Here is a 72089-nt window from a genome sequence, read left to right as displayed (position 1 = left end):
ATCACCCCCTCCCCGATATCACCCCCTCCCCGATATCACCCACACCCCGATGTCACCCCTTCCCCGATATCACTCCCTCCCCGATATCACCCCCAACCCGATATCACATCATCCCCGATATCAGCCCCTTCCCGATATCACACCCTCCCCGATATTAAACCCTCCCAAAATCACCCCCTCCCCGATATCATCCCCGCCCCGATATCACCCCCTCCCCGATATCACCCCCTCCCCAATATCACCCAACCCCGATATCACCGCAACACCGATATCACCACCTCCCCGATATCACCCCGTCCCCGATATCACCCCATCCCGATATCACCGCCTCCCCGATATCACCCCCTCCCCGATATCACCACCTCCCCGATATCACCGTAACACCGATATCACCACCTCCCCGATATCACCCCAACCCCGATATCACCCCATCCCGATATCACCGCCTCCCCGATATCACCCCCTCCCCGATGTCACCCCCTCCCCGATATCAACCCCTACCCGATATCACCCCCTCCCCGATATCACCCCCTCCCCGATATCACCCCCACCCCGATACCACCCTCTTCCCTATTTCATCCCAACCCCGTTATCACCCCCTCACCGATATCACCCCGTCCCCGATATCACCCCAACCCCAATATCACCCCCTCACCACTATGAACCCCCCCGATATCATCCCTGCCCGATATCAGCCCCTCCCCGATATCACCCACTCCCCGATATCACCCCACCCCGATATCACCCCCTCCCCGATATCACCCCCACCCCGATACCACCCCCTCCCAGATATCACCCCCTCCCCGATATCACCCCCACTCAGATATCACCGCCTCCCTTATATCACCATCTCACCGATATCACCCCCTCCCCTATATCACCCCCTCTCCGAAATGACCTCCTCCCCGATATCACCCCCTCCCCGATATGACCCCCACCCCGATACACACCCTCAGTGATATCACCCCATCCCCGATATCACCCCATCCCCGATATCACCCCCACCCCGATATCACCCCCTCCCCGATATTACCCCTCCCCGATATCGCCCCGCCCCGATATCACCCCCATCCCGATATCACCCCCTCCGCGATATTACCCCACCCTGATACCACCCCCTCCCCGATATTAGCCGCACCCCGATGTCACCCCCACCCCGATATCACCCCCACCCCGATATCAACCCCGCCTCGATGTCACCGCCTCCACGATATCACCCCCTCCCCGATATCACCCCACCCCGATATCAATCCCGCCACGATATCACCGCCTCCCCGATATCACCCCCTCCCCGATATCACCCCCTCCCCAATATCACCCCCACCCCGATATCACTCCCCCGCCGATATCATCCCCTCCCCGATATCACCCCCTCCCCGATATCACCCCTCCCCGATATCACCCCTCCCAGATATCACCCCCTCCCCGATATCACACCAACACCGATATCACTCCCCCGCCGATATCAACCCCTCCCCGACATCACCCCCTCCCCGATATCACCCCCTACCCGATATCACCCCCTCCCCGATATCACCCCCTCCCCGATATCAGCCCCTCCCCGATATCACCCCCTACCCGATATCACCCTCTCCCCGATATCACCCCATTACCGATATCACCCCCTCCCAGATATCACCCACTCCCCGATATTACCCACACTCTGATATCATCCCTTTCCCGCTATCACCCCCAAGCCGATATCACCCCCTCCCCGATACCACCCCGTCCCCGATATCACTCCCTCCCCGATATCACCCCGAACACGATATCACAACGTCCCCGAAATCATCCCCTCCCCGATATCACCCCCTCCATGATATCAACCACTCTCCGATATTAGCCTCACCACGGTATCACCCCCACCCCGATATCACCCCCACTCCGATACCACCCCCTCCCAATATCACTCTCTCCCCGAAATAAACCCCGCCCCGATATCACCGCCTCCCCGATATCACCCCCTCCCCGATACCACCACCGCGATATCACTCCCTCCCCGATATCACCCCCAACCCGATATCACACCGTCCCCGATATCACCCCCACTCAGATATCACCCCCTCCCTGATATCACCACCTCACCGATTTCACCCCTCCCCGATTTCACCCCCTCCCCGATATCACCCCCTCTCCGATATCACCCCCTCCACGATATGACCCCCACCCCGATATCACTCCGTCCCCGATATCACCCCCACCCTCATATTACTCCGTCCCCGATATCACCCCCACCCCGATATCACTCCGTCCCCGATATCACCCGCACCCCGATATCACTCCGTCCCCGATATCACCCCCACCCCGATATCACTCCGTCCCCGATATCACCCCCACCCCGATATCACCTCGACCCCGATATCACTCCGTCCCCGATATCACCCGCACCCCGATATCACTCCGTCCCCGATATCACCCGCACCCCGATATCACCCCCACCCCGATATCACTCCGTCCCCGATATCACCCCCTCCATGATATCACCCACACCCTGATATCACCCCCTTCCCGATATCACCCCCACGCCGATATCACACCCTCCCCGATACCACCGCTCCCCGATATCACTCCCTCCCCGATATCACCCCGAACCCGATATCACAACCTCCCCGATATCATGCCCTCCCCGATATCACCCCCTCCATGATATCAACCACTCCCCGATATTAGCCTCACCACGGTATCACTCCCACCCCGATATCACCCCCACTCCGATACCACCCCCTCCCAATATCACTCCCTCCCCGAAGTCAACCCCGCCCGGATATCACCGCCTCCCCGATATCACCCTCTCCCCGATACCACCCCCTCCGCAATATCACTCCCTCCCCGATATCACCCCCAACCCGATATCACACCCTCCCCGATATCAGCCCCGCCCCGATATCACCCCCTCCCCGATATAACCCCCTCCCGATACCACCCCCTCCCCGATTTCAGTCCCTCCCCGATTTCAGTGCCTCCCCGATATCACACCCTCTCCGATATCACCCCCTCCCGATATCACCCCCTCCCGGATATTACCGCCTCCCCGATGTCACTCCCTCCCCGATACCACCCCCTCCCCGATATCACTCCCTCCCGATATCACCCCCAACCCGATATCACCCCCTCCCCGATATCAGTCCCTCCCCGATATCACCCCCTCCCCGATATCACCCCCTCCCGATATCACCCCCTCCCCGATATCACCTCCTCCCCGATATCAGCCCCTTCCCGATATCACCCCCTCTCCGATATCACCCCCTCCCGATATCACCCCACCACGATATCACCCGCTTCCCGATATCACACCCACCCCGCTATCAACCCCGCCCCGTTATCACCGCCTCCCACACATCACCCCCTCCCCGATATCAGCCCCTCCCCGATATCACTCCCTCCCCGATATCACCCCCTCCCCGATATCACCCGCCTCCCCGATATTACCCACACCACGATTTCACCCCCTCCCCGATATCACCCACACACCGATGTCACCCCTTCCGCGATAGCACTCCCTCCCCGATATCACCCCCAACCCGATATCACACCATCCCCGATATCAGCCCCTTCCCGATATCACCGACCCCCCGATATCACCCCCTCCCAATATCACCCCCTCCCCGATATCATCCCTGCCCCGATATCACCCCCTCCCCGATATCACCCCCTCCCCAATATCACCCCAACCCCGATATCACCCCCACCCCGATAGCACCCCCTCCCCGATATCACCCCCTCGCTGATATCACCCCGTCCCCGATATCACCCCCTCCCCGATATTACCCCCACCCCGATATCACCCCCTCCCCGATATCACCTCCCCGATATCACCGCAACACCGATTTCACCACCTCCCCGATATCACCCCAACCCCGATATCACCCCATCCCGATATCACCGCCTCCCCGATATCACCCCCTCCCCGATGTCACCCCCTCCCCGATATCAAACCCTACCCGATATCACCCCCTCCCCGATATCACCCCCTCCCCAATATCACCCCCACCCCGATATCACCCTCTTCCCTATTTCACCCCAACGCCGTTATCACCCCCTCACCGATATCACCCCCTCCCCGATTTCACCCCAACCCCTATATCACCCCCTCCCCGATATCTCCCCCTCCCCGATATCAAGCCCTCCCCGATATCACCCCCTCCCCGATATCACCCTCTCCCCGATATCACCCACACCCCAATATCACCCCGTTCCCGATATCACCCCAACCTCGATATCACCCCCTCCCCGATATCACCCCCTCCCCGATATCACCACAACCCCAATATCACCCCCACCCCGATATCACCCCCTCCCCGATATCACCCACCCCGATATCACCCCCTCCCCGATATCACCCCCTCCCCGATATCACCCCCTCCCCGATATTACCGCCTCCCTGATATCACCGCCTCCCCGATATCACCCCTCCCCCATATCACTACCACCCCGTTATCACCCCTGCCCCGATATCCCTGCCTCCTCGATATCACCCCCTCCCCGATATCACCATCAGCCCAAAATCACCCCTCCCAATATTACCCCCACCCCGACATCACCCCACCCAGATAACGCCCACTCCCCGATATCACCGCCACCCCGATATCACCCACTCCCCGATATCACCCCCTCCCCGATATCACCCCCTCCCCAATATTACCCCCTCCCCAATCTGACCGCCCCCGATATCATCCCTGCCCCGATATCACCCCCTCCCCGATATCACCCACTCCCCGATATCACCCCACCCCGATATCACCCCCTCCCCGATATCACCCCCACCCCGATACCACCCCCTCCCAGATATCACCCCCTCCCCGATATCACCCCCACTCAGATATCACCCCCTCCATGATATCAACCACTCTCCGATATTAGCCTCTCCACGGTATCACCCCCACCCCGATATCACCCCCACTCCGATACCACCCCCTCCCAATATCACTCACTCCCCGAAATCATCCCGCCCCGATATCACCGCCTCCCCTATATCACCCCCTCCCCGATACCACCCCCTCCGCGATATCACTCCCTCCCCGATATCACCCCCAACCCGATATCACGCCCTCCCCGATATCAGCCCCTCCCCGATATCACCCCCTCCCCGATATCACCCCCTCCCGATACCACCCACTCCCCGATTTCAGTCCCTCCCCGATATCACACCATCTCCAATATCACCCCCTCCCGATATCACCCCCTCCCCGATATCACCGCCTCCCCGATATCACCCCCTCCCCGATACCACCCCCTCCCCGATATCACCCCCTCCCCGATACCACCACTTCCCCGATATCACTCCCTCCCTGATATCACTCCCAACCCGATATCACCCCCTCCCCGATATCAGTCCCTCCCCGATATCACCCCCTCCCCGATATCACCCCCGACCCGATATCACCCCCTCCCCGATACCACCGCCTCCCCGATATCACCCCCTTACCGATACCACCACCTCCCCGATATCATTCCCTCCCTGATATCACCCCCAACCCGATATCACCCCCTCCCCGATATCAGCCCCTCCCCGATATCACCCCCTCCCCGATATCACCCCCTCCCGATACCACCCCCTCCCCGATATAAACCACTCCCCGATTTCAGTCCCTCCCCGATATCACACCATCTCCGATATCACCCCCTCCCGATATCAACCCCTCCCCGATATCACCCCCTCCCCGATATCACCCCCTCCCGATACCACCCCCTCCCCGATATCAGCCCCTCCCCGATATCACCCCCTCCCCGATATCACCCGCTCCCGATACCACCCCCTCCCCGATATAAACCACTCCCCGATTTCAGGCCCTCCCCGATATCACACCATCTCCGATATCACCCCCTCCCGATATCAACCCCTCACCGATATCACCGCCTCCCCGATATCACCCCCTCCCCGATACCACCCCCTCCCCGATATCACTCCCTCCCTGATATCACCCCCAACCCGATATCACCCCCTCCCCGATATCACTCCCTCCCTGATATCACCCCCAACCCGATATCACCCCCTCCCCGATATCAGTCCCTCCCCGATATCACCCCCTCCCTGATATCACCCCCTCCCGATATCACCCCCTCCCCGATATCACCTCCTCCCCGATATCAGCCCCTCCCCGATATCACCCCCTCACCGATATCACCCCCTCCCGATATCAACCCCTCCCCGATATCACCCCACCACGATATCACCACCTTCCCGATATCATACCAACCCCGCTATCAACCCCGCACCGATATCGCCGCCTCCCACACATCACCCCCTCCCCGATATCAGCCCCGCCCCGATATCACTCCCTCCCCCATTTCACCCCCTCCCCGATATCACCCCCTCCCCGATATTACCCACACCACGATATCACGCCCTCCCCGATATCACTCACACCCCGATGTCACCCCTTCCCCGATATCACTCCCTCCCCGATATCACCCCCAACCCGAGATCACACCATCCCCGATATCAGCCCCTCCCCGATATCACCATTTCCCCGCTATGAACCCCTCCCGATATCGCCCCCTCCCCGATATCACCCCCTCCCAAAATCACCCCCTCCCCTATATCATCCCCGCCCGAATTATCACCCCCTCCCCGATATCACCCCGTCCCCGATATCCCCGCCCCGATATCACCCCCTCCCCGATATCACCCCCTCCCCAATATCACCCCAACCCCGATATCACCCCCACCCCGATAGCACCCCCTCCCCGATATCACCCCCTCGCCGATATCACCCCGTCCCCGATATCACCCCGTCCCCGATATCACCCCCACCCCGATATCACCCCCTTCCCGATATCACCACCGCCCCGATATCACCACAACACTGATATCACCCCCTCCCCGATATCACCACCTCCCCGATATCACCCCAACCCCGATATCACCCCATCCCGATATCACCGCCTCCTCGATATCACCCCCTCCCCGATGTCACCCCCTCCCCGATATCAACCCCTACCCGATATCACCCTCTCCCCGATATCACCCACTTCCCGAATTCACCCCAACCCCGTTATCACCCCCTCCCCGATATCACCCCCTCCCCGATATCACCCCAACCCCGATATCACCCCCTCCCCGATATCACCCCCTCCCCGATATCAAGCCCTCCCCGATATCACCCCCTCCCCGATATCACCCACACCCCGATATCACCCCCTTCCCGATATCACCCCAACCCCGATATCACCCCCTCCCCGATATCATCCCCTCCCCGATATCACCACAACCCCAATATCACCCCCACCCCGATATCACCCCTCCCCGATATCACCTCCTACGATATCACGCCCTCGCCGATATCACCCCGTCCCCGATATCACCCCCTCCCCGATATCACCCCCACCCCGATATCACCCACCTCCCCGATATCACCACAATACCGATATCACCCCCTCCCCGATATCACCACCTCCCCGATATCACCCCAACCCCGATATCAACCCATCCCGATATCACCGCCTCCCCGATATCACCCCCTCCCCGATGTCACCCCCTCCCTGATATCAACCCCTACCCGATATCACCCCTCCCCGATATCACCCCCTCCCCGATATCACCCCACACCGATATCACCCTCTTCCCGAATTCACCCCAACCCCGTTATCACCCCCTCCCCGATATCACCCACTCCCCGATATCACCCCAACCCCGATATCACCCCCTCCCCGATATCACTCCCTCCCCGATATCAAGCCCTCCCCGATATCACCCCCTCCCCGATATCACCCCCTCCCCGATATCACCCACACCCCGATATCACCCCTTCCCGATATCACCCCAACCCCGATATCACCCCCTCCCCGATATCATCCCCTCCCCGATATCACCACAACCCCAATATCACCCCCACCCCGATATCACCCCCTCCCCGATATCACCCCCTCCCCGATATCACCCACTCCCCGATATCACCCCCTCCCCGATATCACACCCTCCCCGATATCACCCCCTCCCCGATATTACCGCCTCTCCGATATCACCCCCTCCCCGATATCACCCCCTCCCCGATATCACCCACTCCCCGATATCACCCCCACCCCGATATCACTCCGTCCCCGATATCACCCGCACCCCGATATCACTCCGTCCCCGATATCACCCCCACCCCGATATCACTCCGTCCCCGATATCACCCCCACCCCGATATCACCCCGACCCCGATATCACTCCGTCCCCGATATCACCCGCACCCCGATATCACTCCGTCCCCGATATCACCCGCACCCCGATATCACCCCCACCCCGATATCACTCCGTCCCCGATATCACCCCCTCCATGATATCACCCACACCCTGATATCACCCCCTTCCCGATATCACCCCCACGCCGATATCACACCCTCCCCGATACCACCGCTCCCCGATATCACTCCCTCCCCGATATCACCCCGAACCCGATATCACAACCTCCCCGATATCATGCCCTCCCCGATATCACCCCCTCCATGATATCAACCACTCCCCGATATTAGCCTCACCACGGTATCACTCCCACCCCGATATCACCCCCACTCCGATACCACCCCCTCCCAATATCACTCCCTCCCCGAAATCAACCCCGCCCGGATATCACCGCCTCCCCGATATCACCCTCTCCCCGATACCACCCCCTCCGCAATATCACTCCCTACCCGATATCACCCCCAACCCGATATCACACCCTCCCCGATATCAGCCCCGCCCTGATATCACCCCCTCCCCGATATCACCCCCTCCCGATACCACCCCTCCCCGATTTCAGTCCCTCCCCGATTTCAGTGCCTCCCCGATATCACACCCTCTCCGATATCACCCCCTCCCGATATCACCCCCTCCCGGATATTACCGCCTCCCCGATGTCACTCCCTCCCCGATACCACCCCCTCCCCGATATCACTCCCTCCCGATATCACCCCCAACCCGATATCACCCCCTCCCCGATATCAGTCCCTCCCCGATATCACCCCCTGCCCGATATCACCCCCTCCCGATATCACCCCCTCCCCGATATCACCTCCTCCCCGATATCAGCCCCTCCCCGATATCACCCCCTCTCCGATATCACCCCCTCCCGATATCACCCCACCACGATATCACCCGCTTCCCGATATCACACCCACCCCGCTATCAACCCCGCCCCGTTATCACCGCCTCCCACACATCACCCCCTCCCCGATATCAGCCCCTCCCCGATATCACTCCCTCCCCGATATCACCCCCTCCCCGATATCACCCGCCTCCCCGATATTACCCACACCACGATTTCACCCCCTCCCCGATATCACCCACACACCGATGTCACCCCTTCCGCGATAGCACTCCCTCCCCGATATCACCCCCAACCCGATATCACACCATCCCCGATATCAGCCCCTTCCCGATATCACCGACTCCCCGATATCACCCCCTCCCAATATCACCCCCTCCCCGATATCATCCCTGCCCCGATATCACCCCCTCCCCGATATCACCCCCTCCCCAATATCACCCCAACCCCGATATCACCCCCACCCCGATAGCACCCCCTCCCCGATATCACCCCCTCGCTGATATCACCCCGTCCCCGATATCACCCCCTCCCCGATATTACCCCCACCCCGATATCACCCCCTCCCCGATATCACCACCTCCCCGATATCACCGCAACACCGATTTCACCACCTCCCCGATATCACCCCAACCCCGATATCACCCCATCCCGATATCACCGCCTCCCCGATATCACCCCCTCCCCGATGTCACCCCCTCCCCGATATCAAACCCTACCCGATATCACCCCCTCCCCGATATCACCCCCTCCCCAATATCACCCCCACCCCGATATCACCCTCTTCCCTATTTCACCCCAACGCCGTTATCACCCCGTCACCGATATCACCCCCTCCCCGATTTCACCCCAACCCCTATATCACCCCCTCCCCGATATCTCCCCCTCCCCGATATCAAGCCCTCCCCGATATCACCCCCTCCCCGATATCACCCTCTCCCCGATATCACCCACACCCCAATATCACCCCGTTCCCGATATCACCCCAACCCCGATATCACCCCCTCCCCGATATCACCCCCTCCCCGATATCACCCCCTCCCCGATATCACCCCCTCCCCGATATCACCCCCTCCCCGATATTACCGCCTCCCTGATATCACCGCCTCCCCGATATCACCCCTCCCCCATATCACTACCACCCCGTTATCACCCCTGCCCCGATATCCCTGCCTCCTCGATATCACCCCCTCCCCGATATCACCATCAGCCCAAAATCACCCCTCCCAATATTACCCCCACCCCGACATCACCCCACCCCGATAACGCCCACTCCCCGATATCACCGCCACCCCGATATCACCCACTCCCCGATATCACCCCCTCCCCGATATCACCCCCTCCCCAATATTACCCCCTCCCCAATATGACCGCCCCCGATATCATCCCTGCCCCGATATCACCCCCTCCCCGATATCACCCACTCCCCGATATCACCCCACCCCGATATCACCCTTTCCCCGATATCACCCCCACCCCGATACCACCCCCTCCCAGATATCACCCCCTCCCCGATATCACCCCCACTCAGATATCACCCCCTCCATGATATCAACCACTCTCCGATATTAGCCTCTCCACGGTATCACCCCCACCCCGATATCACCCCCACTCCGATACCACCCCCTCCCAATATCACTCACTCCCCGAAATCAACCCCGCCCCGATATCACCGCCTCCCCTATATCACCCCCTCCCCGATACCACCCCCTCCGCGATATCACTCCCTCCCCGATATCACCCCCAACCCGATATCACGCCCTCCCCGATATCAGCCCCTCCCCGATATCACCCCCTCCCCGATATCACCCCCTCCCGATACCACCCCCTCCCCGATATCACCCACTCCCCGATTTCAGTCCCTCCCCGATATCACACCATCTCCAATATCACCCCCTCCCGATATCACCCCCTCCCCGATATCACCGCCTCCCCGATATCACCCCCTCCCCGATACCACCCCCTCCCCGATATCACCCCCTCCCCGATACCACCACTTCCCCGATATCACTCCCTCCCTGATATCACTCCCAACCCGATATCACCCCCTCCCCGATATCAGTCCCTCCCCGATATCACCCCCTCCCCGATATCACCCCCGACCCGATATCACCCCCTCCCCGATACCACCGCCTCCCCGATATCACCCCCTTCCCGATACCACCCCCTCCCCGATATCACTCCCTCCCTGATATCACCCCAACCCGATATCACCCCCTCCCCGATATCAGCCCCTCCCCGATATCACCCCCTCCCCGATATCACCCCCTCCCGATACCACCCCCTCCCCGATATCAACCACTCCCCGATTTCAGTCCCTCCCCGATATCACACCATCTCCGATATCACCCCCACCCGATATCAACCCCTCCCCGATATCACCCCCTCCCCGATATCACCCCCTCCCGATACCACCCCCTCCCCGATATCAGCCCCTCCCCGATATCACCCCCTCCCAGATATCACTCCCTCCCGATACCACCCCCTCCCCGATATAAACAACTCCCCGATTTCAGGCCCTCCCCGATATCACACCATCTCCGATATCACCCCCTCCCGATATCAACCCCTCACCGATATCACCGCCTCCCCGATATCACCCCCTCCCCGATACCACCCCCTCCCCGATATCACTCCCTCCCTGATATCACCCCCAACCCGATATCACTCCCTCCCCGATATCACTCCCTCCCTGATATCACCCCCAACCCGATATCACCCCCTCCCCGATATCAGTCCCTCCCCGATATCACCCCCTCCCTGATATCACCCCCTCCCGATATCACCCCCTCCCCGATATCACCTCCTCCCCGATATCAGCCCCTCCCCGATATCACCCCCTCACCGATATCACCCCCTCCCGATATCAACCCCTCCCCGATATCACCCCACCACGATATCACCCCCTTCCCGATATCACACCAACCCCGCTATCAACCCCGCACCGATATCGCCGCCTCCCACACATCACCCCCTCCCCGATATCAGCCCCGCCCCGATATCACTCCCTCCCCGATTTCACCCCCTCCCCGATATCACCCCCTCCCCGATATTACCCACACCACGATATCACGCCCTCCCCGATATCACCCACACCCCGATGTCACCCCATTCCCCGATATCACTCCCTCCCCGATATCACCCCCAACCCGAGATCACACCATCCCCGATATCAGCCCCTCCCCGATATCACCATTTCCCCGCTATCAACCCCTCCCGATATCGCCCCCTCCCCGATATCACCCCCTCCCAAAATCACCCCCTCCCCGATATCATCCCCGCCCGAATTATCACCCCCTCCCCGATATCACCCCGTCCCCGATATCCCCGCCCCGATATCACCCCCTCCCCGATATCACCCCCTCCCCAATATCACCCCAACCCCGATATCACCCCCACCCCGATAGCACCCCCACCCCGATATCACCCCCTCGCCGATATCACCCCGTCCCCGATATCACCCCGTCCCCGATATCACCCCCACCCCGATATCACCCCCTCCCCGATATCACCACCGCCCCGATATCACCACAACACTGATATCACCCCCTCCCCGATATCACCACCTCCCCGATATCACCCCAACCCCGATATCACCCCATCCCGATATCACCGCCTCCTCGATATCACCCCCTCCCCGATGTCACCCCCTCCCCGATATCAACCCCTACCCGATATCACCCTCTCCCCGATATCACCCCCTCCCCGATATCACCCCACCCCGATATCACCCACTTCCCGAATTCACCCCAACCCCGTTATCACCCCCTCCCCGATATCACCCCCTCCCCGATATCACCCCAACCCCGATATCACCCCCTCCCCGATATCACCCCCTCCCCGATATCAAGCCCTCCCCGATATCACCCCCTCCCCGATATCACCCACACCCCGATATCACCCCCTTCCCGATATCACCCCAACCCCGATATCACCCCCTCCCCGATATCATCCCCTCCCCGATATCACCACAACCCCAATATCACCCCCACCCCAATATCACCCCCTCCCCGATATCACCTCCTACGATATCACGCCCTCGCCGATATCACCCCGTCCCCGATATCACCCCCTCCCCGATATCACCCCCACCCCGATATCACCCACCTCCCCGATATCACCACAATACCGATATCACCCCCTCCCCGATATCACCACCTCCCCGATATCACCCCAACCCCGATATCACCGCCTCCCCGATATCACCCCCTCCCCGATGTCACCCCCTCCCTGATATCAACCCCTACCCGATATCACCCCTCCCCGATATCACCCCCTCCCCGATATCACCCCACCCCGATATCACCCTCTTCCCGAATTCACCCCAACCCCGTTATCACCCCCTCCCCGATATCACCCCCTCCCCGATATCACCCCAACCCCGATATCACCCCCTCCCCGATATCACTCCCTCCCCGATATCAAGCCCTCCCCGATATCACCCCGTCCCCGATATCACCCCCTCCCCGATATCACCCCCACCCCGATATCACCCACCTCCCCGATATCACCACAATACCGATATCACCCCCTCCCCGATATCACCACCTCCCCGATATCACCCCAACCCCGATATCAACCCATCCCGATATCAGCCCCGCCCCGATATCACCCCCTCCCCGATGTCACCCCCTCCCTGATATCAACCCCTACCCGATATCACCCCTCCCCGATATCACCCCCTCCCCGATATCACCCTACACCGATATCACCCTCTTCCCGAATTCACCCCAACCCCGTTATCACCCCCTCCCCGATATCACCCACTCCCCGATATCACCCCAACCCGGATATCACCCCCTCCCCGATATCACTCCCTCCCCGATATCAAGCCCTCCCCGATATCACCCCCTCCCCGATATCACCCCCTCCCCGATATCACCCACACCCCGATATCACCCCTTCCCGATATCACCCCAACCCCGATATCACCCCCTCCCCGATATCATCCCCTCCCCGATATCACCACAACCCCAATATCACCCCCACCCCGATATCACCCCCTCCCCGATATCACCCCCTCCCCGATATCACCCACTCCCCGATATCACCCCCTCCCCGATATCACACCCTCCCCGATATCACCCCCTCCCCGATATTACCGCCTCTCCGATATCACCCCCTCCCCGATATCACCCCCTCCCCGATATCACCCACTCCCCGATATCACCCCCACCCCGATATCACTCCGTCCCCGATATCACCCGCACCCCGATATCACTCCGTCCCCGATATCACCCCCACCCCGATATCACTCCGTCCCCGATATCACCCCCACCCCGATATCACCCCGACCCCGATATCACTCCGTCCCCGATATCACCCGCACCCCGATATCACCCCCACCCCGATATCACTCCGTCCCCGATATCACCCCCTCCATGATATCACCCACACCCTGATATCACCCCCTTCCCGATATCACCCCCACGCCGATATCACACCCTCCCCGATACCACCGCTCCCCGATATCACTCCCTCCCCGATATCACCCCGAACCCGATATCACAACCTCCCCGATATCATGCCCTCCCCGATATCACCCCCTCCATGATATCAACCACTCCCCGATATTAGCCTCACCACGGTATCACTCCCACCCCGATATCACCCCCACTCCGATACCACCCCCTCCCAATATCACTCCCTCCCCGAAATCAACCCCGCCCGGATATCACCGCCTCCCCGATATCACCCTCTCCCCGATACCACCCCCTCCGCAATATCACTCCCTACCCGATATCACCCCCAACCCGATATCACACCCTCCCCGATATCAGCCCCGCCCTGATATCACCCCCTCCCCGATATCACCCCCTCCCGATACCACCCCCTCCCCGATTTCAGTCCCTCCCCGATTTCAGTGCCTCCCCGATATCACACCCTCTCCGATATCACCCCCTCCCGATATCACCCCCTCCCGGATATTACCGCCTCCCCGATGTCACTCCCTCCCCGATACCACCCCCTCCCCGATATCACTCCCTCCCGATATCACCCCCAACCCGATATCACCCCCTCCCCGATATCAGTCCCTCCCCGATATCACCCCCTGCCCGATATCACCCCCTCCCGATATCACCCCCTCCCCGATATCACCTCCTCCCCGATATCAGCCCCTCCCCGATATCACCCCCTCTCCGATATCACCCCCTCCCGATATCACCCCACCACGATATCACCCGCTTCCCGATATCACACCCACCCCGCTATCAACCCCGCCCCGTTATCACCGCCTCCCACACATCACCCCCTCCCCGATATCAGCCCCTCCCCGATATCACTCCCTCCCCGATATCACCCCCTCCCCGATATCACCCGCCTCCCCGATATTACCCACACCACGATTTCACCCCCTCCCCGATATCACCCACACACCGATGTCACCCCTTCCGCGATAGCACTCCCTCCCCGATATCACCCCCAACCCGATATCACACCATCCCCGATATCAGCCCCTTCCCGATATCACCGACTCCCCGATATCACCCCCTCCCAATATCACCCCCTCCCCGATATCATCCCTGCCCCGATATCACCCCCTCCCCGATATCACCCCCTCCCCAATATCACCCCAACCCCGATATCACCCCCACCCCGATAGCACCCCCTCCCCGATATCACCCCCTCGCTGATATCACCCCGTCCCCGATATCACCCCCTCCCCGATATTACCCCCACCCCGATATCACCCTCTCCCCGATACCACCCCCTCCGCAATATCACTCCCTACCCGATATCACCCCCAACCCGATATCACACCCTCCCCGATATCAGCCCCGCCCTGATATCACCCCCTCCCCGATATCACCCCCTCCCGATACCACCCCCTCCCCGATTTCAGTCCCTCCCCGATTTCAGTGCCTCCCCGATATCACACCCTCTCCGATATCACCCCCTCCCGATATCACCCCCTCCCGGATATTACCGCCTCCCCGATGTCACTCCCTCCCCGATACCACCCCCTCCCCGATATCACTCCCTCCCGATATCACCCCCAACCCGATATCACCCCCTCCCCGATATCAGTCCCTCCCCGATATCACCCCCTGCCCGATATCACCCCCTCCCGATATCACCCCCTCCCCGATATCACCTCCTCCCCGATATCAGCCCCTCCCCGATATCACCCCCTCTCCGATATCACCCCCTCCCGATATCACCCCACCACGATATCACCCGCTTCCCGATATCACACCCACCCCGCTATCAACCCCGCCCCGTTATCACCGCCTCCCACACATCACCCCCTCCCCGATATCAGCCCCTCCCCGATATCACTCCCTCCCCGATATCACCCCCTCCCCGATATCACCCGCCTCCCCGATATTACCCACACCACGATTTCACCCCCTCCCCGATATCACCCACACACCGATGTCACCCCTTCCGCGATAGCACTCCCTCCCCGATATCACCCCCAACCCGATATCACACCATCCCCGATATCAGCCCCTTCCCGATATCACCGACTCCCCGATATCACCCCCTCCCAATATCACCCCCTCCCCGATATCATCCCTGCCCCGATATCACCCCCTCCCCGATATCACCCCCTCCCCAATATCACCCCAACCCCGATATCACCCCCACCCCGATAGCACCCCCTCCCCGATATCACCCCCTCGCTGATATCACCCCGTCCCCGATATCACCCCCTCCCCGATATTACCCCCACCCCGATATCACCCCCTCCCCGATATCACCACCTCCCCGATATCACCGCAACACCGATTTCACCACCTCCCCGATATCACCCCAACCCCGATATCACCCCATCCCGATATCACCGCCTCCCCGATATCACCCCCTCCCCGATGTCACCCCCTCCCCGATATCAAACCCTACCCGATATCACCCCCTCCCCGATATCACCCCCTCCCCAATATCACCCCCACCCCGATATCACCCTCTTCCCTATTTCACCCCAACGCCGTTATCACCCCGTCACCGATATCACCCCCTCCCCGATTTCACCCCAACCCCTATATCACCCCCTCCCCGATATCTCCCCCTCCCCGATATCAAGCCCTCCCCGATATCACCCCCTCCCCGATATCACCCTCTCCCCGATATCACCCACACCCCAATATCACCCCGTTCCCGATATCACCCCAACCCCGATATCACCCCCTCCCCGATATCACCCCCTCCCCGATATCACCCACCCCGATATCACCCCCTCCCCGATATCACCCCCTCCCCGATATCACCCCCTCCCCGATATTACCGCCTCCATGATATCACCGCCTCCCCGATATCACCCCTCCCCCATATCACTACCACCCCGTTATCACCCCTGCCCCGATATCCCTGCCTCCTCGATATCACCCCCTCCCCGATATCACCATCAGCCCAAAATCACCCCTCCCAATATTACCCCCACCCCGACATCACCCCACCCCGATAACGCCCACTCCCCGATATCACCGCCACCCCGATATCACCCACTCCCCGATATCACCCCCTCCCCGATATCACCCCCTCCCCAATATTACCCCCTCCCCAATATGACCGCCCCCGATATCATCCCTGCCCCGATATCACCCCCTCCCCGATATCACCCACTCCCCGATATCACCCCACCCCGATATCACCCTTTCCCCGATATCACCCCCACCCCGATACCACCCCCTCCCAGATATCACCCCCTCCCCGATATCACCCCCACTCAGATATCACCCCCTCCATGATATCAACCACTCTCCGATATTAGCCTCTCCACGGTATCACCCCCACCCCGATATCACCCCCACTCCGATACCACCCCCTCCCAATATCACTCACTCCCCGAAATCAACCCCGCCCCGATATCACCGCCTCCCCTATATCACCCCCTCCCCGATACCACCCCCTCCGCGATATCACTCCCTCCCCGATATCACCCCCAACCCGATATCACGCCCTCCCCGATATCAGCCCCTCCCCGATATCACCCCCTCCCCGATATCACCCCCTCCCGATACCACCCCCTCCCCGATATCACCCACTCCCCGATTTCAGTCCCTCCCCGATATCACACCATCTCCAATATCACCCCCTCCCGATATCACCCCCTCCCCGATATCACCGCCTCCCCGATATCACCCCCTCCCCGATACCACCCCCTCCCCGATATCACCCCCTCCCCGATACCACCACTTCCCCGATATCACTCCCTCCCTGATATCACTCCCAACCCGATATCACCCCCTCCCCGATATCAGTCCCTCCCCGATATCACCCCCTCCCCGATATCACCCCCGACCCGATATCACCCCCTCCCCGATACCACCGCCTCCCCGATATCACCCCCTTCCCGATACCACCCCCTCCCCGATATCACTCCCTCCCTGATATCACCCCAACCCGATATCACCCCCTCCCCGATATCAGCCCCTCCCCGATATCACCCCCTCCCCGATATCACCCCCTCCCGATACCACCCCCTCCCCGATATCAACCACTCCCCGATTTCAGTCCCTCCCCGATATCACACCATCTCCGATATCACCCCCACCCGATATCAACCCCTCCCCGATATCACCCCCTCCCCGATATCACCCCCTCCCGATACCACCCCCTCCCCGATATCAGCCCCTCCCCGATATCACCCCCTCCCAGATATCACTCCCTCCCGATACCACCCCCTCCCCGATATAAACAACTCCCCGATTTCAGGCCCTCCCCGATATCACACCATCTCCGATATCACCCCCTCCCGATATCAACCCCTCACCGATATCACCGCCTCCCCGATATCACCCCCTCCCCGATACCACCCCCTCCCCGATATCACTCCCTCCCTGATATCACCCCCAACCCGATATCACTCCCTCCCCGATATCACTCCCTCCCTGATATCACCCCCAACCCGATATCACCCCCTCCCCGATATCAGTCCCTCCCCGATATCACCCCCTCCCTGATATCACCCCCTCCCGATATCACCCCCTCCCCGATATCACCTCCTCCCCGATATCAGCCCCTCCCCGATATCACCCCCTCACCGATATCACCCCCTCCCGATATCAACCCCTCCCCGATATCACCCCACCACGATATCACCCCCTTCCCGATATCACACCAACCCCGCTATCAACCCCGCACCGATATCGCCGCCTCCCACACATCACCCCCTCCCCGATATCAGCCCCGCCCCGATATCACTCCCTCCCCGATTTCACCCCCTCCCCGATATCACCCCCTCCCCGATATTACCCACACCACGATATCACGCCCTCCCCGATATCACCCACACCCCGATGTCACCCCATTCCCCGATATCACTCCCTCCCCGATATCACCCCCAACCCGAGATCACACCATCCCCGATATCAGCCCCTCCCCGATATCACCATTTCCCCGCTATCAACCCCTCCCGATATCGCCCCCTCCCCGATATCACCCCCTCCCAAAATCACCCCCTCCCCGATATCATCCCCGCCCGAATTATCACCCCCTCCCCGATATCACCCCGTCCCCGATATCCCCGCCCCGATATCACCCCCTCCCCGATATCACCCCCTCCCCAATATCACCCCAACCCCGATATCACCCCCACCCCGATAGCACCCCCACCCCGATATCACCCCCTCGCCGATATCACCCCGTCCCCGATATCACCCCGTCCCCGATATCACCCCCACCCCGATATCACCCCCTCCCCGATATCACCACCGCCCCGATATCACCACAACACTGATATCACCCCCTCCCCGATATCACCACCTCCCCGATATCACCCCAACCCCGATATCACCCCATCCCGATATCACCGCCTCCTCGATATCACCCCCTCCCCGATGTCACCCCCTCCCCGATATCAACCCCTACCCGATATCACCCTCTCCCCGATATCACCCCCTCCCCGATATCACCCCACCCCGATATCACCCACTTCCCGAATTCACCCCAACCCCGTTATCACCCCCTCCCCGATATCACCCCCTCCCCGATATCACCCCAACCCCGATATCACCCCCTCCCCGATATCACCCCCTCCCCGATATCAAGCCCTCCCCGATATCACCCCCTCCCCGATATCACCCACACCCCGATATCACCCCCTTCCCGATATCACCCCAACCCCGATATCACCCCCTCCCCGATATCATCCCCTCCCCGATATCACCACAACCCCAATATCACCCCCACCCCAATATCACCCCCTCCCCGATATCACCTCCTACGATATCACACCCTCGCCGATATCACCCCGTCCCCGATATCACCCCCTCCCCGATATCACCCCCACCCCGATATCACCCACCTCCCCGATATCACCACAATACCGATATCACCCCCTCCCCGATATCACCACCTCCCCGATATCACCCCAACCCCGATATCACCGCCTCCCCGATATCACCCCCTCCCCGATGTCACCCCCTCCCTGATATCAACCCCTACCCGATATCACCCCTCCCCGATATCACCCCCTCCCCGATATCACCCCACCCCGATATCACCCTCTTCCCGAATTCACCCCAACCCCGTTATCACCCCCTCCCCGATATCACCCCCTCCCCGATATCACCCCAACCCCGATATCACCCCCTCCCCGATATCACTCCCTCCCCGATATCAAGCCCTCCCCGATATCACCCCCTCCCCGATATCACCCCCTCCCCGATATCACCCACACCCCGATATCACCCCTTCCCGATATCACCCCAACCCCGATATCACCCCCTCCCCGATATCATCCCCTCCCCGATATCACCACAACCCCAATATCACCCCCACCCCGATATCACCCCCTCCCCGATATCACCCCCTCCCCGATATCACCCACTCCCCGATATCACCCCCTCCCCGATATCACACCCTCCCCGATATCATCCCCTCCCCGATATTACCGCCTCTCCGATATCACCGCCTGCCAGATATCACCCCTCCCAATATCACTACCACCCCGTTATAAGCCCTGCCCCGATATCCCAGCCTCCTCGATATCACCCCCACCCCGATATCACCATCAGCCCGAAATCACCCCGCCCAATATTACCCCCACCCCGACTTCACCCCACCCCGATAACGCCCACTCCGCGCTATCACCGCCACCCCGATATCACCCACACCCCGATATCACCCCCTCCCCGATATCACCCCCTCCCCAATATCACCCCCTCCCCAATATGACCCCCTCCCCGATATCATCCCCGCCCCGATATCACCCCCTCCCCGATATCACCCACTCCCCGATATCACCCCACCCCGATATCAACCCCTCCCCGATATCACCCCCACCCCGATACCACCCCCTCCCAGATATCACCCCCTCCCCGATATCACCCCACTCAGATATCACCCCTTCCCTGATATCACCACCTCACCGATATCACCCCCTCCCCTATATCCCCTCTCCGAAATGACCCCCTCCCCGATATCACCGCCTCCCCGATATCACCCCCCCCTCGATTTCACCCCCTCCCCGATTTCACCCCCTCCCCGATATCACCCCCTCCCCGATATCACCCCCTCCACGATATGACCCCCACCCCGATATCACACCCTCCCCGATATCACCCCATCCCCGATATCACCCCATCCCCGATATCACCCCCACCCCGATATCACCCCCTCCCCGATATTACCCCTCCCCGATATCACCACCGCCCCGATATCACCCCCATCCCGATATCACCCCCTCCGCGATATCACCCCACCCCGATACCACCCCCTCCCCGATATTAGCCGCACCCCGATGTCACCCCCACCCCGATATCACCCCCACCCCGATATCAACCCCACCTCGATATCACCGCCTCCCCGATATCACCCCCTCCCCGATATCACCCCCACCCCGATATCAATCCCGCCCCGATATCACCGCCTCCCCGATATCACCCCCACCCCGATATCACCCCCTCCCCAATATCACCCCCACCCCGATATCACCCCCTCCCCATATCACCACCTTCCCGATATCACCCCCTCTCCGATATCACACCCTCCTCGATATCACACCCACACCGATATCACTCCCCCGCCGACATCATACCCTTCCCGATATCACCCCCTCGCCGATATCACCCCTCCCCGATATCACCCCTCCCAGATATCACCCCCTCCCCGATATCACACCCACACAGATATCACTCCCCCGCCGATATCACCACCTCCCCGATATCACCCCCTACCCGATATCATCCCCTCCCCGATATCACCCCCTCCCCGATATCAGCCCCTCCCTGATATCACCCCCTCCCCGATATCACCCCCTCCCCGATATCACCCCATCCCCGATATCACCCCCTCCCAGATATCACCCACTCCCCGATATCATCATGCCAGGAACATGATTATTTTCAGTCCAATGATTAGTGAATATATCTAGAAACCTTTATACTTTTCACAATAATATGCATTTGGAAATGTCGATGAGTACCAGTAATTATCTTTCAGGTTTTAATTCCATTAATTACTAGAAATATCGCTGCTATGTGGTGGAATACAATGTGATCTCTCTGCCTGTTTCTACTGAAGACGTCTCAGCAATTTAAATGATGGAATCCGGGAAGTAATGGGCTGAGAAACAATTATATATCGTGTTACATATTTATTTAAATTATTGAGGCTATCTGACTGCCACAACTGGATAACTACAAACTCCCGCTGGTGTTGTTGGGGAGACTGGTCCTTTTTGTTCCCTTCTGTATGCTCTAGTGTAGCTCCTCGGGAAAATACTGACTGTTTCACAATAAGAGAGTGATCAACCATTGTTTCCATTCATTATTTATCAATTAGAGTCTGTTCCCCAGGTTTAATGCACTAATCAATGCCGGGGTCTAATGTGATGGTTAAGATTGGAGCTGGCGGATTGTAGGAGAATCAAACCCTGCCATGGCCTTGCTGATTTATTTCTCAGTACTACACAGCAGATCCATAGCTCTCCGTGATACCGACACTCTCCCAATTCTTCAGGGTTCCTGATTTAAAGGCCGGCGTGATAGCACAGTGGTTACCATAGTGGATTCACAGCTCCGTGGTCCCAGGTTCGATTCCCGGCTTGTGTCACTGTCTGTGTGGAGTATGCACGATCCCCCGTGTCTGCGTGGGTTTCCTCTGGGTGCTCTTATTTCCTTCCCCAAGTCCCGAAAGACGTGTTGTGAGGTGAGTTGGACATTCTTAAATGTCTCTCTGTGTACCCGAACAGGCGCCGGAGTGTGGCGTCTAGGGAGTTTTCACAGTAACTTCATTGCAATGTGGGACTACTTGCGACAATAAATATTTTTATTGTGAATAAAGATTATTATTATTCTATTAATAGTTGAACACATGATGCCTTGCCTTCCACTGTCTGGCCCGGAAGGTGTGGGATTATCTCTTCCAGTCTCTCAGTCCCATTACCTCGTGTTCGTTGTTGAAGACAAACCCTTGTAACATAGACTATTGATTGCGATTTTGGACTCCTGACTCAGCAATACCTGATAGAAATAGTTAGAACAAAGAACAAAGCACAAATAAAAGTACAGCATAGGTATTGGCCCTTCGGCCCTCAAGCCTGTGCTGAACATGCTGCCCATCTAACCTATAATCTTCTGCACTTGCTGTGGTCCGTATCCCGGTATTCCCATTCTACTCATGTATTACTCATGTAATTAAGGTTCTGTACAACTGCAGCAACTAATGCATTAAATGGGCAGAGGAGTAACTAAACCTGAGAGCAGGGATTAGAATTTAACATTTAATTTACAGTAAGAATCCAGCGCCAGGACCATACCGTTAATTGTAACTTAATCTGATAACAATGAAATGATTATATTGAATAAATTAACCAGTGCATAAATGTCATTCAGCGGGGTGCAGTGCTCTAACTGTGAGTTGTGGGAGAACCATGACGCTTCCAGCGTTCTGATCGAATACGTCTGCAGCAGATGTAGCTGATGGCCACTCCTCACAGACCGCGTGGTTCGGTTGGAGCAGCATTTGGACGCACTTAGGAGCATGCAGGTGGCGGAAAGCATCATAGACAGACGTTCTGGAGACGTGGTCACATCTAAGGTGCAGGCAGATAGTTGGGTGGATGACTGCTGGAAAGAGAAGGCTGTCAGCGCTGGAATCCCATGTGGCTTTCCCCCTCTCTAATATGTATACTGTGTTGGATACAGTTGAGGGGATAGCCTATCAGGGTTAAACAACAGCAGCCAGAACAGTGGCACCACAACTGGCTCTGTTATTCAGCAGGAGAGGGAAAAGTGCAGGAAAGCGATAGGTATAGGGACTTTATAGTAAGGGGCACAGATAGGCGCTTCTGTGGACAGGAAGGATACTCCAGGTTAGTATGTTGTCTCCCTGGTGCCAGGGTCAAGGTTGTCGCTGAACGAACACAGAACGTCCTGAAGGGGACGGTGAACAGCCTGAGGTCTTAGTTCACAGAGGTACGAACGACATCGGCAGGAAGAGAGATGAAGTCCTGCAGAGGGAGTTCAGGAAGTTAGACAGTAAGCTAAAAAGCAGGACCTCTCGGGTTGTAATCTCAGGATTACTCCCTGTACCCCGTGACAGCGAGGCAAGGAACAAGAGGATGGTACAGCTAAACACGTGGCTAAACTGTTGGTGTAGGAGGGAGGATTTCAGATTTCTGGGCCATTGGGCTATATTCCGGGACAGGTGGGACCTGGCCAAGAAGGGCGGGTAGCTTCTAAACTGGAGGGGCATCACTATCCTCGCTGGGAGGATTGTTAGTGTCACCCGGGAGAATTGAAGCTAATATGAAAGGGTGTGGGAACCAGAGCGGTAGCTCAGCAGGTGTAATAACTGAAGGGGAAATATAGAACAAAAATACCTGAACAACATCACCCTCAGGCAGAGCAAAAAAGATGGCAAGTGTGAGAAGGGAGGTGCTCAATGCAGGATTGAGGGTGGTGGACCTAAATGTGCGCAGTATACAGAACAAGGTAAAGTTGCATGTTGCGAACATTAATATTGGCTGGGACGATGTGGTGGGAATCACAGAAACGTGGCTGCAAGGTGATCAGGGCTGGGATCAAAATATGCAAGGATATGTCTTCTATCGAATGGACAGGCAGATGGGCAAAGGGTGCGGGGTTGCATTGTTCGTAAGGAATGAAGTTAAATCGACAGCAAGGAGCAATATAGGATCAGAAGGCATAGAATCTCTGTGGGTAGAGTTGAGGAATCGAATAGAGAAAAACACTCTGATCGGAGTTATTTGCAGGACCCGGAGCAGTAACCAAGATGTGGAGCAGAAAATAAATCAGGAGATAGAAAAGGCTGTAAAAAAGGCAATATTACAATAATCATGGGGGACTTCAATATGCAGGTGGACTGGGAAAAGCAGGTTGGTCGTGGATCCCAAGAAAAGGAATTTGTGGAAAGTCTGAGAGATGTTTTTTTTGAGTAGCTTGTGACAGAGCCGACTGGGGAACAGGCAATTCCGGATTTGGTGATGTGTAATGAAGCAGACTTGATTAGTGAACATAAGGTGAAGGAACCCTGAGGGGGCAGTGACCACAATATGCGAGAATTTACCCTGCAGTTTGAGAGGGAGAAGCTGCAATCAGATGTAACAGTATTACAATTAAATAAGGGTAACTACAAAGACATGAGGGATGAGCTGGCCAGAGTTGATTGGAAATAGAGCCTAGCAGGGAAGACAGTGGAACAGCAATGGCAGGAGTTGTAGGGGCTTATTCATGAGGAACAACAGAATTTCATCCCAAGTAGGGCGGCATGTGGCGCAGTGGATTGCACTGGGACTGCAGCACGGAGTACCCAGGTTCGAATCCCGGCCCTGGGTCACTGTTCCTGTGGAATTTGCATATTCTCCCCATGTCTGCGTGTGTTTCACCCCCACAACCCAAAGATGTGCAGGTTAGGTGGATTGGCCACGCTAAATTGACCCTTAATTGGAAAAATAAATGATTGGATACTCTAAATTTATTTATGTTCTATAGTAGGGAACTCGCCAACATTGAGGGCATTTAAAAGTTTATTGGATAAACATATGGATGATAATGGCATAGTCTAGGTTAGATGGCTTTTGTTTCGGTGCAACATCGTGGGCCGAAGGGCCTGTACTGCGCTGTATTGTTCTATGTTCTATGTTCTAGGAGGGAACATGCCAAGGGGAGGACAAGGCATCCATGGTTGACGAGGGAAGTCAAGGACAGCAGTAAAGCAAAATAAAAAACATACAATGTGGCGAGGAGCAGTGGGATGCCCAGAAGATTGGGAAGCATTTAATAGCGAGCAGAGGACAACTGAAAAAAACAATAAAGGAGGAGGAGATGAAATATGAGTGCAAGCTAGTTAGTAACGTAAAAGACGATAAGAAGATGTTCTTTTCAATATATAAAAGGTAAGAGAGAGACAAGAAAAAGACATTGGAACACTGTAAAATGTGATTGGGGAAGTAATAATAGGCAACAAAGAAATGGCAGGCCAACTATATAGTTACTTTGCATCAGTCTTCACGGTGGAAGACACCAGTGGGATGCCAGAGCTCCAGGAGAACCAGGGGGCAGAGGTGAGGGCCGTGGCCATCACTAAGGAGAAGGTTCTGCGGAAACTGAAAGGTCTGAAGGTGGATGAATGACCTGGACGGATGGACTACATCCCAGGGTTCGAAAAGAGATAGCTGAGGAGATTGTGGAGGCAGTGGCGGGAATCTTTCAGGAATCACTGGAGGCAGAAAGGGTCCCAGAGGACTGGAAAGTGGCTAATGTAGCACCGCTGTTTAAGAAGGGAGGGAGGCAGAAGACGGGAAATTATCGGCCGGTTAGCCTGACTTCGGTCATTGGTAAGATTTTAGATCCATTATTAAAGATGAGATTGCGGAGTACTTGGAAGTGCAGGATAAAATAGGACTGAGTCAGCACGGCTTCGTCAAGGGGAGGTCATGTCTGACAAATCTGTTAGAGTTCTTTGAGGAAGTAACAAGCACGTTAGACAAGGGAGAATCAGTGGACGTGATGTATTTAGATGTCCAGAGGGCCTTTGACACGGTGCCGCATTACAGTCTGTTAAATTGGGAAAGAGCCCATGGTGTTCAGGGTAAGATCCTGGGATGGAAAAAGAATTGGCTGACTGGGACAAGGCAGAGAGTGGGGATAAAGGGGTCTTTTTCAGGATGGCAGCCGGTGTCTAGTCCCGTGCCTCAGGTGTCTGTGCTGGACCACAACTTTCCACAATATACATTCATGATCTGGAAGAAGGAACCGAAGGAACTGTCGCTAAGTTTGCAGATGATACAAAGATCTGTAGAGGGACAGGTAGTATTGAGGAAGCGGGGGGTGGGAGTGGGGGGCGGTGGGGTGGGGGTGGGGGGGGGGTGGGGGGGGGAGGCTGCAGAAGGATTTCGAGGCTCGGATATTGTGCAAGGAAGTGGCAGATAGAATACAATGTGAAAAGTGTGAGGTTATGCAATTTGGAAGGAGGAATGGAGGAATTGACTATTCCCTAAATGGGGAAATGCTTCGGAAATCAGAAGCACAAAGGGACTTGGGAGGCCGTGTTCACGATTCTCTTGCGGTTAACGTGCAGGTTCAGTCGGCAGTTAGGAAGGCAATTGCAATGTTAGCATTCATGTCGAGAGGGCGAGAGTACAAAAGCAGGGATGTATTTCTGAAGGTGTATAAGTCTCTGGTCAGACCCCATTTGGAGAATTGTGAGCAGGTTTGGGCCCCGTATCTGAAGAAGGATGTGCTTCCCTTGGAAAGGGTCCAGAGGAGGTTCACTTGAACTAGAAAAAAATAAATAAATAAATAATCCCCCCTGAGAATAAAAAGGATACATTTTTTAAAATGTTTATCTCTCTTCAATCCTATTTGTGCAGGAATGTACCTTAGTATTCCGATATTAAAGTCCAGCATGCTGCCAGATTTTCTTAAAATCCGAACTTTTGGCTTTGAGTGACTGAACGCTTCATACTCCTTGTAATTAATTGCCTCCAAATTTATTTTTCAGTACCTAGTATAAAATAATAGCGATACATAACATGTTATTTTCATTATTATCTTCTTGCAACATGAAATTTAATTTGGGATTGCTATATAAATGATAAAGGTGCTGTCTATAATTATGTCAAAGTCTAATTTTTGAGACCAACTTTTTCGGCCAAAAGTCATGGTGGACTTTTACATGGCTAATTCTTCCAAGGGGTTGACATGTGCTTGATTTGGACATATATTAAATCCAAAATAGACCATTATAAAAAAACATTTTTAAAAAATGGGCAGCACGGTAACATTGTGGATAGCACAATTGATTCACAGCTCCAGGGTCCCAGGTTCGATTCCAGCTTGGGTCACTGTCGGTGTGGAGTCTGCACATCCTCCCCATGTGTGCGTGGGTTTCCTCCGGGTGCTCCGGTTTCCTCCCACAGTCCAAAGATGTGCAGGTTAGGTGGATTGGCCATGATAAAATGCCCTTAGTGTCCAAAATTTCCCTCAGTGTTGGGTGGGGTTACTGGGTTATGGGGATAGGGTGGAGGTGTTGACTTTGGGTAGGGTCCTCTTTCCAAGAGCCGGTGCAGACTCGATGGGCCGAATGGCCTCCTTCTGCACTGTAAATTCTATGATAATCTATGATATCCCTGGAATGAAGAGCTTGTCTTATGAGGAGTGGTTGCGGACGCTGGGTCTGTACTTGTTGGAGTTTAGAAGGATGAGGGGGGGGGGGATCTTATTGAAAGCGTGATTTCGGCGTGAGAACAGCTGGTGAGTCAGTTTCAGCGGGAGCATTGCGGAAGTGGCTGCTGGGAGGTAAGTCTGGCCTTTAAAAGCACTTGTCTTTGCAGGGGCAGGCCAGTCGATTTCGGCGGGAGAACAGCTGGTGAGTCAGTTTCAGAGGGAGCAGTGCGGAAGTGGCTGCTGGGAGGTAAGTCTGGCCTCTAAAAGCACTTGTCTTTGCAGGGGCAGGCCAGTCGATTTCGGCGGGAGAACAGCTGGTGAGTCAGTTTCAGCGGGAGCAGTGCGGAAGTGGCTGCTGGGAGGTAAGCCTGTCCTTTAAATGCACTTGTCTTTGCAGGGGCAGGCCAGTCGATTTCGGCAGGAGAACAGCTGGTGAGTCAGTTTCAGCGGGAGCATTGCGGAAGTGGCTGCTGGGAGGTAAGTCTGGCCTTTAAAAGCACTTGTCTTTGCAGGGGCAGGCCAGTCGATTTCGGCGGGAGTGGAGCTGGCTGGTTAGTCAATTTCAGCAGGAGCTGAGAATTTTTATTTTCTTTTTTTTAAATTAGTTTTTTAGGCGGTAACAGGAAGTCGACCCGCGGACGTCTGGGAAGACCCTCACCAATAAATTCTGGTGGAGGATCATTCGTGAGGCAGAAGGGGTCATAGATAGCAGCTTCAGGGAATTAGTTACACCAAAGATTGGAGATAGGTGGGTAACTGTAAGAGGGACTGGGAAAAAGCAGTCAGTGCAGGGATCCCCTGCGGTCGTTCCCCTGAGAAACAAGTATACCGCTTTGGATACTTGTGGGGGGGGGACTTACCAGGGGTAAGCCATGGGGTACGGGCCTCTGGCACGGAGTCTGTCCCTGTTGCTCAGAAGGGAAGGGGGGAGAGGAGCAGAGCATTAGTAATTGGGGACTCTATAGTCAGGGGCACAGATAGGAGATTTTGTGGGAGCGTGAGAGACTCACGTTTGGTATGTTGCCTCCCAGGTGCAAGGGTACGTGGTGTCTCGGATCGTGTTTTCCGGGTCCTTAAGGGGGAGGGGGAGCAGCCCCAAGTCGTGGTCAACATTGGCACTAATGACATAGGTAGGAAAGGGGACAAGGATGTCAGGCAGGCTTTCAGGGAGCTAGGATGGAAGCTCATAACTAGAACAAACAGAGTTGTTATCTCTGTGTTGTTGCCCGTGCCACGTGATAGTGAGATGAGGAATAGGGAGAGAGAGCATTTAAACACGTGGCTACAGAAATGGTGCAGGCGGGAGGGATTCAGATTTCTGGATAACTGGGGCTCTTTCTGGGGAAGGTGGACCTCTACAGACAGGATGGTCTACATCTGAACCTGAGGGGCACAAATATCCTGGGGGGGAGATTTGTTACTGCTCTTTGGGGGGGCGGGGGTTTAAACTAATGCAGCAGGGGCATGGGAACCTGGATTGTAGTTTTAGGGTAAGAGAGAATGAGAGTATAGAGGTCAGGAGCACAGATTTGACGTCGCAGGATGGGGCCAGTGTTCAGGTAGGTGGTTTGAAGTGTGTCTACTTCAATGCCAGGAGCATACGAAACAAGGTAGGGGAACTGGCAGCATGGCTTGGTACCTGGGACTTCGATGTTGTGGCCATTTCGGAGACATGGATAGAGCAGGGACAGGAATGGATGTTGCAGATTCCGGGGTTTAGGTGTTTTAGTAAGCTCAGAGAAGGAGGCAAAAGAGAGGGAGGTGTGGCGCTGCTAGTCAAGAGCAGTATTACGGTGGCGGAGAGGATGCTAGATGGGGACTCTTCTTCCGAGGTAGTATGGGCTGAAGTTAGAAACAGGAAAGGAGAGGTCACCCTGTTGGGAGTTTTTTATAGGCCTCCGAATAGTTCTAGGGATGTAGAGGAAAGGATGGCGAAGATGATTCTGGATATGAGCGAAAGTAACAGGGTAGTTATTATGGGAGACTTTAACTTTCCAAATATTGACTGGCAAAGATATAGTTCGAGTACAATAGATGGGTCGTTTTTTGTACAGTGTGTGCAGGAGGGTTTCCTGAAACAATATGTTGACAGGCCAACAAGAGGCGAGGCCACGTTGGATTTGGTTTTGGGTAATGAACCAGGCCAGTTGTTGGATTTGGAGGTAGGAGAGCACTTTGGGGACAGTGACCACAATTCGGTGACGTTTACGTTAATGATGGAAAGGGATAAGTATACACCGCAGGGCAAGAGTTATAGCTGGGGGAGGGCAATTATGATGCCGTTAGACGTGACTTGGGGTGGGGGATAAGGTGGAGAAGTAGGCTGCAAGTGTTGGGCACACTGGATAAGTGGGGCTTGTTCAAGTATCAGCTACTGCGTGTTCTTGATAAGTATGTACCGGTCAGACAGGGAGGAAGGCGTCGAGCGAGGGAACCGTGGTTTACCAAGGAAGTGGAATCTCTTGTTAAGAGGAAGAAGGAAGCCTATGTGAAGATGAAGTGTGAAGTTTCGGTTGGGGCGATGGATAGTTACAAGGTAGCGAGGAAGGATCTAAAGAGAGAGCTAAGACGAGCAAGGAGGGGACATGAGAAGTATTTGGCAGGAAGGATCAAGGAAAACCCAAAAGCTTTCAATAGGTATGTCAGGAATAAGCGAATGACTCGGGAAAGAGTAGGACCAGTCAAGGACAGGGATGGTAAATTGTGTGTGGAGTCTGAAGAGATAGGCGAGATACTAAATGAATATTTTTCGTCAGTATTCACTCAGGAAAAAGATAATGTTGTGGAGGAGAATGCTGAGCCCCAGGCTAATAGAATAGATGGCATTGAGGTACGTAAGGAAGAGGTGTTGGCAATTCTGGACAGGCTGAAAATAGATAAGTCCCCGGGACCTGATGGGATTTATCCTAGGATTCTCTGGGAGGCCAGGGAAGAGATTGCTGGACCTTTGGCTTTGATTTTGAGTCATCATTGGCTACAGGAATAGTGCCAGAGGACTGGAGGACAGCAAATGTGGTCCCTTTATTCAAAAGGGGAGCAGAGGCAACCCCGGCAACTATAGACCGGTGAGGCTCACGTCTGTAGTGAGTAAAGTCTTGGAAGGGATTATAAGAGACAAGATTTATAATCATCTAGATAGGAATAATATGATCAGGGATAGTCAGCACGGCTTTGTGAAGGGTAGGTCATGCCTCACGAACCTTATTGAGTTCTTTGAGAAGGTGACTGAACAGGTAGACAAGGGTAGAGCAGTTGATGTGGTGTATATGGATTTCAGCAAAGCGTTTGATAAGGTTCCCCACGGTAGGCTATAGCAAAAAATACGGAGGCTGGGGATTGAGGGTGATTTAGAGATGTGGATCAGAAATTGGCTAGCTGAAAGAAGACAGAGAGTGGTGGTTGATGGGAAATGTTCAGAATGGAGTACAGTCACAAGTGGAGTACCACAAAGATCTGTTCTGGGGCCGTTGCTGTTTGTCATTTTTATCAATGACCTAGAGGAAGGCGCAGAAGGGTGGGTGAGTAAATTTGCAGACGATTCTAAAGTCGGTGGTGTTGTCGATAGTGTGGAAGGATGTAGCAGGTTACAGAGGGATATACATAAGCTGCAGAGCTGGGCTGAGAGGTGGCAAATGGAGTTTAATGAAGATAAGTGTGAGGTGATTCACTTTGGAAGGAATAACAGGAATGCGGAATATTTGGCTAATGGTAAAGTTCTTGAAAGTGTGGATGAGCAGAGGGATCTAGGTGTCCATGTACATAGATCCCTGAAAGTTGCCACCCAGGTTGATAGGGTTGTGAAGAAGGCCTATGGAGTGTTGGCCTTTATTGGTAGAGGGATTGAGTTCCGGAGTCGGGAGGTCATGTTGCAGCTGTACAGAACTCTGGTACGGCCGCATTTGGAGTATTGCGTACAGCTCTGGTCACCGCATTATAGGAAGGACGTGGAGGCTTTGGAGCGGGTGCAGAGGAGATTTACCAGGATGTTGCCTTCAATGGAGGGAACATTTTATGAGGAAAGGCTGATGGACTTGAGGTTGTTTTCGTTGGAGAGAAGAAGGTTAAGAGGAGACTTAATAGAGGCATACAAAATGATCGGGGGGTTGGATAGGGTGGACAGTGAGATCCTTCTCCCGCGGATGGATATGGCTGGCACGAGGGGACATAACTATAAACTGAGGGGTAATAGATATAGGACAGAGGTCAGAGGTAGGTTCTTTACGCAAAGAGTAGTGAGGCCGTGGAATGCCCTACCTGCTACAGTAGTGAACTTGCCAACATTGAGGGCATTTAAAAGTTTATTGGATAAACATATGGATGATAATGGCATAGTGTAGGTTAGATGGCTTTTGTTTCGGTGCAACATCGTGGGCCGAAGGGCCTGTACTGCGCTGTATTGTTCTATGTTCTATGTTCTATGAAACTTCCAGGATACTGCGAGGCCTGGATAGAGTGGTTGTGGAGAGGGTGTTTCCATTTGAGTGAAAAACTGGAACCAGAGGACACAATCTCAGACTAACGGGACGATGCTTTTGAACAGAGATGTGGGGAATGTATTCAGCCAGAACGTAGTGAATTTGTGGAACTCTTTGCTGCAGAAGGCTGTGGAGGCCAAATCACTGAGTGTCTTTACGACAGAGACAGATAGATTCTTGGCGAATAAGGAGATCAGGGGTTATGGGGAGAAGGAGCGAAATTAGGAGAATGAGGATGAGAAACATATCAGCCATGATAGAATGGCGGAGCAGAGCCGATGGGCCGAGTGACCAAGTTCAGCTCATTTGTCTTACTGAAATGAAATAAAGGAATGTTCACATTTAGATGCAGCTACTTCCCAGAGTGCAGTGGACCCACCCAGCGAAACACACTGACAATTGGAACTGAATCACTGAATGGTCACAGTTACAGAGGCAGCTACTTCCCAGAGTGCAGTGGACCCACCCAGCGAAACACACTGACAATTGGAACTGAATCACTGAATGGTCACAGTTACAGAGGCAGCTACACCCCAGAGTGCAGCGGAACCACCCAGAGAAACACACTGACAATTGGAACTGAATCACTGAATGGTCACAGTTACAGAGACAGCTACACCCCAGAGTGCAGTGGAACCACCCAGAGAACACACTGACAATTGGAACTGAATCACTGAATGGTCACAGTTTCAGAGGCAGCAACATCCCAGATTGCAGTGGAACCACTCAGAGAAACATACTGGCAATTGGAACTGAATCACTGAATGATCAGTTACAGAGGCAGCTACATCTCAGAGTGCAGTGGAACCACCCAGAGAAATACACTGACACCTGGAACTGAATCACTGAATGATCACAGTGGAGTGACGGATATCACTGGGACAATCTGAGAAGTATTGATGGGACTGATGGTGTCTGAGTGGACAGCATCCTTTCTGTTAATGTTAGCTGAAAAATGTGATCAACACAGTCCAGTGTTTGGAAAGAGGTCACTCACTCACAAAAATAATATTTGCTTTCACTGAACCAAATATCGGAATCAGTTTGTTCACATCTTTGAAAAATAAGTTAAACGATGTCACAACCTCAATATCCCTGAGGTGGCTCCACATGGTATTAATTAAAAGATTGTGGGATATATAACCTCAGAGCTTCAGACAGAGAGATTGCCACATTTCTTCACAGTGAAAATGCTTGTCCCAGTTGAGACTGCTGAGAAAATATTCTACCCAATCGTTGCAATTGTTGGTGTTCCTGGTAAGTGACTTTCACCAATGAAGTTGTGGAATTCTGTGTGAGCGGCTCTCTGATTTTACACTCTGACTGAAAATATTTAACACTGGTCTCGTGCTCACTGTCACACAGACACCTGGTCAATGATATAATTTACTTAATTCAAATCTCGTTAATAATGTGCATGGTTTGAATTCATTTCATGAACTAAAAATAAACCTGTTTGTAACTCACGGAATCTCTGATCAATCAAGTTGTTATATTGAGTGGAATCTTGTATAATGTTAGATTGGATCTCAGTGAAGGCAATCTCTCTGAAGGAAGGTTTAGTGGGAGTCAGAATGAAATCCCTCTGAGGGTGGATCACTAATCAGATTGAAATATCTGACAGCAATGAACAAGGATTACTGGAAGTATCTGTCAGTCTGGAATTGTATTGAGTGTGGGTCTCTCACCAGACTGGAAGATCTGATCCAATTATCTACCTATTACTGGGACTACCTGTCCGTGTGGAATTGTATTGTGTGTGGGTCAGTAACTGGACTGAAATTAGTTGGTTCTGTTTTGAAATGCTGTATTTTATTGGGGAGTGGCCGCTCCATTCTGTGGAGTTCTCTCTGTGTGTTTTAACTTTGGAATAGGTTGAAAACAGGAAGAGTTTGGCTGTGTTTTGAAGATGTTTGATATTTATTGTCTGAAGTGAAATGTCTCTATCTCTGTTTTCTATTGATCTGCTCCAACAGGAACAGATATCACCCACACTCTAATATTTCATAAAACCCACAGCAGTGCAGCATTCCAATAGGTTTTGTGATATTTTCTCATTTCTATTCATCCTGAAATGAACTCACATGTTGATGAATGTTTATGGGTGTTTATAAACTGTGTTTCTGCTTCACACGATTTGTGAATCTATTCTCCTGAACCCAGAAACCCCTCCAGTCCATTCACACACTTGTTTTCCAAGGAGTGATTGGGGGACTTATTGTTCTGATCAAAGTGCAGAAGCGGACACTGATCTGTCGGAACATTAATTTCCCATTGAAATACCCGCTTTGCAAATTCAGAATTAATGATGACGTGTGCCTGTAATTAGTTGTATTCTTCCTCTGTATTCACTATCACTCCCAATTTGATCCTGTCTGTAAATTGTGTAATTATCATTCTGCTTCCCGATCCCATACTGTTGATGGGAATAGTGAAGGAGAGTGATCCCAGTGCTGATCCTTGAGGAACACCACTTCCCACCTTCTACCAATCAGCCTAAATCCCTTCAACTCCTCTCCCTGTTTTCTGTGTGTGTCGCCAGCATGTGTCCATTCTGCTGCTGTGTCCCCTAACTCCACTGGCTCTGAGATTACCCATCAGTCTGTATTGTCGGATCTTACTGACGGCCTTTAGAAAATCCAATTGTTTAACATCTATCATACTACTCAGATCTATTATTTCTGGTAGTCATTGAAATAATTGGATGAAATGTGTCAGGAATAATGCTGACTTTGGAATATGTGCCGACTATTTAGAATACTCTGTGTTACTGGATTTATTTTAATTCATGCTTCTAATTCCATTTTTCCTACTGTTGACATTGGGACTGGAAGATTTGATTATATTCTGTTCTAAATTCAAGAATAACAGAGACCGACTTCTGCTTTTCAATTCTTTGGTCATTATTCCGATGATGATTAGTGAGTAGATAATATTGTCTCTGCTGTTTCTCACCGTCTATTTTATGAATATTTGTTGTTGAAATCCATCCGCCTCCAGTAATCTCCCTTTACCTGGACCCCACCCTCTGGCCTCCTATCAGCTCTTGATCTTTTCATTGAGATCTGTCAGTGCGACATCGACCGTCTCAATTTCTCTGTGCCTCTCACTAACTCTATCCTGACTCACTCAAAACTTGCTCCAATCATCTCTCTAATATCCAACCCTGGCCTGATGATCTAAGCTGCTCACACGGGTGGTGCCACTATTGTCTCAGACCCATCCTGCTACCTCCCCCTGGACCAGCAGCACACCACCAAACGTCATGATATTGTTTCCAGGACTTCCATCGACTCTGGATATCTTCTGTCCACAGCCTCGGACATCATAGTCCCCCATCCCCACACATCCTGCACCAACCTCCCGCTTCTACCTCCTTCCCAAAATCCACAAACTGGAAAGTCCCAGTACACCCATTATTTCGGCCTGTTCCAGCCCCACCAAGACCATTTCTTCCGATCTTGATTCCATCCGCTGAACCCTGTTCTGCCCAGTCCCAAAGACATTGGTATCACAGTGACACAGTGGTTTGCACTGCTGCCTTACAGCACCAGGGTCCCCTGATCAATTCCAACCTTGGGTGACTGTCTGTGTGGAGACTGAACTTTTTCTCCGTGACTGCGTGGGTTTCCTCCGGGTCTTCGGTTACCTCCCACCGTCCAGGTTAGATGGATTGGTCACGCTAAATTACTCCGCAGTGTCCAAAAAGATGTGTAGGTTAGATTAAGGGGTTAATAAGATAGGCGGGGGAGTGAGCTTGGTTGAGGTACTCTTTCAGAGGTTTGGTACAGACTTAATGGGCCGAATGACCTCCTTCTGCACTGTGGGGATTCTATGATTCCTGATTCCTCTGGTGCCGTAAACAAGGTCCATTTCCCTGGCCCTAACAGCCTAATCTTCCCAATGGATGTCCAATCCTTCTGCACCTCCGTTCCCCAACACGAGGGTTGTGTAGGGATCCTCATTCCCTGCTTCCTGTAAAGACTGCATCTCAATCTCCCACTTTCTCCGCCTCCATCGCCTCTGTTCTGATGGTGACGTGTTCGAACATAGCCCGCCTGGCATGTCTGTCTTTACCTTAACCGGGCTGTCTCTTGGCTGCCTACCTTTTGTTAACAGGCCTCTCAATCGTGTTCAATTCATTTCTCACACCTCTGTCCTCACACATCCCCCTCCCTCTCGGAAACAAGATAGTGTCTCCCTCTCCTCCCTTTCCATACCATCAGCCTCCCCATTGAAAGGAAAATCCTCCTCCATTTCTGCCAACTCCAGCATGATGTCACCACCAAACACATCTTCACCTCTCTCCAACCACACCCCTCAATGTATGCATTCCTCAGGTACCGCTCCCTCCCCCTTGTCCACTTCCCCCTCACACCCCACACCCCTTTCCCTTCCCCCAGCACCTTCCCCTGCAATCACAGACGGTGCAACAACTGTCCCTTTACCTCCTCCCGCCTCATGCTTCTCAGCAGCAAACTCTCCTTTCTGGAGAAGCAGCGTTTCACTTCTGTGCCTTCAATTTGTTCTCCTGTAGACGCTGCTTCCAATACCGTCTCCTCTACATTGGGGAGACTAAACACAGACTGGGAGACTGCTTTGTGGAACACCTTCACTCAGCCCACAGCATGGCCCCCGCCTTCCTGTTGTGGCCATGTTAACTCAGCACCTTGCTCTCAGGCCCACATGTCTGTCCTTGGCCTACTGCAAGAATGCAGTGAAGCCCAACGCAAGCTGGAGGAGCAACATCTCACCGTCCAATTCGGATGTTGCATCGCGCAGGACGTAACTTTAATTTCAACAACTTTATTCTGGGAACTTTCTCCTCCATCTTAACGCTCTTGTTTTGAAATTTTCCTACTTTTGTGTCGAATGCAATGAGTCCGAATCTGGAAAGAGTCTATTCCGGCCAAGTGAACCCTGGGGAATGTCCAATGCCGGAGCGGGAATATTCCTGAGAAAAGCTTGGCAGGAATTGTTTTCAACAGGGAGAGGATGGTTTCCTGGGAACAGTGATGTTGGGATATTCGAGACATGGCAATGGGGGATTCCTGGGAGAGGGTGCTTAACGAATGACTAAACCTGGGAGGGGTGCGTCCTCGGAATGTTCTGGAGACTGGACAGACCCTATTCTGGACAGGCTGGGCTGCACGGTAGCACAGTGGTTAGCACAGTTGATTCACAGCTCCAGGGTCCCAGGTTCGATTCCCGGTTTGGGTCACTGTCTGTGCGGAGTCTGCACTTTCTCCCCCGTGTGTGCGTGGGTTCCCTCCGTGTGCCCGGGTTTCCTCCCACAGTCCAAAGATGAACAGGTTAGGTGGATTGGCCAAGATATATTGTGTTTAGTTTCCAAACAATTTATATGGGGTCACTGGGTTATGGGGATGGGTGGGCTGAACTGGTTTTCGCTTTCCAAGGGCCGGCGCAGACTTGATGGGCCGAATGTCATCCTTTTGGACTGTACATTCTGTATTTCTATTCCTCCCATGATTATGAAGTGGGAAGGTCCTGCGTTTGTTTCATTTTTTTCCATTGATCGTGGAGTATTCAAATAAACCAGGAATGGTGTCCAACCCCTTCAGAAATCCAGTCCAGAGAACGGTCCAATCCGGGGAGTGGTCCAATAATTGAGCTGGAATGACAATCTCTGGTATGTTTGTATCCGGTTTGGGAAACCTGGCCGTCCTGAGTGAATCCTGTAAATCAGACTAAATGAGAAATGTAACCTCCCCCAAAGGTCTTTGAATTATAAACATTTTCCTACCACTGCCATCAAACTGACAGGGCTGCAATTCACACTTTCCCCCCATTCCCCACCTTTAACACTGGAGTTACATTTCCTACTTCCCTCTCTGCAATGTTAATCTCTGTGCCCACTGCTCTCCCAACACTGCCACTCACCCACTGCCCATTATATTGATGCTGAAATTATGTTCTGGTTCAGACAGCGAGATTCATTACCCATTAATTTCCCGCGTCACTCCTTTCTCTCCCTGACAGTTAATATACTGGGAATTGTGATTCTGTGTCGGGGAAGTGTGGCCTCTCTACCTGCACCACTCGCTACCTGGTAGCCATGGCAACGGCGGGTCTGCTGTTTATTATCACTAAACCCATACTGAACAGGATCAATGGTTATTATTTCCCCTGGAATTTCCTGTCCATCACCCCTGTGTGTAGTGTTAAGGGTGCCCTGATCGCTGCAGCCAGGGACTGTTCTGTCTGGTTCACCCTCACTTTCTACTTTGATCGATTTGTGGCCATTCGCTGCCAGAAACTGAAAACTAAATATTGCACCGGGAAAACTGCGGCTGTGGTTCTGTCCACAAGCGGCCTCCTGCTCTGTGTGAAAAAAATCCCCTGGTACTTTACATATGAAACTTGGGAGATAATGGACAATGTCCAGTGGAGCTGCGTCACAAAGAGCAGCTTTGTCCCTGACCCGGGATGGGTTGGATATAAGTTGTTTGATCAGGTTTTAAGCCCATTGATGCCGTTCTTCTCAATCCTGTTGACCAAAGCCATGACAGTCAGACACATTTTACTCAGCAGTCGGGTCCGGAAGGCACTGAGGGCTCAGAGTCAGGGAGACAATCGCACAGACCCAGAGATGGAGAGCAGAAGGAAGTCAATGATTTTACTCTTCAGCATCTACGGAACTTTCAAAATCCTCTGGACCGTGTCTATTATTAAATTTTTCTATATCGATGTGAGAGGATTACTTTACATCACCCTTCCTCAATATACTTTACAACAAGTCGGATTTATGCTGCAGGATTTAAATTGATGCACAAACACACTTATTTATGTGGCGACTCAGTCCAGGTTCAGGGAGCAGATCAAGATCGCGGTGAAATATCCGGTTACATCAATTTTTAAATTAATGAGAAAAATAAACTGACTGACAGCCTCTCAGCCAATCAGGAGCTCCAGCCGCTGACTGACAGCCTCTCAGCCAATCAGGATCTTCAGCCGCTAACTCACAGACTCTCAGCCAATCAGGAGCTCCAGCCGCTGACTGACAGCCTTTCAGCCAATCATCAGCTCCAGCCGCTGCTGACAGTTGTGGGGTGTGGTGGGAGCACAGGCAGTGCTGGCTGTGTGGGGGAGCACTGACAGTGCTGGCTGTGTGGGGGGAAGCACTGACAGTGCTGGCTGTGTGGTGGGAGCACTGGCAGTGCTGGCTGTGTGGTGGGAGCACTGACAGTGCTGGCTGTGTGGGGGAGCACTGACAGTGCTGGCTGTGTGTGTGGGGGGGTGGGGGAGCACTGACAGTGCTGGCTGACTAGTGGGAGCACTGGTAGTGCTGGCTGTGTGTGGGAGCACTGAAAGTGCTGGCTGTGTGTTGGGAGCACTGACAGTGCTGGCTGTGGGGTGGGAGCACTGGCAGTGCTGGCTGTGTGGTGGGAGCACTGACAGTGCTGGCTGTGTGTGGGAGTACTGACAGTGCTGGCTGTGTGTTGGGAGCACTGACAGTGCTGGCTGTGGGGTGGGAGCACGGACAGTACCGGCTGTGTGGGGGAGCACTGACAGTGCTGGCTGTGTGGTGGGAGCACTGACAGTGCTGGCTGTTTGGGGGAGCACTGACAGTGCTGGCTGTGTGGGGGAGCACTGACAGTGCTGGCTGTGTGGGGGAGCACTGACAGTGATGGTTGTGTGGTGAGAGCACTGACAGTGCTGGCGGTGTGTGGGGAGCACTGGCAGTGCTGGCTGTGTGGGGAGCACAGACAGTGCTGGCTGTGTGGTGGGGGCAGTGACAGTGCTGGCTGTGTGGTAGGAGCACTGACAGTGCTGGCTGTGTGGTGGAGCAGTGACAGTGCTAGCTGTGTGGGGAGCACTGACAGTGCTGGCGGTGTGGGGGAGCGCTGGCAGTTCTGGCTGTGTGGGGGAGCATTGACAGTGCTGGATGTGTGGTGGGAGCACTGACAGTGCTGGCTGAGTGGTGGGAGCACTGACAGTGCTGGCTGTGTGTGGGGAGCACTGATAGTGCTGGCTGTGTGGTGGGACCACTGCCAGTACTGGCTGTGTGGTGGCAGCACTGAAAGTGCTGGCTGTGTGGGGGAGCACTGACAGTGCTGGCTGTGTGGTGGGAGCACTGACTGTGCTGGCTGTGTGGTGGGAGCACTGACAGTGCTGGCTGTGTGAACATAAGAAATAAGAACTAGGAGCAGGAGTAGGCCATCTGGCCCCTCGAGCCTGCTCCACCATTCAATGAGATCATGGCTGATCTTTTGTGGACTCAGCTCCACTTTCCGGCCCGAACACCATCACCCTTAATCCCTTTATACTTCAAAAAACTATCTATCTTTATCTTAAAAACATTTAATGAAGGAGCCTCTACTGCTTCACTGGGCAAGGAATTCCATAGATTCGCAACCCTTTGGGTGAAGAAGTTCCTCCTAAACTCAGTCCTAAATCTACTTCCACTTATTTTAAGGCTATGCCCCGTAGTTCTGCTTTCACCCGCCAGTGGAAACAACCTGCCCGCATCTATCCTATCTATACCCTTCATAATCTTATATGTTTCTATAAGATCCCCCCCCCTCATCCTTGTAAATTCCAACGAGTAAAGTCCCAGTCTACTCAACCTCTCCTCGTAATCCAACCCCTTCAGCTCTGGGATTAACCGAGTGAATCTCCTCTGCACACCCTCTAGTGCCAGTAAGTCCTTGTCAAGTAAGGAGACCAAAACTGAACACAATACTCCAGGTGTGGCCTCACTAACACCTGATACAATTGCAGCATAAGCTCCCTAGTCTTAAACTCCATCCCTCTAGCAATGAAGGACAAATTTCCATTTGCCTTCTTAATCACCTGTTGCACCTGAAAACCAACTTTGTGCGACTCATGCACTAGCACACCATGTCTCTCTGTACACGAGCATGTTTTAATATTTTATCATTTAAATAATAATCCCTTTTGCTGTTTTTCCTGCCAAAAGGGATAACCTCACATTTGTCAACATTGTATTCCACCTGCAGGACCCTAGCCCATTCACTTAGCCCATCCAAATCCCGCTGCAGACTTCCAGTATCCTCTGCACGTTTTGCTTTACCACTTATCTTAATTTCGTCTGCAAACTTGGACACATTGCCCTTGGTCCCCAACTCCAAATCATCTATGTAAATTGTGAACAGTTGTGGGCCCAACACTGATCCCGGAGGGACACCACTAGCTACTGATTGCCAACCAGAGAAACACACATTAATCCCCACGTTTTGCTTTCTATTAATTAACCAATCCTCTATCTATGCTACTACTTTCCCCTTAATGCCATGCATCTTTATCTTATGCAACAGCCTTTTGTGTGGCACCTCGTCAAAGGCTTTCTGGAAATCCAGATATACTACATCCAGTGGCTCCCCGTTATCTCCCACACTGTTTCTGTCCTCAAAGAATTCCACTAAATTAGTTAGACACGACCTGCCCTTTATGAACACATGCTGCGTCTGCCCAATGGGACAATTTCCATCCATATGCCTCGCTATTTCTTCCTTGATGATAGATTCCAGCATCTTCCCTCCTACCGAAGTTAAGCTCACTGGCCTATAATTACCCGCTTTCTGCCTACCTCCTTTTTTAAACAGTGGAGTCACGTTTGCTAATTTCCAATCCGCCGGGACCACCCCAGAGTCTAGTGAATTCTTGTAAATTATCACTAGTGCATTTGCAATTTCCCTAGCCATCTCTTTTAGCGCTCTGGGATGCATTCCATCAGGTCCAGGAGACTTGTCTACCTTTAGCCCCATTAGCTTGCCCATCACTACCTCCTTGGTGATAACAATCCCCTCAAGGTCCTCACCTGTCATAGCCTCATTTCCATCAGTCACTGGCATGTTATTTGTGTCTTCCACTGTGAAACCCGACCCAAAAAACCTGTTCAGTTCCTCAGCCATGTCCTCATCTCCCATTATTAAATCTCCCTTCTCATCCTCTAAAGGACCAATATTTACCTTAGCCACTCTTTTTTGTTGTATGTATTTTATGTATTTGTGGAAACTTTTACTATCTGTTTTTATATTCTGAGCAAGTTTACTCTCATAATCTATCTTACTCAGCTTTATAGCTTTTTTAGAAGCTTTCTGTTGCCCCTAAAGCTTTCCCAGTCCTCTAGTCTCCCACTGATCTTTACTTTGCATGTTTTTTCCTTCAATTTGATACTCTCCCTTATTTCCTTAGGTCGATTTTCCCTCTTTTTACCGTCCTTCCTTTTTGTTGGTATGGACCTTTGCTGAGCACTGTGAAAAATCACTTGGAAGGTTATCCACTGTTCCTCAACTGTTTCACTATAAAGTCTTTGCTCCCAGTCTACCTTAGCTAGTTCTTCTCTCATCCCATTGTAATCTCCTTTGTTTAAGCACAAGCACTAGTGCTTGATTTTACCTTCTCAACCTCCATCTGTATTTTAAATTCCAACATATTGTGATCGCTCCTTCCGAGAGGATCCCTAACTATGAGATCCTGAAACAATCCTGTCTCATTACACAGGACCAGATCTAGGACCGCTTGTTCCCTCGTAGGTTCCATTACATACTGTTCTAGGAAAGTATTGAGGATACATTCTATAAACCCCTCCTCAAGGCTGCCTTGACCGACCTGGTTAAACCAATCAACATGTAGATTAAAATCCGCCATGATAACTGCTGTACCATTTCTTCATGCATCTGTTATTTCTTTGTTTATTGCCTGCTCCACCATAATGTTATTATTTGGTGGCCTATAGATTACTCCTATCAGTGACTTTTTCGCCTTACTATATCTGATTTCCACCCAAATGGATTCAATCTATTCCTCCATAGCACCAATGTCATCCCTTCCTGTTGCCCGGATGTCATCCTTAAATATCAGAGCTACACCACCTCCCTTACCATCCACTCTGTCCTTCCGAAAAGTTTGATGCTCTCGGATATTAACTCCCAGTAGCAATCCTGAGATTATTACCTTTGAGGTCCTACTTTTTAGTTTAATTCCTCGCTCCCTAAATTCAGCTTGTAGGACCTCGTCCCGTTTTTCCCTCTATCGTTGGTGCCTATGTGCACCACGACAGTTGGCTGTTCACCCCTACGCCCCCAGAATGCCCTGCAGACGCTCCGAGACATCCTTGACCCTTGCACCAGGGAGGCAACACACCAAGTGACACTACATACTGAGGTTCTACCTGTCCCCCGTGTGATGAAGGATGGGCCTGGCCTCGTTGCCGCGGAACGCTCCAAGTACTTGGACCGTGCCGTACCACCTGTCCTTCGTGGAAACGTTTTTGAAGAAAAACACGTTTGACCACTAGGCAATGAAGCAGTGGTCAGCACGTAATTTCCTCGCGGCCCTCAGGGAAAAGGAGACTGTGGAGGACGTTGGATGGTTCCCTGAGCAGACTGTCAGAGTCATCTGGCAGAACGCCTCCTCACCAGAACTTTCAAACAAGCACCAAGACCTAGCTTGGCTGGCGGTGAGATGGGCCCTCCCCGCTAGATACTTCATGTACACCCGAAGGCTCTGCGCCAATGCACGCTGCCCTCGCAGTGGCTGTGGGGGAAATGAGCCGGGCACCCACCTCCTTGTGGAATGTGCCTTTGCAAAGAAGGTCTGGAGAGAGATGCAGTGGTACTTGTCAAGTTTCATACCGAGCAGTTCTGTCACACAGGACTCTGTGCTCTACGGACTGTTTCCAGGGACACACACCGAGACAAACATAAACTGCTGTTGGAAGGTCATCAACTCGGTGAAAGTTCACTTTGGTCTGCCCGAAACATGCTGATCTTCCAGTGCAAATAATTGTCGGCGACCGAGTGTTGCAGACTGGCACATTCCAAGGTCCATAACTTCGAGATGAGGGACGCACTCTCGCTTGGGGCAGCTGGGGCCAAGGCGCAATTGGGAAAGACCACTGTGTAAAGTCTTACCAGCAAATGTAGACCGAGGGGCGGGTAACAGTGTAAACCCCCCTCGGTCTGGGCCACCAACACTCCAATGTAGAAGACAAACACGACAATGTAAATATTTAAGAAGGAATCGTAATGTAAAGAGTGATATGTGTATAATAATATCAAAATTGAATGGAAGAAAGTCAAGGCAATGTGTAACTCTGCCGGAAATATACAGTCAAGACAATTTGAAATGTTCTGTAATGCTTATGATAAATTTTATGAATAAAGTATATTTTTTGGGAAAAAAAAAATCTGTTCTTATCAGTTGAACTAGACGCTACGTCCAGACTCCTGATGGAAACGGTAAAAGACGCCTAGATGCTCGACGTCTGCAGCGACCCTGCAGACGGAGCGCAGCGCAGATACACATGGTCACGGCCAGACGGGTCCGTCCGCTCCAGGATAGACTTCTTCTTTGTGTCCCGAGCTTTCACAGTCAGGTCCACCGACGTTAGGCCGGTGTTCTTTTCTGACCACTGCCTCCTACTGGCCGACTGCCACCTGCAAGAAGACCAGGAGGTAGGCAGGGGGACATGGAAGCTAAATGTAAAACTGCTGACCCCTGAGAACCTCGAGGAACTCAGGAGGGATTACAAAGGTTGGAGAACAGTGAAACCCCTCTTTCAGGCCCCACACCTCTGGTGGGAAGCAATCAAGGGGAATATCAAGAGGTTTTTCATCCTCAAGGGCGTTCAAAAGGTGAGAGAGGGACGAGGGGTCATGTCCAGGCTCCAGAAAAGTATGCAGAGTTTGCGCCAGCTGCAGTCGATGGGGGTGGATGTCAAGGACGATCTCCAAGAGGTGAAGAGCCAGCAAGCCTCGCTCTACACCTCGGAGTCCTCCAAGGTTATCTTCCGTTCCAGAGTCCGCTCCGTGGAGCAGGACGAAAAGTGCTTACGCTTCTTCTTCCAAAAGGTGCACAGAGAGACCTCTGTGATCAGCAGCCTGAAGGAAGAAGATGGCTCTGTAAAGTCATCGCAGTCTGACATCCTGAGGATCTGCCAATACTTTTATGCCAGACTGTATGACCTGAAGCCAACAGATAGCACTGTTTCCCAGACCTTCCTGTCGACTATCACGAAGGTCATAGGCGACAGCGAGCTGGAAAACCTGGACAAACCATTAACTCTGAATGAGCTGACAAAGGCTGTCAAGTCCTTCGAGACGACTAAGACTCCCAGAAGCGACGGCTTACCGGTTGAGTTGTATTCGGCTCTGTGGGACTGGATGGGCCCAGACCTGCTGGAAGTGTACGAGAGTATGCTCCTGGAAGGGAGCATGTCAGAGTCCATGAGGAAAGGCATCATCACCCTCATCTACAAGCAGAAGGGGGAAAGGGAATAAAGTCGAAATTGGCGACGCATTTAACTGTTGAATGTGGATTACAAAATTGTAGCCAAGGTCATCGCCAATCGGGTGAGGTCTGCTCTGGAGTCGGTGATCCACCCTGACCAGACCTGTGCTGTACCCGGCAGGAAGATCTCTGATAGCCTCGCGCTACTGAGGGATACGATCGTCTCCGTGCAGGACAGGAGGGTGGACACCTGCCTCATCAGCCTTGACCAGGAGATGGCTTTTGACAGAATATCGCGCACCTACATAGAACATAGAACAATACAGCGCAGTACAGGCCCTTTGCCCACGATGTTGCACCGAAAGAAAAGCCATCTAACCTACACTATGCCATTATCATCCATATGTTTATCCAATAAACTTTTAAATGCCCTCAATGTTGGCGAGTTCACTACTGTAGCAGGTAGGGCATTCCACGGCCTCACTACTCTTTGCGTAAAGAACCTACCTCTGACCTCTGTCATATATCTATTACCCCTCAGTTTTAAGCTATGTCCCCTCGTGCCAGCCATATCCATCCGCGGGAGAAGGCTCTCACTATCCACCCTATCCAACCCCCTGATCATTTTGTATGCCTCTATTAAGTCTCCTCTTAACCTTCTTCTCTCCAACGAAAACAACCTCAAGTTCATCAGCCTTTCCTCATAAGATTTTCCCTCCATTCCAGGCAACATCCTGGTAAATCTCCTCTGCACCCGCTCCAAAGCCTCCACGTCCTTCTTATAATGCTGTGACCATAACTGTACGCAATACTCCAAATGCGGCCGTACCAGAGTTCTGTACAGCTGCAACATGACCTCCTGACTCCGGAACTCAATCCCTCTACCAATAAAGGCCAACACTCCATAGGCCTTCTTCACAACTCGATCAACCTGGGTCGCAACTTTTAGGGATCTACGTACATGGACACCCAGATCCCTCTGCTCATCCACACTTTCAAGAACTTTACCATTAGCCAAATATTCCGCATTCGTGTTATTCCTCCCAAAGTGAATCACCTCACACTTCTCTACATTAAACTCCATTTGCCACCTCTCAGCCCAGCTCTGCAGCTTATCTATATCCCTCTGTAACCTGCTACATCCTTCCACACTATCGACAACACCATTGACTTCAGTATCGTCTGCAAATTTACTCACCCACCCTTCTGCGCCTTCCTCTAGGTCATTGATAAAAATGACAAACAACAACGGCCCCATAACAGATCCTTGTGGTACTCCACTTTTGACTGAACTCCATTCTGAACATTTCCCATCAACCACCTTGTCTTCTTTCAGCTAGCCAATTTCTGATCCACATCTCTAAATCACCCTCAATCCCCAGCCTCCGTATTTTCTGCAATAGCCTACCGTGGGGATCCTTATCAAACGCTTTGCTGAAATCCATATACACCACAGCAACTGCTCTACCCTCGTCTACCTGTTCAGTCGCCTTCTCAAATAACTCGATAAGGTTTGTGAGGCATGACCTACCCTTCACAAAGCCATGCTGACTATCCCTGATCATATTATTCCTATCTAGATGATTATAAATCTTGCCCCTTGTAATCCCCTCCAAGACTTTTCCCACTACAGACGTGAGGCTCACCGGTCTATAGTTGCCGGGGTTGTCTCTGCTCCCTGTTTTGAACAAAGGGACCACATTTGCTATCCTCCAGTCCACTGGCACTATTCCTGTAGCCAATGATGACATAAAAATCAACGCCAAAGGTCCAGCAATCTCTTCCCTGGCCTCCCAGAGAATCCTAGGATAAATCCCATCAGGTCCCGGGGACTTATCTATTTTCAGCCTGTCCAGAATTGCCAACACCTCTTCCTTACGTACCTCAATGCCATCTAATCTATTAGCCTGGGTCTCAGCATTCTCCTCCACAACATTCTCTTTTTCCTGAGTGAATACAGACGAAAAATATTCATTTAGTATCTCGCCTATCTCTACAGACTCCACGCACAACTTCCCATCCCTGTCCTTGACTGGTCCTACTCTTTCCCGAGTCATTCGCTTATTCCTGACATACCTATAGAAAGCTTTTGGGTTTTCCTTGATCCTTCCAGCCAAATACTTCTCATGTCCCCTCCTTGCTCGTCTTAGCTCTCTCTTTAGATCCTTCCTCGCTACCTTGTAACTATCCATCGCCCCAACTGAAACTTCACACCTCATCTTCACATAGGCCTCCTTCTTCCTCTTAACAAGAGATTCCACTTCCTTGGTAAACCACGGTTCCCTCGCTCGACGCGTTCCTCCCTGCCTGACCGGTACATACTTATCAAGAACACGCAGTAGCTGATCCTTGAACAAGCTCCACTTATCCAGTGTGCCCAACACTTGCAGCCTACTTCTCCACCTTCTCCCCCCAAGTCACGTCTAATGGCATCATAATTGCCCTTCCCCCAGCTATAACTCTTGCCCTGCGGTGTATACTTATCCCTTTCCATCATTAACGTAAACGTCACCGAATTGTGGTCACTGTCCCCAAAGTGCTCTCCTACTTCCAAATCCAACACCTGGCCTGGTTCATTACCCAAAACCAAATCCAACGTGGCCTCAGCTCTTGTTGGCCTGTCAACAAACTGTGTCAGGAAACCCTCCTGCACACACTGTACAAAAAACGACCCATCTAATGGACTCGAACTATATCTTTTCCAGTCAATATTTGGAAAGTTAAAGTCTCCCATAATAACTACCCTGTTACTTTCGCTTTTATCCAGGATCATCCTCGCCATCCTTTCCTCTACATCCCTAGAACTATCTGGAGGCCTATAAAAAAACCCCAACAGGGTGACCTCACCTTTCCTGTTTCTAACTTCAGCCCATACTACCTCGGAAGAAGAGTCCCCATCTAGCATCCTCTCCGCCACCGTAATACTGCTCTTGACTAGCAGCGCCACACCACCCCCTCTTTTGCCTCCTTCTCTGAGCTTACTAAATCACCTAAACCCTGGAACCTGCAACATCCATTCCTGTCCCTGCTCTATCCATGTCTCCGAAATGGCCACAACATCGAAGTCCCAGGTACCAACCCATGCTGTCAGTTCCCCTACCTTGTTTCGTATACTCCTGGCATTGACGTAGACACACTTCAAACCACCTACCTGAACACTGGCCCCCTCCTGCGACGTCAAATCTGAGCTCCTGACCTCTATACGCTCATTCTCCCTTACCCTAAAACTAGAATCCAGGTTCCCATGCCCCTGCTGCATTAGTTTAACCCCCCCCCCCCCCCAAAGAGCACTAACACTTCTCCCCCTCCCCAGGATATTTGTGCCACTCAGGTTCAGATGTAGACCATCCTGTCTGTAGAGGTCCCACCTTCCCCAGAAAGTGCCCCAGTTATCCAGAAATCTGAATCCCTCCCGCCTGCACCATCCCTGTAGCCACGTGTTTAATTGCTCTCTCTCCCTATTCCTCATCTCACTATCACGTGGCACGGGCAACAACCCAGAGATAACAACTCTGTTTGTTCTAGTTCTGAGCTTCCATCCTAGCTCCCTAAAAGCCTGCCTGACATCCTTTTCCCCTTTCATACCAATGTCGTTAGTGCCAATGTGGACCACGACTTGGGGCTGCTCCCCCTCCCCCTTAAGGACCCTGAAAACACGATTCGAGACATCACGTACCCTTGCACCTGGGAGGCAACATACCAAACGTGAGTCTCTCACGCTCCCACAAAATCTCCTATCTGTGCCCCTAACTACCGAGTCCCCAATTACTAATGCTCTGCTCCTCTCTCCCCTTCCCTTCTGAGCAACAGGGACAGACTCCGTGCAAGAGGCCGGTGCCCCATGGCTTACCCCTGGTAAGTCCCCCCCCCACAAGTATCCAAAGCGGTATACTTGTTTCTCAGGGGAACGACCGCAGGGGACCCCTGCACTGATTGCTTTTCTCCCAGTCCCTCTTACAGTTACCCACCTATCTCCAATCTTTGGTGTAACTAATTCCCTGAAGCTGCTATCTATGACCCCCTCTGCCTCCCGAATGATCCGAAGTTCTTCCAACTCCAGCTCCAGTTCCCTAACTCGGTCTTGGAGGAGCTGGAGATGGCAGCACTTCCTGCAGGTAAAATCAGCAGGGACACTAACGGCATCCCTCACTTCAAACATCCTGCAGGAGGAACATTGCACTCCCTTCCCTGCCATCCCTCTAACTTTCTACCAAGATCTGGCTAACAACTAAATTACAACTTTTTATTTAAAAAAAAATAATAATAATAAAATATGGTACTTACCTCACACCAATGGGTTTTTATTATTAGGTTAGAGGAGGAGGGCGGGTGGGAGACACTACACGTGTAGTGTCTCGGGTTTCCTCTCCACCAGATTTTATTGGTGAGGGTCTTCCCAGATGTCCGCGGGTCGACTTCCTGTTCCCGCCTTAAACACTAAACAATTTTTTTAAAAACAGCAAAGAGGGACCGAAAACGGGACCAGGTAAGTGTCTTTAAAGGAGAGACTTACCTCCCAGAAATCACTTCCGCACTGCCCCCGCTGAAATGGACTAGCCTGCTCCGCTCCTGCTGAAATCGACTGGGCCTGCAAGGTAAGTAAGTTGTTAATCTGTACTTACCTCACCCAGGCAGCGACCTTTTAAACTGTCCCCTCTGCCTCGCAGCTCCCGCGCTTTTTCAAACTCCCGCGCTGTTTTTAAGGTCCTGGCTCTCTCTCTCTCTCCCGAACTAACAGCTGACCTGCAAGGTAAGGAAGTTGTTAAGCAGTACTTACCTCACCCACGCAGCGACCTTTTAAACTGTCCCCTCTGCCTCGCAGCTCCCGCGCTTTTTCAAACTCCCGCGCTGTTTCCAAAGTCCCGGCTCTCTCTCTCTCCCGAACTACATGATGGACGTGCTCTCCAAAATGGGGTTTGGGGAGGGAATTCGCAATTGGATCAAACTGCTCAACACAAACATCTACAGCGCAGTCTCAATCAATGGGTGGGAATCAGAAAAGTTCCAGATCAAATCTGGAGTCAGCCAGGGCTGCCCTCTCTCCTCTGCCCTTTTTGTGTGCTACATAGAACCTTTTGCCGAGTCCATCAGGAGGGATCCGGGTATAAGTGGAGTGACGATCCCAGGCAGTGGAGGCGTGCAAGTCAAGGCCTCCCTGTACATGGACGACGTTGCCGTCTTCTGCTCGGATCCCGCGTCTGTACGCAGGCTCTTGACCACCTGCGACCAGTTTGAACTGGCCTCGGGAGCCAAGGTAAACCGGGGCAAGAGCGAGGCCATGGTCTTTGGGAACTGGGCCGACCGGTCCTTTGTCCCCTTCACTGTCAGGTCAGATTACCTGAAGGTGCTGGGGATATGGTTCGGAGCTGCTGGGGCGTGCACCAATACCTGCGAGGAGCGCTTAGCAAAGGCAAGGCAGAAACTGGGCTTGTGGGAGAAACGCTCCCTCTCCATTGCGGGCAAACCCCTGGTCATCAGGTGTGAGGTACTCTCGGTGCTACTGTACGTGGCGCAGGTCTGGCCCATAACCCGACCCTACACCGCAGCAGTCACCCGGGCCATCTTCAAATTTATCTGGCGATCCAAGATGGACCGTGTCCGAAGGGACACCATGTACAAATCTGGAGAAGGGAGGGCGGAACGTACCCAACGCCTCCCTCATTCTGTTGGCCACATTTGTGTCCAGCTCCATCAAGCTGTGCGTGAACCCCCAGTATGCAAACACCAAGTGTCACTACATACTGAGGTTCTACCTGTCCCCGGTGTTACGAAGGATGGGCCTGGCCTCATTGCCGCGGAACGCTCCAAGTAGTTTGACCGTACCGTACCACCTGTCCTTCGTGGAAAAGTTTTTGAAGAAAAACACCTTTGACGACAAGGCAATGAAGCAGTGGTCAGCACGTAATGTCCTCGAGGCCCTCAGGGAAAAGGAGACCGTGGAGGACGTTGGATGGTTCCCTGTGCAGACTGCCAGAGTCATCTGGCAGAACGCCTCATCACCAGAACTTTCAAACAAGCACCAAGACCTAGCTTGGCTGGTGGTGAGAAGGGCCCTCCCTGTCAGATTCTTCATGCACACCCGAGGGCTCTGCGCCAATGCACGCTGCCCTCGGAGTGGCTGTGGGGGAAATGAGACGGTCACACACCTCCTTGTGGAATGTGCCTTTGCAAAGAAGGTCTGGAGAGAGATGCAGTGGTATTTGTCAAGGTTTATCCCGAACAGATCTGTGACACAGGACTCTGTGCTCTATGGACTGTTTCCAGGGACACACACCGAGACAAATATCAACTGCTGCTGGAAGGTCATAAACTCGGTGAAAGACGCTCTTTGGTCTGCCCGAAACTTGCTGATCTTCCAGTGCAAAGAATTGTCCTCGACCGAGTGTTGCAGAATTGCACATTCCAAGGTCCAGGACTACGTGCTGAGGGACGCACTCAAGCTTGGGGCAGCTGCCGCCAAGGCGCAATGGGGAAACACCACTGTGTAAAGTCTTTCCAGCAAATGTACACCGAGGGGCGGGTAACAGTGCAAAGCCCCCTCGGTCTGGGCCACCAACACGCCAATGGAGAAAAGCAAACATGACAATGTAAATATTTAAGAAGGAATTGTAATGTAAAGAGTGATATGTGTATAATAATATCAAAATTGAATTGAATGGAAGAAAGTCAAGGCAACGTGTAACTCTGCCGGAAATATACAGTCAAGACAATTTGAAATGTTTCTGTAATGCTTATGATAAATTTTATGAATAAAGTATATTTTTTGTAAAAAATAAAAATTAAAAAAATAATAATCTGGTCGGACGCACTCAAGCTTGAGGCAGCTGCCGCCAAGGTGCAATGGGGAAAGACCATTGTGTAAAGACTTTCCAGCAAATGTACACCGAGGGGCGGTTAACAATTTAAACCCCCCTCGGTCTGGGCCACCAACACTCCAACGTATGAAACAAACATGACAATGTAAATATTTAAGAAGTAATTGTAATGTAAAGAGGGATATGTGTATAATATTATCAAAATTGAATTGAATGGAAGAAAGTCAAGGCAACGTGTAACTCTGACGGAAATGTACAGTCAAGTCAATTCGAAATGTTCTGTAATGTTTATTATAGATTTTATGAATAAAGTATATTTTTTTGAATAAAAAAAAAATCTGTTCTTATCGGTTTAATATCTGATATGTCCTCTGTCTGGGTGCCGATAATTAAATTGATTTTTGGGACTCGGAGATGGTTCAGGGGCTTGCTTCTTTCGCTCCACGCATCAACCTCGTCTTGCAATGCTTCCAGGAATGGTGCCTTCACCCCGCTTTGGGGAGCAAAATGTACAAAAGCAGAAAATGGCGCAAAACCTGGCTTCCCTTTTTCTCTCTTGTCCAGTTGTCTCATCCTGACCAATTTAAGGCCTTTCAGGCTCCAAAGCATTGCTAGCTTTTCTGCTGGCGGGCACTTTAAGCACTAATGTTGTGAGACAATGGACTTGCGGACTTGCGGTAGCCAGGCTCCGTTTACAGCTGATATGCGCACAGATTTCCTGCTGCTTTTTACAGGCCACTCGCTCTCACCCCAGGATGCCGGCTTGCCTTCTCCTCACTTCAGTTACCATCGCCCATCATCCTGCACAACAGGGAAGCGTGGCGACAGACGGAACGGCATCCTGATTTGGATGTAGGTATACCTTCACGGCGTCTCTTTTCGTTCTCCTGACTCCACGACCAACACGCCAGGGTGGAGCTCAGTGCGACTAGACATTGCCCCCTGTTGGATTCCGCCAGTACTTGCTGCTTGCACGGATTGCCCTTTGTTCGGCAAAGCTGGAGGTTTCTTCGACTCCCTGTGTTGGGTGTCACTGGTCCTTCACAGCGTCTCCATTTCTTCTGGTGATGACAGTGGAAGGCCTGCCAGACGATGTCTTCCTGTTGTGTTTTACTGGTTCTGCATCACAGACTCACCGTGCTCGGCCAAGCTGGAGGTCTCTTGACCAACAGTGACCGTGGACCAAAAGTTCCAAAGCACAGTCGAGCGCAGCAAGGTTCACCTGAATGTCGGTGGACGAGGGGGACAAGAGCCATAGCCGGAAAATATGAGCTATCGCTTCTCGGCTTTTTGGCTAAGATCAAGCGTCTGTAGATAGAGCCTTTGGGTTCAAATCTGGTATGTCTCTCTTGTGGGGACTATAAATTCATTCAATTTGAATTCGTTTTTTGGAGCAGGCAAGGAGCTGCATTAGGGGTTCGCCCCTGACAGACACTCTGAGCCCTGGCTTGGTAACTAAGAAAATAAAAAAATCTGTTCTTATCAGTTTAATATCTGATATGTCCTCTATCTGGGGACGGAATATTAAATTGATTTTTGGGACTCGGAGATGGTTCTGGGGCTTGCTCCTTTCGCTCCACGCATCAACCTGGTCTTGCAATGCTTCCAGGAATGGTGCCTTCACCCCGCTTTGGGGAGAAAAATGTACAAAAGCAGAAAATGGTGCAAAACCTGGTTTCCCCTTTTCTCTCTTGTCCAGTTGTCTCTTCCTGACCACTTTCAGGCTCCAAAGCATTGCTAGCTTTTCTGCTGGCGGGCGCTTCGTTCACTAATGTTGCAAGCCAAATGACTCGCGGACTTGTGGCAGCCAGGCTCAGTTTTCAGCTGATCTGCCACACAGATTTCCCGCTGCTTCTTACAGGCCACTCGCCCTCACCCCAGGATGCCGACTTGCCTTCTCCTCACTTCAGTTACCACAGCCCTTCATCCTGCACAACAGGGAAGTGTGGCGACAGACTGAACGGCATCCTGATTTGGATGTAGGTGTACCTTCACGGCGTCTCTTTTCGCTCTCCTGACTCCACGACCAACACGCCAGTGTGGAGCTCAGTGGGACTAGACATTGCCCCCTGTTGGATTTCGGCAGTACTTGCTGCTTGCACGGATTGCCCTTTGTTCGGCAAAGCTGGAGGTTTCTTCGACTCCCTGCGTTGGGTGTCACTAAGCCTTCACAGCGTCTCCATTTCATCTGGTGACGACAGGGGACGGCCTGCCAGGCGATGTCTTCCTGTTGTGTTTTACTGGTTCTGCATGCACAGACTCCACCGTGCTCGGCCAAGCTGGAGGTCTCTTGACCAACAGTGACCGTAGACTAAAAGTTCCAAACACAGTCGAGCGCAGCAAGGTGCACTTGAATGTCGGTGGACGAGGAGGACAAGAGCCATAGGCTGAAAATGTGGGCTATCGCTTCTCGGCCTTTTGGCTAAGATCAAGTGTAGTCTCATTTGATCGAGAGAAGCTGAGGATTTCGATGTCGATCGTGGATTGGAGAACTTGGAGGGATTGAAATCGTCAAAGAAGAAACGTTTTGGAGCTTGGCTGTTATTGGTGGATCTACATGCTGGCCTAAACCTCTGGTTTAGGCCTAACGCTGATACAGTTTCAGACCCAACGTACGAGCTATGGATGCAGCTGCATCCCGGCCACCAGGCTGGGGAGTGCGAAACACTATCCGAGTCACAGTGAAGAAAACGGAAGGAGAGTCACCTTTGGACCGGAAACTCTTCGTGAAGCGGGTGCTGCTCGAGTGTTGTGGGTTCAAAGCAACAGAGATCTTCTGCTTGCAAAACTTCCCCAAGAATGGTTTCTTTGATGTCACCTTCAAGAGTGTCACGGCGTGCATCAAATTCTTGAACGTCTTCAAGGAAAAAGGTAACCAGAGTCCCCTGTCGATCCTGACTGCGGAGCCTCTGTTTACGCTACCGGCGCAGCGAAATCGGGTTGTTACACTGCACACGTACAACCCCCATGTCCCTGTGTCTGATGTGCTCACGTTTCTCGCCAGGTATGCTGAGATGAAAAGTGACAGCGTGCAAGTGAAAGACACCTTCGGCATCTGGACAAGTGAGCACCAGGTCAAGGTGACCTTAAGAACGGAAAGCAATGGAACCATCCTGCATTCCCCCCTCCAGTTTCGCTATTGGAGTAAATCGTGGCTACCTCTACTACGTGGGACAGCCACGAGTATGCCACACCTGTGGCAAAACGGGGCATGTTGCCGCAAACTGCAGTGTGACCTTCTGCAAAAATTGCAGGCAGGAGGGACACATGACTAAGGACTCCAAGGAAGACAAGTGCTGCAACCTGTGTGGGGAGGCCGGCCATCTTTACAAGGCCTGCCCGAAACGCGGGGCGACATATGCTCAAATCATCAGCAGCGGAGTTAAAAAGGCGACCAGAGAGGAGGTGCATACACCCTCCACCGAAAAAGACACCACGGTTCAGAATGTGGAAAAGCAACAGAAGGGCCCCCAACAAAAAGAGGAGGCCCCAGCACCTCCTGACAACCCAACCCCAGCCCCATCTGATGAGGAACACTCAATGGAAGAGGAAGAGGATGGGACAAAGAATAAAGAGCCCTGGGAAACCGTGAACAGGGACAAACGAAAGAGAAAACAAAAAAACAAACTGAAGAACCCCCTGAGGGGTAGTGGCAAAAAGCGACCCCTCTCAGCCGGCGCACTTAGTGCCGACACCTCATCCGATGAGGGAAAACAGGACAAGAATCGGCCTCAGATAAAGAGGCAAAGCACCAACGTGGAACGGAAGGCACAGACCCCCCAGACCACCGACCGGGAAGAAAACAAGGTCACAGACCAACCCCGATAGTAACGAGCAGCAACAACCCAGGTGAAGACCGGCCTGCAACCCCAACACCTACTGACTGCCACGACGAACCCCAGGGCTACACCACCCCCCCAATGCATCTGCATCAAAATCACGGGGCCAGTACGGACCAGAACAGTTTTCTCAGCCCTGCAACTGTGCTAAAGTTTGCGAGCACCACCGGCATGCTGGGGAACATCCAACAGCTGGAACAGCCAACTGTATAGGCTCTGGACTCTTGAGACTGGTAAATCTACCTTTTAATAATGGGTTTAAAAATTGCATCCATAAATGTGCGAAGCATCAAAGATACTTCGCGGTGTGTAGCTACACTCAACTATTTGGGAAATGTGAAAGCTGACCTACTGTTCCTGCAGGAGTGCGGAATTCCGCACCTCAGCAACTACAGGCGCTGGTCGAGCTGGCGGTCCCACGGGTCATCCATCTGGTCAGGAGGAAACGACTGCCGCTCCTCCGGACTGGGTATTCTGCTGCGGGGAGGCAACTTCACCATCTCCGACGTTAAGGAGGTGGTGGGCGGGCGCCTCCTCGTAGCAGACGTGAAATACAAAAACACCCCTCTCAGACTTATTAACGTGTACGCCCCGGCCGTAAAAAGTGAGCGGCTGGCAGTCCTTCAGCAACTCCCACTGCTGTTGGCCACCTCCAAGCAGGTCATCCCGGGTGGTGACTTCAACTGCATCATCGATGCGGCTGGACGATCCAGCAGAGCCGACAGCAAACTAGACGCTACGTCCAGACTCCTGATGGAAACGGTAAAAGACGCCAAGCTGCTCGACGTCTGCAGCAACCCTGCAGACGGAGCGCAGCGCAGATACACATGGTCACGGCCAGACGGGTCCGTCCGCTCCAGGATAGACTTCTTTTTTGTGTCACGAGCTTTCACGGTCAGGTCCACCGACGTAACGCCGGTGTTTTTCTCTGACCACTGCCTCCTACTGGCCGACTGCCACCTGCAGGAAGACGAGGGGGTAGGCAGGGGGACATGGAAGCTAAATGTAAAACTGCTGACCCCTGAGAACCTCGAGGAACTCAGGAGGGATTACAAAGGTTGGAGAACCGTGAAACCCCGCTTTGAGGCCCCACATCTCTGGTGGGAAGCAATCAAGGGGAATATCAAGAGGTTTTTCATCCTCAAGGGCGTGCAAAAGGTGAGAGAGAGACGAGGGGTCATGTCCAGGCTCCAGAAAAGTATGCAGAATTTGCTCCAGCTGCAGTCGATGGGGGTGGATGTCAAGGATCTCCAAGAGGTGAAGAGCCAGCAAGCCTCGCTCTACACCTCGGAGGCCTCCAAGATTATCTTCCGTTCCAGAGACCGCTCCGTGGAGTAGGACGAAAAGTGCTCACGCTTCTTCTTCCAAAAGGTGCACAGAGAGACCTCTGTGATCAGCAGCCTGAAGGAAAAAGATGGCTCTGTAAAGTCATCGCAGTCTGACATCCTGAGGATCAGCCAATCCTTTTATGCCGGACTGTATGACCTGAAGCCAACAGATAGCACTGTTTCCCAGACCATGCAGTTGACTATCACGGAGTTTATAGGTGACAGCGAGCTGGAAAACCTGGACAAACCACTAACTCTGGACGAGTTGACAAAGACCGCCAAGTCCTTCGAGATGAGTAAAACTCCCGGAAGCGACGGCTTACCGGTTGAGTTGTATTCGGCTCTGTGGGACTGGATGGGCCCAGACCTGATGGAAGTGTACGAGAGTATGATTCTGGAAGGCAACATGTCAGAGTCCATGAGGAAAGGCATCATCACCCTCATCTACAAGCAGAAGGGGGAAAGGGAAGAAATTCAGAATTGGCGACCCATTTCACTGTTGAATGTGGATTACAAAATTCTAGCTAAGGACATCGCCAATCGGGTCAGGTCTGCTCTGGAGTCGGTGATCCACCCTGACCAAACCTGTGCTGTACCCGGCAGGAAGATCTCTGATAGCCTCGCGCTACTCGGGGATACGATCGCCTATGTGCAGTACAGGAGGGTGGACACTTGCCTCATCAGCCTTGACCAGGAGAAGGCTTTTGACAGAATATCGCACACCTACATGATGGGCGTGCTCTCCAAAATGGGGTTTGGGGAGGGAATTCGCAATTGGATCAAACTGCTCTACACAAACATGTATAGCGCAGTCTCAATCAATGGGTGGGAATCAGAAAAGTTCCAGATCAAATCCGGAGTCAGGCAGGGCTGCCCTCTCTCCTCTGCCCTTTTTGTGTGCTGCATAGAACCTTTTGCCGAGTCCATCAGGAAGGATCCGGGTATAAGGGGAGTGACGATCCCAGGCAGTGGAGGCATGCAAGTCAAGGCCTCCCAGTACATGGACGACGTTGCCGTCTTCTGCTCGGATCGTGCGTCTGTGCGCAGGCTCTTGACCACCTGCGACCAGTTTGAACTGGCCTCGGGAGCCAAGGTAAACCGTGGCAAGAGCGAGGCCATGTTCTTTGGGAACTGGGCCGACCGGTCCTTTGTCCCCTTCACTGTCAGGTCAGATTACCTGAAGGTGCTGGGGATATGGTTCGGAGCTGCTGGGGCGTGCACCATAACCTGCGAGGAGCGCTTAGCAAAGGCAAGGCAGAAACTGGGCTGGTGGGAGCAACGCTCCCTCTCCATTGCGGGCAAAACCCTGGTCATCAGGTGTGAGGTACTCTCGGTGCTACTGTACGTGGCGCAGGTCTGGCCCATAACCCGACCCTACGCCACAGCAGTCACCCGGGCCATCTTCAAATTTATCTAGCGATCCAAGATGGACCGTGTCCGAAGGGACATCATGTACAAACCTCTGGAGAAGGGAGGGCGGAATGTACCCAACGCCTCCCTCATCCTGTTGGCCACCTTTGTGTCCAGCTGCATCAAGCTGTGCGTGGACCCCCAGTATGCAAACACCAAGTGTCACTACATACTGAGGTTCTACCTGTACCTGGTGTTGTGAAGGATGGGCCTGGCCTCATTGCCGCGGAACGCTCCAAGTAGTTGGGCCGTACCGTACCACCTGTCCTTCGTGGAAACGTTTTTGAAGAAAAACACCTTTGACCACAAGGCAATGAAGCAGTGGTCAGCACGTAATGTCCTCGAGGCCCTCAGGGAGAAGGAGACGGTCGAGGACGTGGGATGGTTCCCTGTGCAGACTGCCAGAGTCATCTGGCAGAACGCCTCATCACCAGAACTTTCAAACAAGCACCAAGACCTAGCTTGGCTGGTGTTGAGAAGGGCCCACCCTGTCAGATTCTTCACGCACACCCGAAAGCTCTGCGCCAATGCGCGCTGCCCTCGGAGTGGCTGTGGGGGAAATGAGACGGTCACACACCTCCTTGTGGAATGTGCCTTTGCAAAGAATGTCTGGAGAGAGATGCAGTGGTATTTGTCAAGGTGTATCCCAAACAGATCTGTGACACAGGACTCTGTGCTCTACGGACTGTTTCCAGGGACACACACCGAGACAAATATCAACTGCTGCTGGAAGGTCATCAACTCGGTAAAAGACGCTCTTTGGTCTGCCCGAAACTTGCTGATCTTCCAGTGCAAAGAATTGTCCTCGACCGAGTCTTGCAGACTGGCACATTCCAAGGTCCAGGACTACGTGCTGAGGGACGCACTCAAGCTTGGGGCAGCTGCCGCCAAGGCGCAATGGGGAAAGACCACTGTGTAAGGTTTTTCCAGCAAATGTTCACCGAAGACCAGGTAACAGTGTAAAGCCCCTCGGTCTGGGCAACCAACACTCCAATGTACAAAGACAAACATGACACTGTAAATATTTAAGAAGGAATTGTAATGTAAAGAGTGATATGTGTATGATAATATCAAAATTGAATGAAAGAAAGTCAAGGCAACATGTAACCCTGCCGGAAATGTAGTGTCAAAACAATTTGAAATGTTTCTGTAATGCTTATGATAAATTTTTATGAATAAAGTATATTTTTTTGAAAAAATGAATAAATAAAAAATAATCTGTTCTGATCAGTTTAATACCTGTTATGTCCTCAATCTGGGGACCAAAAATTAAATTGATTTTTGGGACTCGGAGATGGTTCAGGAACTTGCTCCTTCCGCTCCACGCATCAACCTGCTCTTGCAATGCTTCCAGGAATGGTGCCTTCACCCCGCTTAGGGGAGCAAAATGTACAAAAGCAGAAAATTGCGCAAAACCTGGTTTCCCCTTTTCTCTCTTGTCCAGTTGTCTCATCCTGACCAATTTAAGGCCTTTCAGGCTCCAAAGCATTGCTAGCTTTTCTGCTGGCGAGCACTTCGAGCACTAATGTTGTGAGACAATGGACTCGCCGACTTGCGGCAGCCAGGGTCCGTTTTTAGCTGATATGCGCACAGATTTCCTGCTGCTTTTTACAGTCCACTCCCTCTCACCCCAGGATGCCGACTTGCCTTCTCCTCACTTCAGTTACCACATCCCTTCATCCTGCACAACATTGAAGTGTGGCGACAGACTGACCGGCATCCTGATTTGGATGTAGGTGTACCTTCACGGCGTCTCTTTTCGTTCTCCTGACTCCACGACCAACACGCCAGGGTGGAGCACAGGGAGACTAGACATTGCCGCCTGTTTAATTCCGCCAGTGCTTGCTGCTTGAACGGAGTGTCCTTTGTTCGGCAAAGCTGGAGGTTCCTTCGACTCCCTGCGTTGGGTGTCACTGGGCCTTCACAGCGTCTCCATTTCTTCTGGTGATGACAGTGGAAGGCGTGCCAGACGATGTCTACCCTGTTGTGTTTTACTGGTTCTTCATGCACAGATTCCACCGTGCTCGGCCAAGCTGGAGGTCTCTTGACCAACAGTGACCGTAGACTAAAAGTTCCAAAGCACAGTCAAGCGCAGCAAGGTGCACCTGAATGTCGGTGGACGAGGAGGACAAGAGCCATAGCCGGGAAATATGGGCTATCGCTACTCGGCGTTTTGGCTCAGATCAAGTGTAGTATCTGTTCTCATCACACCTCCTTGTGGAATGTGCCTTTGCAAAGAAGGTCTGGACAGAGATGCAGTGGTATTTGTCAAGGTTTATCCCAAACAGATCTGTGACACAGGACTCTGTGCTCTACGGACTGTTTCCAGGGACACACACCGAGACAAATATCAACTGCTGCTGGAAGGTCATCAACTCGGTAAAAGACGCTCTTTGGTCTGCCCGAAACTTGCTGATGTTCCAGCGCAAAGAGCTGTCCTCGACCGAGTGTTGCAGACTGGCACATTCCAAGGTCCAGGACTACATGCTGAGGGACGCACTCAAGCGTGGGGCAGCTGCCGCCAAGGCGCAATGGGGAAAGACCACTGTGTAAAGTCTTTCCAGCAAATGTACACCGAGGGGCGCGTAACAGTGTAAAGCCCGTCGGTCTGGGCAACCAACACTCCAATGTATAAAAACAAACATGCCACTGTAAATATTTCAGAAGGAATTGTAATGTAAAGAGTGATATGTGTACGACAAAATCAAAATTGAATGAAAGAAAGTCAAGGCAACATGTAACCCTGCCGGAAATGTACAGTCAAGACAACTTGAAATGTTTCTGTAATGCTCATGATAAATTTTTATGAATAAAGTATATTTTTTTGGAAAAAAAAAATAAAAAAATCTGTTCTTATCAGTTTAATATCTGATATGTCCTCGAGCTGAGGACTGAATATAAAATTGATTTTTGGGATCGGAGATGGTTCAGGGGCTTGCTCCTTCCGCTCCACGCATCGACTGGTCTTGCAATGCTTCCAGGAATGGTGCCTTCACCCCGCTGAGGTGAGCAAAAAGTAGAAAAGCTGAATATTGCGCAAAACCTGGCTTCCCGTTTTCTCTCTTGTCCAGTTATCTCATCCTGACCAATTTAAGGCCTTTCAGGCTCCAAAGCATTGCTACCGTTTCTGCTGGCGGGCGCTTCGTGCACTAATGTTGTGAGCCGAATGTTCACGGACTTACGGCAGCCAGACTCCGTTTTCAGCTAATATTCCACACAGATTTCCTGCTGCTTTTTACAGGCCACTCCCTCTCACCCCAGGATGCCGACTTGCCTTCTCCTCACTTCAGTTACCACAGCCCTTCATCCTGCACAACAGGGAAGTGTGGCGACAGACTGAACTGCAACCTGATTTGGATGTAGGTATACCTTCACGGCGTCTCTTTTCGCTCTCCTGACTCCACGACCAACACGCCAGGGTGGAGCTCAGGGAGACTAAACATTGCCCCCTGTTGGATTCCGCCAGTACTTGCTACTTGCACGGATTGCCCTTTGTTCGGCAAAGCTGGAGGTTTCTTCGACTCCGTCCGTTGGGTGTCACTGGGCCTTCACAGCGTCTCCATTTCTTCTGGTGATGACAGTGGAAAGCGTGCCAGACGATGTCTCCCTGTTGTGTTTTACTGGTCCTGCATACACAGACTCCACAGTGCTCGGCCAAGCTGGAGGTCTCTTGACCAAAAGTGACCGTAAACTAAAAGTTCCAAAGCACAGTCGAGCGCAGCAAGGTGCACCTGAATGTCGGTGGACGAGGAGGACAAGAGTCATAGTCCGGAAAATCTGGGCTGTTGCTGCTCGGCATTTTGGCTAAGATCAAGTGTAGTCTCATTTGATCGAGGGAACCTGAGGATTTCGATGTCGATCGTGGACTGGAGAACTCGGAGGGATTGAAGTCGTCAAAGAGAAAACGTTTGGAGCTCGGCTGCTATTGGTGGATCTACATGCTGCCCTAAGCCAACTACGATACAGTTAAGACCCAACGTTCGAGCTATGGATGCAGCTGCACCCCGACCATCAGGCTGGGGAGTGCGAAACACTGTCCGAGTCACAGTGAAGAGAACGGAAGGGGAGTCACCTGTGGACCGGAAACTCTTCGTGAAGCGGGTGCTGCTCGAGTGTTGTGGGTTCAAAGCAACAGAGATCTTCTGCTTGCAAAACTTCCCCAACAATGGATGTTTTCATGTCACCTTCATGAGCGTCGCAGCGTGCATCAAATTCTTGAACGTCTTCAAGGAAAAAGGTAACCAGAGTCCCCTGTCGATCCTGACTGCGGAGCCTCTGTTTACGCTACCGTCGCAGCAAAATCGGGTTGTGACACTGCACACGTACATCCCCCACGTCCCCGTGTCTGATGTGCTCACGTTCCTCGCCAGGTACGCTAAGCTGAAAAGTGACAGCGTGCAAGTGAAAGACACCTTCGGCAACTGGACAAGTGAGCACCAGGTCAAGGTGACTCTGAGAATAGACGGCAACGGAACCATCCTGAATCCCCCCTCCAGTTTCGCTATTGGAGGGAATCGTGGCTACCTCTACTACGTGGGACAGCCACGAGTATGCCACACCTGTGGCAAAACGGGGCATGTTGCCGCAAACTGCAGCGTGACCTTCTGCAAAAACTGCAGGCAGGAGGGACACACGACAAAGGACTGCAAAGAAGACAAGTGCTGCAACCTGTGTGGGGAGGCCGGCCATCTTTACAGGGCCTGCCCGAAACGCGGGGCGACATATGCTCAAATCATCAACAGCGGAGTTAAAAAGGCGACCAGAGAGGAGGTTCATACACCCTCCACCGGAAAAGACACCACGGTACAGAATGCGGAAAAGTAACAGAAGGGCCCCCAATAAAAAGAAGAGGCCCCAGCACGACCGGACAACTCAACCCCAGCCTCATCTGACGAGGAACACTCAATGGAAGAGGATGGGACGAAGTATAAAGGCCCCTGGGAAGCAGTGAACAGGCACAAACGGAAGAGGAAACAAAAAAACAAACTGAAGAACCCCCCGAGGGGGAGTGGCAAAAAGCGACACCTTTCAGCCAGCGGACTTAGTGCCGACACCTCCTCCGATGAGGGAAAACAAGACAAGAATCGGCCTCAAATAAAGAGGCAAAGCACCAATGTGGAACGGGAGGCACAGACCCCCCAGACCACAGACAGGGAAGAAAATAAAACACGCCGAGACAACCAACCTCTGGCTCATGGGAACAGCAATATGACCAACGGCCACCAAACGCCGGACATCGAAAACAAGGTCAAAGACCAACCCCCGAAAGTAACAAGCAGCAACAACCCAGGCGAAGACCGGCCTGCAACCCCAACACCACCCCCGCAATGCATCTGCATCAGGTTCACGGGACCAGTGCGGACCAGGACAGTTTTCTCAGCCCTGCAACTGTGCAACAGTTTGCGAGCACCCCCGGCAAGCTGGGGAACATCCAACAGCTGGAACAGCCAACTGTATAGACTATGGACTCTGAGACTGGTAAATCTCCCTTTCTATAATGGGTTTTCAAATTGCATCCATAAATGTGCGAAGCATCAAAGATACTTCGCGGTGTGTAGCCACACTCAACTATTTAGCAAATGTGAAAGCTGACCTACTGTTCCTGCAGGAGTGCGGAATTCCGCACCTCAGCAACTACAGGCGCTGGTCGAGCTGGTGGTCCCACGGGCCATCCATCTGGTCAGGAGGAAACGACTGCCGCTCCTCCGGCCTGGGTATTCTGCTGCGGGGAGGCAACTTCACCATCTCCGACGTTAAGGAGGTGGTGGCCGGGCGCCTCCTCGTAGCAGACGTCAAATACAAAAGCAACCCTCTCAGACGTATTAATGTGTACGCCCCGGCCGTAAAGAGTGAGCGGCTGGCAGGCCTTCAGCAACTCCCACTGCTGTTGGCCACCTCCAAGCCGGTCATTCTGGGTGGTGACTTCAACTGCATCATCGATCCGGCTGGACGATCCAGCAGAGCCGACAGCAAACTAGACGCTACGTCCAGACTCCTGATGGAAACGGTAAAAGACGCCAAGCTGCTCGACGTCTGCAGCAACCCTGCAGACGGAGCGCAGCGTAGATACTCATGGTCACGGCCAGACGGGTCCGTCCGCTCCAGGATAGGCTTCTTCTTTGTGTCCCGAGCTTTCACTGTCAGGACCACCGATGTAAGGCCGGTGTTCTTTTCTGATCACTGCCTCCTACTGGCCGACTGCCACCTGCAGGAAAACCAGGGGGTAGGCAGGGGGACATGGAAGCTGAATGTAAAACTGCTGACCCCTGAGAACCTCGAGGAACTCAGGAGGGATTACAAAGGTTGGAGAACAACGAAACCCCTCTTTGAGTCTCCACATCTATGGTGGGAAGCAATCAAGGGGTACGTCAAAATGTTTTTAATCCTCAAGGGCGTTCAAAAGGCGAGAGAGGGACGAGTCGTCATGTCCAGGCTCCAGAAATGTATGCAGAATTTGCTCCAGCTGCAGTCGATGGGGGTCGATGTGAAGGAGGATCTGCAAGAGGTGAAGAGCCAGCAAGCCTCGCTCTACACCTCGGAGGCCTCCAAGATTATCTTCCGTTCCAGAGTCCGCTCCGTGGAGCAGGATGAAAAGTGCTCACGCTTCTTCTTCCAAAAGGTGCACAGAGAGACCTCTGTGATCAGCAGCCTGAAGGAAGAAGATGGCTCTGTAAAGTCATCGCAGTCTGACATCCTGAGGATCAGCCAATCCTTTTATGCCGGACTGTATGACCAGAAGCCAACAGATAGCACTGTTTCCCAGACCTTCCTGTCGACTATCACGGAGGTCATAGGCGACAGCGAGCTGGAAAACCAGGACAAACCGCTAACTCTGGATGAGCTGACAAAGGCCGTCAAGTCCTTCGAGACGAGTAAAACTCCCGGAAGCTTACAGGTTGAGTTGTATTCGGCGCTGCAGGACTGCATGGGCCCAGACCTGCTGGAAGTGTACGAGAGTATGCTTCTGGGAGACAGCATGTCAGAGTCCATGAGGAAAGGCATCATCACCCTCATCTTCCAGCACACCTAAGAAGGTTGTGCAGTGCTAGTCCGAGGAGACCGAAGAGCTCTTACGTGACTGGTAAATGCATGGATGGTCCATATTTAAGAACACAGCGACCAACTTAAATGAGTATGCCACCACCGTCACAGACTTCAGCAGAAAATGTGTGGACGACTGCATGCCAAAGAAAGCAGTACGTGCGTTCCCCAACCGGAAACCATGGCTCAATCGCGAGATTGACTCCCTACTGAAGGACAGATCTGAGGTGTTCAAGGCAGAGGACCCTTACCTATACAAGAAATCCAGGTACGACCTCCGCAAAGCCATCCGGAATGCCAAGAGAGAATATCAAAACAAGCTAGAGTCACAGACAGACTCTCGGCGGTTGTGGCAAGGGCTAAACAACATAACGGGCTACAAAGCGAAGCCGAACAGTATCTCTGGCAGCAGCACACCCCTCCCCGGTGAACTCAATGCATTCTATGCTCGGTTCGAGCAGGTAACCAACAACCCGCTGGCGAGTGCCACAGCAGCCCATAATTCACCCATACCCACCAACACAGCTTCCGAAGTCAGATTGGCCTTCCTGAAAGTGAACCCTCGGAAGGCGACAGGCCCAGACGGGATCCTTGGTTGTGCACTCAGAGCCTGCACGGACCAGCTGGCAGAGGTATTCGCGGACATCTTTAAGCTGTCCCTACTCCACTCCGAAGTCCCCACCTGCTTCAAGAAGACCACCATCATACCGGTACCAAAGAAGAACCAGGCAACGTGCCTCAATGACTGACGACCAGTGGCCCTGACTTCTGTCATAATGAAGTGCTTCGAGAGGTTGATCATGAAGCGCATCACGTCCATACTCCCACAATGCCTTGATCCACTGCAATTCGCATACCGCTGCAACCGGTCCACATCAGACACCATTTCCCTGGCCCTACACTCATCCCTAGAGCATTTTGAAAACAAGGACTCCTACATTAGACTCGTATTGATTGACTACAGCTCCGCCTTCAACACCATAATCCCAGCCAAGCTCATATCAAAGCTCCAAAACAGAGGGCTTGGCTCCCCACTCTGCAACTGGATCCTCGATTTTCTGACCAACAGACCACAATCAGTAAGAATGAACAACAACACCCTCCACAATAGTCCTCAACACCGGCTGCGTACTTCGCCCCCTACTCTACTCCCTGTACACACACGACTGCGTGGCAAAACTTGGTTCCAACTCCATCTACAGGTTTGCTGACGATACAACCATAGTGGGCCGGATCTCAAATAACGATGAGTCCCAATACAGGAGGCAGATAGAGAACCTAGTGGAGTGGTGTAGCGACAGCAATCTCTCCCTCAATGCCAGCAAAACTAAAGAGTTGGTAATTGACTTCAGGAAGCAACGTACTGTACACACACCTGTCAGCATCAACGGGGCCGAGGTGGAGATGGTTAGCAGTTTCAAATTCCAAGGGGTGCACATCTCCAAAAATCTGTCCTGGACCACCCACGTCGACGCTACCACCAAGAAACACCAAGAAAGCACAACAGCGCCTATACTTCCTCAGGAAACTAAGGAAATTCGGCATGTCCACATTGACTCTTACCAACTTTTACAGATGCACCATAGAAAGCATCCTATCAGGCTGCATCACAGCCTGGTATGGCAACTTCTCGGCCCAGGACCGCAAGACACATCAGAGAGTCGTGAACACCGCCCAGTCCATCACACGAACCTGCCTGCCATCCATTGACTCCATCTACACCTCCCGCTGCCTGGGGAAAGCGGGCAGTATAATCAAAGATCCCTCGCACCCGGCTTACTCACTCTTCCAACTTCTTCCATCGGTTCCCAGGTTCGATTCCGGCTTGGGTCACTGTCTGTGCGGAGTCTGCACGTTCTCCCCGTGTGTGCGTTGGTTTCCTCCGGGTGCTCCGGTTTCCTCCCACAATCCAAAGATGTGCAGGTTAGCTGGATTGGCCATGATAAATTGCCCTTAGTGTCCAAAATTGCCCATAGTTTTGGGTGGGGTTGTTGGGTTGCGGGGATAGGGTGGAGGTGTGGACCTTGGGTAGGGTGCTCTTTCCAAGAGCCGGTGCAATCTCGATGGGCCGAATGGCCTCCTTCTGCACGGTAAATTCTATGAAATCTATGAATTTGTTTCGTAGTGATTGAAGATCATGAGATAAAAAGTTTGATAGAACGTTTGGCAGCATTGTAGGTGTAAACAATAATGACAGAGACGGTGTAAACCCTGAAGAGAGCGCCTACACGGGGTAGGGGAGCGCCCACTCGCTGTCACCCCACCGAACCTGAACATCTTTAGATACTGTGGGCAATTTTGATAAATCTTGGCCAACTAACCTAACCTGCAAGCCTTTGGACGGTGGGAGCAAACCGGAGCACCCGGAGGAAACCCACACAGACACGGGGAGAACGTGCAGACTCCGCACAGACAGTGACCCAGCCGGGAATCGTATCTGGGACCCTGTAGCTTTGAGGAAGCAGTACTAACCACTGTTCAATCCCGGCTCTGGGTCACTCTCCGTCTGGGGTTTGCACATTCTCCCCCTGTATTCTCCCCCATAGCCAGCACTGCCAGTGCTCCCCACACGCATACTGCACTGCAAGTGCTCCCCCACACAGACAGCACCGGCAATGTTCCCCTCCACAGCCAGTGCTCCCCTCCAGAGCTAGCACTGCCAGTGCTACCCCCACAGCCAGTACGGCCAGTGCACCACCACAGCCAGCACCGCCATTTCTCCCCCACAGCCAGCACTGCCAGTGGGCCCCTCATAGCCAGCACTGCCAGTGCTCCCCTCCATAGCCAGCACTGCCTGTGCTCCCCCCCAAGGCCAGCACTGGCAATGCTCCCCTCCAGAGTCAGTGCTCCCCTCCACAACTAGCACCTCCAGTGCTCCACGCACAGCCAGCACTGTCAGTGCTCCCACACACGGCCATCACTGCCAGTGCCTCCTCACAACAGCCAGCACTGCCAGTGCTCCCCCTCACAGCCAGCACTGTCAGTGCTTCCCCACAGTCAACACTGCCAGTGCACCCTCACAGCCTGATGTGCCTGTGCTCCCCCAAAATGCCAGCACTGCCAGTGTACCCCAGAAAAGCAGCACTGCCAGTGCTCCCACACAGCCAGCACTTCCAGAGCTTCCCCTCACAGCCTGCACTGCCAGTGCTCCCACCCTCCCACATCCAGCACTGCCTGTGCTCCCTCCACAGCCAACACTGCCAGTGCTCCCCACACAGCCAGCACTGTCAGTGCTCCCTCCACAGCCAACACTGCCAGTGCTCCCAGCACGCAGCAGGCACTGTCAATGCTCCCCACAGCCAACACTGCCAGTGCTCCACACGCAGCCAGCACTGTCAGTGCTCCCCCACATAGCCAGCACTGTCAGTGCTCCCTCACACAGCCAGCACTGTCAGTGCTCCAACCACACAGCCAGCACTGTCAGTGCTCCTCCACACAGCCAGCACTGTCAGTGCTCCCACCACACAGGCAGCACTGTCATTGCTCCCCCACACATCCAGCACTGTCAGTGCTCCCACCACACAGCCAGCACTGTCAGTGCTCTCCCACACAGCCAGCACTGCCAGTGGTCCCCCACACAGCCAGTACTGTCCGTGCTCCCCACAGACAGCGCTGTCAGTGCTCCCCCACACAGCCAGCACTGTCGGTGCTCCCACCACACAGCCAGCACTGTCAGTGCTCCCACCACACAGACAGCACTGCCAGTGCTCCCACTACACAGCCAGCACTGTCAGTTATTCCCCCATATACCCAGCACTGTCAGTGCTTCCTCCACACAGCCAGCGCTGTCAGTACTCCCCCCACACAGCCAGCACTATCAGTGCTCCCAACACACAGCCAGCACTGTCAGTACTCCCACCACACAGCCAGCACAGTCAGTGCTCCCCACACAACCAGCGCTGTCAGTGCTCCCCACACAGCCAGCACTGCCAGTGCTCCCCACCACACAGCCAGAACAGACAGGAAGGCCAGTGCTCCACCAACAGCCCGCACTGTCAGTGCTCTCCACTCCCCACGCAGCCAGCACTGCCAGTGCTCCCCACACAACCAGCAATGTCAGTGCTCCCCCACACTGCCAACACTGTCAGTGCTAAAACCACATAGCAAGCACAGTCAGTGCTCATCGCTACAGCCAGCACTGCCAGTGCTCCCCACAGAGCCAGCACTGTCAGTGCCCCCCACAACAAGCACAGCCAGTGGTCCCCAAAGCAGCAATGCCAGTGCACCCCCAGAACCAGCACTGCCAGTGTTCCCCCTCTCGGCCATCACTGCCAGTGCTCCCCTCCACACAGCCAGCACTGCCAATGCTTCCCCACATCCAGCACTGCCACTGTTCCCTCACATCCAGCTCTGCCAGTGCGCCCCCACAGCCTGCACTGCCAGTGCTCCTCTCCACAGCCAGAAATGTCAGTGCTCCCCACACATGGCCAGCACTGTCAGTGCTCGCTACAGCAAGCACTGTCAGTACTCCACCCTCACAGCCTGAACTGCCAGTGCTCCCAACAGCCAGCACTGCCAGTGCTCCCCTCACAGCCTGAACTGCCAGTGCTCCCCTACATCCAGCACTGCCATTGCTCCCCCACACAACCATCACTGCCAGTGCTCCCCCACAGCCAGAGCTCACTCTACCACAGCCAGCACTGCCAGTGCACCCCACAAACATACAGCACCGCCAGTGCTCCCCACAGCCTACTTTGCAGTGCTCCCAACCAAGGCTAGCACTGGCAGTGCTCCCTCCACATTCAGCACTGTCAGTGCCCCTCGGACAGCCAGAACTGCCAGTGCTCCCCACAGCCAACACTGCCAGAGCTCCTCCCCACTACAAGCACTGCCAGTGTACCCCTGCATAGCCAGCACTGCCAGTGCTCCCACAGCCTGTATTGCCAGTGCTGCCCCCACACAGACAGCACTGCTACTGCTCCCCACCCAGCACTGCCAGTGCCCCCCACGGACAGCATTGCCAGTGCTCCCATTCACATAGCCAGCACTGCCAGTGCTCCCTCCACTGCCAACACTGCCGGTGCTCCCGTCCTCCCTCTCCCAGCATTGCCAGTGCTCCCATTCACACATCCAGCATTGCCAGTGCTCCCTCCACAGCCGACACCGCCAGTGCTCCCCACAGCCGACACTGCCAGTGCTCCTCAATCAGCCATCAATGACATTGCTCCCCCACATCCAGCACTTCCAGTGCTCCCCCACCACAGCCAGCACCTCCAGCGCTCCCCACATAGCGAGCCCTGCCAGTGATCCCCACAGCCAGTACTGCCAGAGTTCCACCCACTACCAGCATAGCCAGTGCACCCCTTCACAGCCATCACTGCCAGTGCTCCCCACAGCCAGCACTGCCAGAGCTCCTCCCCACTACAAGCACT

General features: G+C 53.1%; 2 non-coding genes and 2 pseudogenes across 2 annotated transcripts; all 4 read left to right on the top strand.

Annotated features, from left to right (window-relative positions):
- Positions 1–53412: 53412 nt before the first annotated feature.
- Positions 53413–53589, top strand: LOC140397398 (U2 spliceosomal RNA; annotated as a pseudogene).
- A 949-nt stretch (positions 53590–54538) lies between these two features.
- LOC140397291 (U2 spliceosomal RNA) lies at positions 54539–54724 on the top strand. The gene has a single exon (XR_011936803.1). It is a non-coding gene; the product is annotated as a U2 spliceosomal RNA (small nuclear RNA).
- Positions 54725–60858: 6134 nt separating this feature from the next.
- LOC140397375 (U2 spliceosomal RNA) lies at positions 60859–61046 on the top strand. Its single transcript, XR_011936838.1, has one exon. It is a non-coding gene; the product is annotated as a U2 spliceosomal RNA (small nuclear RNA).
- Positions 61047–62492: 1446 nt separating this feature from the next.
- On the top strand, positions 62493–62673 carry LOC140397359 (U2 spliceosomal RNA; annotated as a pseudogene).
- Positions 62674–72089: the final 9416 nt, after the last annotated feature.

This window comes from Scyliorhinus torazame, chromosome 20, assembly GCF_047496885.1.
Source record: "Scyliorhinus torazame isolate Kashiwa2021f chromosome 20, sScyTor2.1, whole genome shotgun sequence".
In the NCBI taxonomy this organism is placed as follows: Eukaryota; Metazoa; Chordata; class Chondrichthyes; order Carcharhiniformes; family Scyliorhinidae; genus Scyliorhinus; species Scyliorhinus torazame.
This window is presented reverse-complemented; position numbering and strand designations above follow the sequence as displayed.